General features: G+C 41.7%; 2 protein-coding genes across 7 annotated transcripts; both read right to left on the reverse strand.

Annotated features, from left to right (window-relative positions):
* Positions 1-9703: 9703 nt before the first annotated feature.
* ZSCAN25 (zinc finger and SCAN domain containing 25) lies at positions 9704-47388 on the reverse strand. Of its 6 annotated transcripts, none has more exons than XM_081296809.1 (7): positions 47245-47388; positions 44461-44869; positions 43212-43413; positions 42545-42636; positions 41275-41398; positions 30140-30229; positions 26026-26127 (listed from the first exon to the last, which is right to left on the reverse strand). In XM_081296809.1, the coding sequence occupies exons 2-6, from the start codon at positions 44845-44847 to the stop codon at positions 30153-30155; spliced, it is 882 nt and encodes a 293-aa protein (XP_081152935.1). In that variant the 5' UTR covers positions 44848-44869; positions 47245-47388; the 3' UTR covers positions 26026-26127; positions 30140-30152. The 6 variants fall into 6 exon arrangements, with proteins under 6 accessions (XP_081152936.1, XP_081152933.1, XP_081152935.1 ...); XM_081296808.1 differs by lacking the exons at positions 26026-26127; positions 30140-30229 and adding exons at positions 36281-36414; positions 41056-41161; XM_081296810.1 differs by lacking the exons at positions 26026-26127; positions 30140-30229 and adding an exon at positions 9704-9750.
* A 10675-nt stretch (positions 47389-58063) lies between these two features.
* On the reverse strand, positions 58064-67725 carry TMEM225B (transmembrane protein 225B). The gene is made up of 4 exons (XM_081296839.1): positions 67515-67725; positions 65728-65874; positions 64583-64720; positions 58064-58239 (listed from the first exon to the last, which is right to left on the reverse strand). Exons 1-4 carry the CDS (start codon positions 67720-67722, stop codon positions 58067-58069), a joined length of 666 nt encoding a protein of 221 aa, XP_081152965.1. The 5' UTR covers positions 67723-67725; the 3' UTR covers positions 58064-58066.
* Positions 67726-72089: the final 4364 nt, after the last annotated feature.

The raw sequence follows: 72089 nt of genomic DNA on the forward strand, positions 1-72089 counted from the left end.
TAGATTTTGACTGATGCTTGTAACCCCTAAGCTAGCACTCTAAAATGGGTTTTCCTGCTCTCTTGCCCCCTCCCACATCAGGAGTTCTCTCTCTTCTCATTTAAATAAATCTTACACCATTTACTTTTCACTTTCATCATTGTCCATGGATTTTATTCTTTAAATTTGTGAGAAAAGAACCCAGAAGAAAATTGGTGAAGTGGGGAATCAAATCTCATCTCAAAACTCTGGTTGCAATCATTCTGACAGTAACCTCCTAATCAGTTTTTTTTTTTTTTTTTGACCCCAGGATGAGATATCCAGGGAATTCTCTGCTCAGTCTGCAGTCAGAGCTTCATGAAATATAGAATCCGATAACATTCCTTATTTGCTCAAATCCTTCCAACTGCTCCCCAAACCCATGAGATAAAATGTAAATACCTCAGAATCATATCACCAGACCCCTCTCCATCTGGCAACAACTGGCAACAACTGGTTTCTTCAGAGATATGTAATGTTTTAAGAAACTGGCACATTTTGCCAATTGCCACAGTCCCCTAAAGTGGCATGTCCCTGTCTCTTTATGTCTGCACAGATGGTTCTAGAGCCTGACTTGGACCCAAACAGTTTTCTATCTGGGGAATTCCTGTTCTTCCTTCAGGAGTGAAGCAGGACATCATCTCCTCCAACACCCACTTCCACTGCCTCAGCAGGAACTGATAGGGAGAGTCCCACTTCTGCTCATCCACAGGTCCTATTAGTGACAGTCAACTCATGATGCACATTAAACTCAATGTACATGGGTTTCTATATTTCAAAAAAATACAGAATTTAGGGACCACCAGGTTACAGCAAAGGAGAAGCAATTGCACAGGGGCATAAGTCCTAGGACACAGCGCCATGGGCAACCATCTAGAGGCTGTGAATACACAGGTGAAGCCAAGAGACACCACAGTGTCAATCAACTCAGAGACTTGAAAAAGAGGGCACTGTGACCAACTCATTCTAGGGGAAACAGCAACTAGATCCAAATCACAAACAAAACAAAATAAAAAAACATAACAAATTCAGACTAATTGCCTGTCTCTGACATGAGGCTCAGTGCAAAATTTTTAAACAAAATAACAAACCAAACCCAGTAGCACTATCAAAAGATAATATACACCATGACAAACTGGATTTAACCCTGTTCCAGAGAAAGAAACACAGAGAAAAAACACAGCCATTTGCATTGCTGATTCTGCTTTCTGGAATGCTCTTTCCCTGGCTGCTAATGGGACAGATGCTTAATACTTAATGTCTCACCTTAAAATACCTTGTACTCAGAAAGACTTCACTGACTCTCCCAGGCAACTATATGCCCTATTTTTTGCTCTCTCAACATCCTATTCATTTCCTTCCTGGCAATTAAGCAATAAGTAGTTACTGAATTTGTGTTCCTGCCTATTGGCTATCTCTCAACCCTAGCATGTGACCCTTTTGAGGCAGGGATCTTTTATCTATTTTACCTTTGTATCTTCAACATGGACAAAGCACCTGACACACAGGAGAACTTTACAGATATGGGTTGAATAAATCAAATTCTGGAATTCTAAGGAAAACATGCAAGATACTCCAGATGGTGCCAGTCTGTTTTCACAGAATCTATTACTTCCAAGAGGAATGCATACCCAGCACAGGCAGATTTCTTTCAAGAATAATGCCTTCTTTCACTCCAGATGGGTGGGCTGCTCAGGTGACTGCAAGGTCTCTCTGCAAAAATTGTAATAATTTTCTTTTGATTCAGCACCATTTTCTTCTTTAGGAGGACAACCTAACAGAAGTGAAATATTAGCAGTGTTCAAGGACAGAAACACCGTCCATACCACACTCTTGTAGAAAATCAGTCCAGTACCTCCCTTCAGGGAATGCATTCTCAGGAATAATTTAGCAAAGAAAAACACACAATGGCCACATCAACTACACAACAGAAAGCATTTTATATACTTTTTGTGTTTAATCCACTGAGTCCCCAAATAATTCTATGAGGTAGATACTATTACCATCCTCATGTTCCAGATGAGGAAACCAAGGCCCAGAGGAGTAAAGAAACTGCTCCCATGTCACACAGCTGGTTCATGTTGGAACATGATTCAAATTCAGGGTATGACATGCCAGAGGAAGAGATGTGACCTCAAAGTCATCTATGTAAAGATGTCCCTTGTGACAATATTTGCAGTAGTTGAAATCTGTACACAGTCTCTTACTCCACTCACTTTCAATCTGTGGCCATAGTCACTTGAAATTAACCTCCAAGATTTTTCTACCCTATCACTGCATGTCCTATCCCTGGTCAATTCTCAACTCTCCTTAGGATTCCTCTCATTTCCAAGTTAAAATTAGTCCTGCACTGTCTGATGCAGTAGGACCTCATGATTGAGCTCTTGAAATGTGGTTGCTCCCCATTGAGTCCATAGATGGCCAAATAGAAGTCCCTCAAAAGGCTGTAAGAAAATACAAGAAAATAGAGGTGAAATAATGGGGTTATGAGAAACTTAACCTAATCAGTGCATTAATCCACTCAAATGTATTAACTTGATGGTAACTGTAGGCAAGTGTGGTTGGAGGAGGTATGTCTCTGGGGTATATATTTTGTCCCTGGTGAGTGGACCTCTCACTCTGGATCCTGGTGCCACAACTTGAGTTGCTTTACTCTGCTTCTACCATGTTGTTCTGCCCCACCTCAGGGGCCAGAGCAACAGATTTGGCCATCTATAGACTGAGACCTCTGAAACCATGAGCCCCAAATACACTTTCCCTCCTCTACATTGTTCTGGTCAGGTCTTTTGATCAGAGTGGTGAAAAGGCTATCTAAAACACAACCTATGACTGATCAAATAGGTACAAAGCAGCCCCTTGACTCAAAGTGAGTTCAACTCTGTAATACAAGCCTGACTTCAGAGCTCCCCATAGGATTAGACTGAAGTGAATCTCCCCTGAGACCACAGTTTTATCCAGCTTTCCCTCCCATCCTGCCCAGCTCCCCTCACTTCATTTCTCCTATGAGTATTCTTTCAAGAAACCATGTACACCAGAACCCCCATAACAGGCTCTGCTTTTAGGGACCCTGACCTCTGGCAGTGGCTTATCAAGTGCTAATTGGTGCATGCTAGCATTCACTGGCATTTAGGAGCTCAAATTCAGCCCAAACTCAGCAGACCACATCATGTGGATGAGCACCTTTTTCTCAGGGACAAAAGACACTGATTAGTCAGGACTTGGCTGAGATTCAAAACCCAGGATCTCCAGCTTCAGGACCCACACCCTCAATCACCGTGTGGTGCTGCTTCCTTGTGCTAAAGGAACAAAATCAGTAAAATTGAGAGACAGGGGCAAGCTGTGTCAACCAACAAAGGCCTGTATGCCTTTTCCTCCCTTAAAAAAAATCACAGAGAAGTTTGTTTAAAGAACAATTATCCTGACTCTTCTGACACTAAACTGCCAACCCAGTATCTGATACCTTATATGCCTATAAATGGGATATTGCACTGCATTACCACATCATGACCATAAAACCAGGAAGTTAAAAGGGATGCAACACTGCCATCTAGTCCTTGGCCCAAATTCACATTGAATGAAAAAAACCTGAAAGCACAGAGAAAAACTCATATACTCCAGTTATCTGATACTTGAGAATGTTGCCCAAAATATATGTTGGAGAAAAGATAGACTTTTAATAAATGGTGCTGGGGAAAATAAATACCCGTAGGTAGAAGAATGAAAGTTGACCTCTATCTCTCATGCTACATAAAAATCAAATCAAAGCAGACCAAAAACCTAGGAATTAAGACCATAAACTTTTTAATGGCTGGAAGTAAACAGATGTGACATTTGGATATATTGGAGAAGGCACAAACTCCCATAACAAGACTCTAAGTGTTCAAGAAATAAAAGCAAGAATCAGTGAGATGGCATCAAATTAAAAAGCTTCTGCACTTAGCAAGGGAAACAATTAAGTATGTGAAAGAAGAGCCTACGGAAAGAGAAAAAATCTTTTTCTGCTACTCCTCTGATAGAGAATTAATATCTAGAATGTAAAAAGAACTCAAAAAACTTAACACCAAAAAATAAATAAATAATGTGATCAATAAATGAGGAAAATAACTAAATAAACATTTCTCAAAAGAAGAAATATAAATAGCTAACAAAAATGTTCAACATTTTTATCAACTGGGATATGAGAATAAAAACTACACTGAGATTTCATCTCTGTTTAGAATGGCAATCATCAAGGATACAAATAAAAACATCTTCTGGCGGGGACTTGGAAGGAAAGATACACTCATACATTATTGGTGAGACTGCAAATCAGTACAATCACTTTAAAAAGCAGTATAGGGATTCCTCAAAAGACAAGGAATAGAACCACCACATGATCCAGCTTTCTCACTCCTTGGTATTTATCCAAAAGAAATAAAATCAGCATAGTATAGAGATATAGGCACATCAATGTTTATAGTAGTGCAATTCACAATAATCAAGTCATGGAACCAGTACAGCTACCTGTCAACAGATGAATGAATTAAGAAAATATGGTATATATACACAATGGAGTTTTACTCAGATATAAAGAAGAATACAATTATGACATTTGCTAGCTATTGAATGGATCTGGAGAACATCATGCTAAGTAAAATAAGGCTGACTCAGAAACTCAAGAGTCTAATGTTTTCTCTCATATGTTGAAGCTAGACTAAAATAAGGAAATCCCATGATAGAAGGGAAGTCTGTGGAGAAGAAGAAGGAGATTAAAGGGGTGCTATGAGGAATGGGAAAAGGGAGAAACTATAGAATGAAATTGACACTGTCAAGAACCATTTGTGGACTTTGTATGAACCAAACCTGCATCATAGCCAGTGAATAGGAAAATCTTGTATCTGGGAACTTCCAGTGGCATTCTGCTGGTTAAGACCACCCAGATACAAGTGAATTTCTATCCAGCTCAATTATATCCCATACAGCACAGAAGATGGGGTAACCTGCTGCAGTCACCTAGCCACACAGACTCCCAGACATGTGTGTGGCTTCCCAAGATGCCAATTAACCTGTTGACTGCAAGACTCCACCCCTGAAACCTTATCCCTGACTTTGATGTACCCCCTTAAATAAACCACCAGAAGCATTTTCTAATTGTTCTGTTCTAGCTAGTACCAGGACTGGAAGAATCTATCAGACACTCCCTTAAAACTATAATTCTGACTTTGTCTTTTATTTCTTCACTAATTACTTCAGAGTTTATTTTCTCAGGTGGTTTATCCCCACCTGCAGGAAAAATTACCCTGGAGAGGTGCTGGCCGGCCCATGATATAATTCAAATGTGCTATGTACATATATTAATATACCACTGTGAATTCCACCTTTATGCATATCTATAAAGCACCGATTTTAAAAAAAATAGAAGGAAGACCAGTAGAGTAGAGGAAGGGGAAAGGGGGCAGGGAGGAGGGGAGGGCAAGAAGAAGCACTGGGGAATGAAATGAAGCAAATTATATTTAATGCATGTATGATTATATCAAAATGAACCCCACTGCTATGTATAACTCTAACTTAATGATTTTTTAAAGAGAGAGAGAGAATTTTTAATATTTATTTTTCATTTTTCAGTGAACACATCTTTATTTTATTTTTATGTGGTGCTGAGAATCAAATCCAGTGCCCTGTGCATGCCAGGCAAGTGCGTTCTGCTTGAGCCACATCCCCAGCCCAATAATTTTTTAAAAAAAATTAAATAAGAAAGAAGATAACAGCAACCTGTGTGACCAAATATACTGAAACACCTTGCCAACAAGTGTCATGGCAGATATTACTACAGAGAGAACACATAGCACCCAGGACTCTGGAAATGTGATTCAGCCTTTTCATTCGGGCAACAGATATCAGAGCACCTACCCCTATGCCTTTATTTTGAATTTTAGGGAAAATTGAGGGTGTCTTTCTTGTGGTGCTGGGGATTGAATCCTGGGGCACTCTACCACTGAGCTAGATCACCAGTCCTTTTACTCTTTGAAACAGGGTCTAAGTTGCTGAGGCTGGTCTTGAACTTGTTATCCTCCTGCCTCAGCTTCTTGAGTCACTGGATTAAGGTGTGCCATCATGTCCAACTTATTTTCAATTTTTAATGATGCATAGTAATTATGCACAATATTAGAATTTGTTGTGATACATTCATGCATGCACAACTAACAGTTTGGTCTCATACTCCCTCCTTCCCTCCTTTGCTTCACTTTCTCCCTCTCTCCCCACCATCCCCAGATCACCTTCCAATAGTCTGCTGGTTTATCCATGAGGGGATTTTTTTCCCCTCTTTTCTCTCAAAAAACCTATGGTCTCAAAAAACCATAATTTCAGTATGATATGATTTAATTACCTCCATTTTCCTCCAAATGACATAATTTTGTTGTTCTTTAGGGCTGAGTAAAACTCTATTGTGGGGTTGGGGTTGTAGCTCAGTGGTAGAACGCTTGACTTGTACATGTGAGGCCCTGGGTTTGATCCTCAGCACTACATAAAAAATAAACAAAATAAAGTTATTGTGTTCATCCACAATTAAAAAATATTTTAAAAACTTCATTGTGTGTGTGTATGTGTGTGTGTGACATTTTCTTTATTCATTTTATCTGTTGAAAGACACTTAGAATGGTTCTATAACTTGGCTATTGTAGGACTGGGGATGAGGCACAGTGGTAAAGCATTTGCCTGGCATGTGTGAGGCACCACAAAAAGTAAATACATACATACATAATTTAACAATTGTGAATTGTAGTGCTATCATGGGTATGCATGCATCACTATAATATGCTGACTTTAATTGTTTGGATAAATACCAAGAAATAATAAGCTGGTTCATACAGTGGTTCCATCCCTAGTCTTTTGGGGAACACTCCATACAGGTCTCCGTGGTGATGGAACTAGTTTACAATCCCACAAACACTGTATAAGTCTTACTGTCACCCCCACATCCTTGCCAGTATTTATTTTTTGTTATTGATTATTGCCATTTCAAATGAAGAGAGATAAAAATCTCAGTATAGTTTTCTTTTAAATTTTCCTGATTTCTAAGAATATTGAACATTTCTTCATATACTTGTTGGCCATTTGTATTTCTCCTCTTGAGAAACATCTGGCTATTAAACTTGTATATTTACTGATTGGCTTAATTTTCTGCTGTTAGTATTTTAGTTCTTTATATATTTTGGATATTAATTTTCCATCGGGGGAGTAACTTATAAAGATTTTCTCCCATTCTGTAGGCTCTCTTATTGGCTGCGCCCCTCCCCTGACTCAGGCAATGGCAAGGCCCTACTGAGGTGAATGGCACAAGGCATCCATCCTCTGGAGGAGCGCAGTATGTTTCTGGGAATGGGCTGGTTTGTTTTTGTATTCCTATAATAAGTATAGTTGCAACTTCTCATATGACCATTAAGTATGAAGGAAAAAACATGACTTTCCCAATTAATGTAACTACTTTTAAAGAATAAATCTGTTCACTCTAAATGCAATGATTCAGCTGTGGGACATAAATTGTTAATGTTTAATGAAAAAAAAAACCCTGTAGGAAAAACAGTCAAGGAAGTCTTTGAGAAATTAAATTAAAATATAGAGAAGAAGAATTAATGTTAAGAAGACAGATTAGTACTTAGTCCTGGGCAACTTGTTCTTGTTCCTGTGCACAATGGTTTGTGCTCTTACTCTTGTTTGATTAAAATTAATAGCCTCTTTTTTCAAGTTAACCACTTGTCGTAACCGTGGCACCGGTTCCAGTCAGTAAGTCAAGAAAGAATAGCCAAGGTATAGGCTAATAGTCTGGGACATTTCTAACTATTATTGAAAGTTAACTAAGCAGAAACAGCTCAAAGCAAAACACAAACTGAAAGGAAAAATGCTTGCTTATGCATAAGCCAAGATACATTCTTCTATTCTAATTGTAGCTGTGTAACACTTTGTTTCTTTGAATAATGATTCCTGTTTTGTAACCACAAAGTACTGTGAGCCTGCCAAAATGAAAAGTATATATGATTAACTTCACAAGTAAAGATTGGTATTCAGCACCTTCACTTTGGTGTCTGTGCTGTTTCTCCACCCCCCCTTTCGCCGACTCCTCACCATCCGTTCATCTCCTGAGACCCACTGTTGGAGCTGGACTCCGACATTACTGCTCTTAGTTGATTCCTTTGTTGTACAGAGTTTTTAATTCATTAATCATCTTAACAATAAGATTTTTGTGTTCTTTTTCCAGGCTTTAATCCATTTTGATACCTGTAGATTCAGTGATTGGGGGTATAAACATTTGAAGGTATGTTGTTGGCTGTTTGGGAAAAGCTATGTTGTTTGCACAATTGCTGTGATGAAAGTCTCTTCTATTATGTGATGGTCTTTAAATGAGCACTTATGTCTTTGAAATCTACCCTGAATGAAACCAACTTGATCATGATGTATCATCTTTGTGGCATATTTTTAATTCAATTTGCTAATTAATTTATCAGATGAAATTTGTCTGCTATCATTTTCCTGAATGGGTTATCAATGTCATTAGCCTGTATCTCTACTCTTTCTTCAATGTCTACAAGTCTTAAATGTGATTTCTGAAACTGTCCCAGAGTTCTCATACAATCCTATCTTAGTTTCTTGTTTTTTTCTTTTTCTTTAATAGTGTCTGATTGTTCACATCTGTAACCTTATCTGCAAGCTCTGAAATTCTGTCTTCTGCTTAGCTTAATCTATTGGAGAAATTTTCAACTTAATTAGCTTAAAAACATCCAATCAGCATAATCAAACTAACTTCAGCCACTAGTATAACTTTGAGAGGACAAAGTAACTGCCAGCAACTGGTAACTCAACAGCAAAACATATATTAATATATATTTTAAAACTTATTACTATTGATTTTTTTACACTCTATTAACAAATGAGAAAATGGTTGTGAGATAATAGAATAGGCTAAAAGTTTAAGCATTAGTGATAGTCTATGTAATACTAAATTGTATTGGATTAAGGGACCAAGAAATAAAGAAAAGAGAAAGATGAGAATAGTAGGAAAGGGAAGGAGGAGAGAAGAGAAAAAAAAAGATGAAAGAGAAGGGAAGAAAATGGAGATGAGATATAAGAAAGGAAGTATTGAACAATGATTTAATTAAGTAATGAAATTCATAAAATTATGTAGAATTCTGAAAAAGCACATAATAAGATAAAACATTAGAAATCACTTTGCATGAGCACCTGATGCAAAAGTAATCACAAAAAAAGACTAAGTTTTCTTCATGCTCAGATTTTTTTAATGGAAATATTTATTTATGGGGTTTCAATTTTAATATCCCCCAGCTATGAGGATGTTTGTGTGACACAATTACTATACTATTTATTCATTCTCAGCTGTAACCCAAACCAATCAAATTGTTAGGAGAGTCTACATGCTCAACTCTGCCTCCTCCTTGCCTGGAAGAAAATATGGGGTGGAAGGAGCAGAAATGATCATTTAAAAGCAAAATTCCCCCTAAACATAGCCCTGTTATTGCAACTGAGGATGGGAGAGCAATTCTGGTGAATGCTGCTGTAGCCCTCTTACCCTGGAAGCCCATGGATTCAGAATATGCCATACCCCTCATTATGATAGCCTTGGTCCATGTAGTGGTGGAGGTGTGTACAAGATGCCCAGGTTGCAGCAGCACATTGTCCAGTATTCCAGCATTTCTGGGTGTGTTCATCAGCTGTTAGTCACTGCTGCAATCAAAAGACCTGACAAGAACAATTAGAGGAGGAAAAGTTAATTTGAGGGTTCATGGTTTCAGAGGCCAACTCCATTCCCCAGGGCCTAGGATGAGGCAGAACATCATAGAGAAAGAGTGTGGCAGAGGAAAAGAAGCTGGGAACATGGCAACAGGAATGAGAGAGAGAGAGAGAGAGAGAGAGAGAGAGAGAGAGAGAGAGAGAGAGAGACTTCCCTCATCACTGACAAAATATAGACCCCAAAGGCTTGCCCACAATGACCCATCTCCTCCAGCCACAATCTACCTGCCTATAGTTACCACCCAGTTAATTCCTATCCAGCAGATTAATGCACTGATTAGGTGCAGTTTCTCATAGCCCAATCATGTTGCCTCTAAACCCTCTTGCATTATCTCACACATGAGCTAAACTACAACACTGGGCATAGGGAGGGGGTGAGGCCACAGTAGAATGTTATAGGTCACTGTTTTCAACCAAACCCTAATCTGTCCCAGTTCCACCACCTGTTGGTCTTAATTCTTATCAAAAAATTCAGACCACTAATTTCAAATGAAAGCACTCTTCACTCTTTTCCACTCCAGAATTACCAATCCACAACCACAACACCTATCAATATCCAGAGCTTCCACTGAGTCTTTGTCAAAGTCTCACTCCTGTGCTCAGATTAACCCATGACTTGGGCACCCACCACTCCACTGAATAGCAATGCACAGTGGCCTTTGCATCCTGGGTACTCAAACATAAAGTATACCAATAACAAGACAAAGATAAGTTTTAAGTAGATAAATAAAAATGAAAAACAAGAAGAAACTTCAGGGATTCCTGACCTATTGTTTTAGAAATCCAAACAAAAAGTATTTTTAAACTAGGGCTACTTCCCCATTTTCACTAACCCCACATCTGGCTACTGAGCAATAACTAAGTATATTTTCTGTTCAGATTGTGAGTTTTCTGGACAATGGAGTCTGCTTCTCTTAAACTCACTAGGAAAGTTTCTTTCAAATTGTTGATGGGGACCTTCTCCTCCTCCTCTGAGCCACAGTCTGTGTGGCATTGCCACAGTCTATGCCTCTCTTTAATTCTCTTTCTATTCTAAAAAAATATTTCTGGTTTTATCCCAGTTTCTAGCTGAGTTGCCTTTTGGTGTTTCAATGTGATGTTAAAGAACTGTTATTTTGATTCAATCTCAGAGACCTGTAAATAAATCAAAAGGAGACAGAAGCAAGGTGCAGTGGCAGAATGGCAGAATCACCTCTTGCCCAATACCTATCACTTGCCCAAGCTGCCAGCTTTATTTATATCAAGAGGTTACATTAGGTCACTGGTATCAGTAGAACATTATTGTTTGTTCATTGTTTCATTGGGCAGGTTACAGAGTTAGCAACATTATGCAGCTTATTCCTCAGTTACATACTATAGTTGCAATGTGCACTGTTAGGAGCTTTGTGTAGCTCTCAAGGAAGTCCATTGTTTAAAGTTACTGTTATGTGGACATGTTCCAGCCCAGTGGAGCTTGGTGAAACATTGTGGTTTCCAGTAAGAGAATTTCTTTATTCCCAGGAGCTGTGTGCCTGAGATCAAGGTCTAGACTGATAAGACTCTAGAACAGAGCCTCCTCATGCGGAGCATTGCTATAGCAGCTAGGCATTCCATATCTTTGCACAGAAACTTTCCTAACAGCTAAGCATGCCACAGCCATGAAGTCATCAGAGACCCCAATCCCAAATACAGGACCCTTACAGAGATATGGGGTGGGTTAGTCTAGTCTGCCATTTCTTCTAATTTTATTATTCTTGATAAATGGGTAATTACTCTATGGGTAGAAAACAAGCTGTAGGAGCAGGCTTAACAGGATTCTTATAAAGCAATACTTGTCACATATAAGCCCCCATCATGTTTCTGATGGGAGAGATGCCATGACTGAGTGTTTGTAAATGTAAACCATCTCATTATCTTAACTCTAAATAGACATTTTCCCAGTCTGCTTAACTTATAAGATAATAAGCTGTGCTTGTGTGCTTCCTCTTCTCTTTCTTCTTTCTCATTGTCATCCCTTCTGCAGTAATGACACTCTCACCAACTCTTCCCATACATCTTGTTTATAAATTCCCATGGTGCCCATCACCAGCCTCATAAAATGTATTATCTCACAAATATATCTCCTGATTCTTCCCTTGGGAGTTTGTCAAGAATCCTGAAGTGTCTACTGTCATAGTTTGTCATCTCTGAATGAAGATTTTCTTCAATAGGTATCAGATAAGATCCACAGCTTCTCCATAAAGTATAAAATGTGAATACACCTATTCATTCATGCTTTATTCAGAGCCAAATGTGTGAATGTTATATATGAATATTGTGCCAACTGTGGCCTGGGAGCCATACAGTAATCTTTCTCAAGAGCAGTCTCCAAGTAGAGTGAATGAGATACATACATGTGCTTGGCTGAAGATGTTCACATGGCATTCCTTGGGTGCTTGGTGTGACAGAGCCCTATAAAGAAGTAATTAAATAAGAATGGAATCAAAATGAGGTGAGGGTGTGGGGAAAAATTTACACGAACACATTGCATATAGAGCTGCAGATTGGTGCAACAAATGTGGAAAGTAATATGGAGATTTCTCAGAAAACTTGTAAAAGAGCCAGCATTTGACCTAGCTATTCCACTCCTCAGTTTATAACCAAGGGACTTAAAATCTGCATGTTACAGTGATGTAGCCACATAAATGTTTATAGCAGCTCAACTCAAAATAGCTAGACTATGGAACCAATCTAGGTGCCCTTCAACAGATGAATGGATTAAAAAATGTGGTATATATACACAATGGAATGTTACTGGACCTTAAAGAAGAATGAAATTATAGCATTTGCAGGTAAGTGGATGGAGTTGGAGAAAATCATGCTAAGTGAAATAAGCCAATCCCCAAAAACCAAAGGTCAACTGTTTTCTCTGATATGCAGATGCTAATTCACAATAAGTGGGGGCTAGGGAAAAATAGAGCTACTTGGATTAGGCAGAGGAGAGTAAAGGAAAGGGAGATAGGGTAAGGGGGTATGAAGGGGGGTAGAAAGGATAGTAGAATGAATTGGACATTATTACCCTATGTACATATGTGATTACATGACTGGTGTGATTCTACATCGTGTAAATCAGAAGAATGAGGAGTTATACTCCATTTATGTATGATGTGTCAAAGTGCACTCTACTGTCTAGGAATTGCATAGGTTTGGGTCTCATTCCAAGGTCTTTGATCCATTTTTAGTTGACTTTGGGGCAGAGTGAGAGAAAAGGATCTACTCTCATTCTTCTACATATGAAGAACCAGTTTTCCCAGCACCTTTGTTAAAAAGGCTATCTTCTCTCCAATGTATGCTTTTGGTACCTTTGCCAAAGGTCAGATGACTCTATCAGTAAGATACCCACATTATACTAAAGATATATGCATGGGTGAAAGAAAAGAGATATAAAAGATACTGGACACAGATAATAACAAAAAGATAGCAAGAATGGCCACATTAATATCAGACAAATAATTGCAACTTAAAAACTGTTAAAAGCTGGGCATAGTGGTGCATGCCTATAATCGCAGTGACTCAGAAGGCTGAAACTGGAGGATGGCAAGTTCAAAGCCAGCCTCAGCAACAACAAGGTGCTAAGCAACTCAGAGAGACCCTGTCTCTAAATAAAATACAAAATAGAACTGGGGATGTTGCTCTGTGGTCAAGTACCCCTGAGTTCAGTTGAGTACCTCCTCCCCAATAAAAAAAGAAAAAAATATCAAAAGCACTAATTTGAAAAAAAAAACTATAAATATCTGAAAGATCAGCATAGTAGTGCTCTTGGAAGACTAAGAGTGCGGAGGTGATGGAAAGGGGAAATAATGAGAACAGAAGTGGAGAAAATTATATTCCGTGCATGTATGATGTCAAAATGAACCCTAATATTGTGCATAACTAATAGAAACAAATACAAAACTGTTAAAAGAAACAAAGATGGGACTGAGCTTACAGCTCAATGGTAGAGTGCTTGCCTAGCACAAGTAAGGCACTGGGTTCAATACTCAGCACTATTGAGAGCCACAGCCAGGTCAACATGGTGCCTGGCATTTTGCCAGAAGGGGCGGCTCCTGCTGCCTCGGGTGCCCGCTACTTTTGAGTTCTCGCGGAGTTCCCGTTGAGTTCTCTTGGAGTTTCCTGGAGAGTTCCCGTTGGGTTTGGGCAATAAAGTAGTTCCTGTTTGAACCTACAAGTGGCTCGTGACCTCTGATTATTTGTGCCCAGCCAGACTGTGGCATTTGGTGGCCCGTACAGGGAATGCTTGAGGGTAAATGATAAGGTAAACTGCTCACCCCTGAGGGCAGGGTGAGAGGATGGGTGACCATTTTAAGAGAGTGTATTCTTCTTTTGATTTGCTACATTTCTGTTTCAAGCTGCCTGCCCCTAGAAATAAATAGGATGCTAGAAAAGTTGTTCAGCCCTGAGGAAGAGATAGAGATAGACCACGGATGCACATGTCAAGAAAATAGAAAAACTGATACAACGAATTTTTGTTCTGTTTTTGTTTTGTTTTGATTTGATTTTGTTTTGTATTATCTTGTTGGGTTGCGTTATCTTTATAGAAGAAATATGGAATTCAAAATTACTAAAAACCAAACTGAAAGGGTGTTAAGTAAATTGCTAGAGGAAGGAGGCATCTCAGTAAAATCAAGAACAGTTAGGGCATACATTAAGACGATACAAAGGTGTAGCCCATGGTTCATTAAAGAGGGGTTGTTAAATATATCACAATGGAACCATCATGGTGGAGATTTAAAAAGGATAGAAAAGGAAAGCCCAGGAATTCTTCCAGTTGGCACATTACCATTGTGGACGTTGGTACAATCTTGTTTGCTTAGTCTAGGAGAAGACATCCTATATCAAGTAAAAGAGGAAGTCGCTCGAGTTAGTCAGACAAGTGAAAAAAGTTTAGAGGAGGGGGGCTATCAGGGGAGAAGTTACAATGGGAGGTTGCTACTAACACCTTTCTATCACCGGAGGGCATGGGTGTCAAACCAACAGCTCCACCTATGTATACAGAGACAACATATGCTGAGTGGCCCTCAACCCCCATAGTTGATAGATGGGATCCTGAGACAGGACCTCAAAGATTAGCATGCCCTGTATTTGAGGAGGCAGGAGGGCAGCGAATTCACCATGCTTTAGATTTCAAAACAGTGAAGCAGCTGAAAGAGGCTGTAACAATCTATGGTCCTCAAGCACCCTTCACTGTAAGTATGGTCGAATCCATTATCAACTTGAACATGACGCCAGCAGATTGGGCTAGTATGTGCAAAGTTGTGCTAAATGGAGGACAATATCTGTTATTGAAGGTTGCTAATCAGGAATTTTGCACGGAGATGGCTAGGCAAAATGCAGCGGCCGGTTATCCTCAGAGAAATCTAGATATGTTGTTAGGAGAGGGACCTTATGAGGGTCAGCAGCAACAAATTAGATATGATCCTGCCATGTACTCACAAATCACTTCAGCTGCAGTTAGGGCATGGAAAACTTTACAGGGGCATGGAGATTTAAAAGGTCAATTATCTAAGGTAATACAAGGAGCTAATGATCCTTACACTGAATTTGTAGATAGGCTTATACAAACAGCTACCAGAATCTTTGGGCATGTAGAACAAGTGATGCCATTAATAAAACAACTAGCCTACAAACAAGCAAACAGATGGTGCAGGGAGGCCATTAGACCATGGAAACATGGAGATTTAAACACATATATTAAATTATGCAGAGAAATTAATGAACAAGGGCAAGTCTTGGCAGTTGCAGTACAACAGGCTTTAGGTGCCAGGCCAAAAACATGCTATAATTGTGGACAAACAGGACATTTTAGAAGGAGTTGCTCCATAGGAGGAGGGTTTAACAAAACTGGATATGATGAAAGGGGTAGAATACTGGGTATTTTCCCACGATGCCATAGAGGGAGACATTGGGCTAATGAATGCCATTCTCAAACCACTATAGAGGGCACTCTGTTATCAAAAAAATGGACAAGGTCCAGGTGTTTACCCACGATATTGTTGAGAAAAACAATGGGCTCCATTGCCAAAAAACGGACAGGGGTGCCCAATGCTCTGGGGCCCACAACCACAAATATATGGGGCATTGGAGGAACCCAGCAACACCATCAGGGTAGTGCCCAGGAAGATCCCTCATTAGACAAACCAGAGGGAGCGCAGGGTTGGACATCTGCACCTCCACCAGAGCAGTACTAACTACAGAGATGGGAGTTCAAATCATTCACACGGGGGTAAAAGGACCTCTTCCCCAAGGAACAGTAGGCTTATTATTAGGACGCAGTTCTTCTACTCTAAAAGGACTTATGATAAGTCCTGGGGTAATTGATCCTGATTATGAAGGTGAAATAAAAATTATAGCCAGTTCTCCAAGGGGTAGATCAGTAATTTCACCAGGAGATAGAATAGCACAGTTATTAATAATACCCAGCCTACATGATAAATTTTCCAGTCATACTATAGAAAGAGGTTCCAGGGGATTAGGCTCCATAGGTGTAGATTGGGCTATGCTTTCTTTAAATTTAGATTCTCGCCCAATGCTAAAACTAAATATTCAAGGACATGAATTTAATGGGCTACTGGATACAGGTGCAGACATTAGCATTATCTCTCGTCAAGACTGGCCAAAACATTGGCCATTACAACAAGCCACTCAAACACTTCGAGGCCTAGGAGTGTCAACTAATCCCCATACAAGTGCGATGGTATTAAATTGGAAGGATGCTGAAGGATGTGAAGTAACTATACAGCCATATGTATTGGATCATCTTCCTATAAATTTAAGGGGACGAGATGTCCTAGATCAATTAGGACTAACAATAACAAATAACATCAATTCAAATGTGCCCATTATTATGGCTAGAAAAGGTTTTAGGAAAGGAAAAGGATTAGGAGAAAAAGGACAAAGTATAGTGGCACCAATACAAATAGATCAAGAAATAGATAGACATGAATTAGGTTTTCAGGAGGGGTCACTGAGACAATAAAAATTACTTGGAAATCAGAAAGACCAGTATGGGTTCCTCAGTGGCCCCTGACTAAAGAAAAGATACAAGCAGCCCATGACCTGGTCAAACAACAATTAGCGGAGGGACATATACAACCTTCTGTATCTCCCTATAATACTCCCATTTTTGTCATCAAAAATAAATCTGGTAAATGGAGATTATTGCAAGATTTAAAAGCTATTAATAACAAGATGGTTATTATGAGACCTGCTCAATCAGGGATTCCCCAATTGTCTGCTTTGCCAAAAACCTGGTATGTTTTAGTTATAGATATTAAAGATTGTTTTTTTTTTTCAATTCCAATTCATCCTGAGGATAGTCCACGTTTTGCATTTACTATCCCTGCACTGAATCATGGAGATCCTGATCAGAGATATGATTGGAAAGTACTCCCTCAAGGGATGGCTAACAGCCCAACTATGTGTCAAATTTATGTTAACAAAGCAATCCAGCCACTTAGAAATCAAAATCCTGAACTACAAATATTTCATTATATGGATGATGTATTATTAGCACACAAAGATAAAAACACATTGCTAAAATGTTATGCCACACTTACAAACTTATTAAAAAAGTATAATCTAGAGATAGCAATAGATAAAGTAAAATTAAATTTTCCAATTAATTATTTAGAAGTTCTATTATCCTCAACCATGGTCCATCCACCAAAAATTCAAATACTAGTAGGTCAATTCAAATCACTTAACGACTTTCAAAAGTTATTAGGATACATAAATTGGATAAGGCCTTATCTAGGCATACCAACAGGAGAGTTGGGACCTTTATTTGATATCTTAAAGGTCCATCAGATCCAAATTCACCCTGCATGTTAACGCCTGAAGCAAGAAAGACATTAAAAATCATTGAAACATATATGGAAAATATGCATTTGGATAGAATTGATATAAGTTTGCCTTTATTATTTATTGTACTACCAACAAAAAATATTCCTACAGGAGTATTTTGGCAAGAAGGTCCATTATTATGGATACATTTATCTTATTCTCCTAACACTATTCTTACTAGGTATCCTGAGGCTGTAGGACAATTAATACTCAAAGGAATAAAAGCAGCAAAGGGAGTGTTTGGAATTTCTCCCAATAAAATTATTACTCCATATACTATGGATCAATTTGATGAGTTAGCTAATGATTTAAATACTTGGGCAATAATCATGTGCAAATCTAATGTTTCATTTGATAACCACTTACCATCTAATCCTTTGTTGTCTTTTTGGTCTTCGCGTCCTGTAGTTTTTCCAAAAATGACAAGAAAAACACCTATCATGAATGCTCCAAATATATTCACTGATGGGTCAAATAATGGTACAGCAGCAGTAGTTACCCCTGATCAAACTTTTACATTTTTAGTACCCAAACAATCAGCTCAAAAGGTAGAGCTTAATGCAGTATTACAAGCTTTTGTGATGTTTAAAGATTCTGTATTTAATTTATTTTCTGATAGTCAGTATATAGTTAATGCTATAGTATCCCTTGAAGATGCTGGTAGGATTTCCCCTTCCTCTACTGTTTTCTCTTTGTTTTCTACTATACAAAGTCTAATCTGGGACAGAAAAGATCCATTCTTTATAGGACATATCAGGGCACATACAGGATTGCCTGGAGCCCTTAGTTTGGGAAATGATTTAGCAGATAAAACTACACATGACATACATATTTTTTCTACACCAGAAGAAGCTACACATTTCATAAATCCTTCCATGTCAATGAAAATACTTTTTAAAAGCATTTTAAAATAACTAAGGAACAAGCTAGACAAATAATAAAACAATGTCAAAATTGTGTGACCTTTTTACCACAAGTTAATCTTGGAATCAATCCTAGAGGACTGATACCTAACCATATTTGGCAGATGGACATCACACACTTGCCAGAATTTGGAAAATTAAAATATTTACATGCTACAGTTGATACTTCTTCCAGACTTTTGATGGGCTCCCTTCATGCTGGAGAAAAAACTAAAGATATTATAGCTCATTGCTTACAAAATTTTGCCACTGTGGGCATTCCAAAACAGTTAAAAACAGATAATGGCCGTAGCTATACTTCTACCTCTTTTAAGCAATTTTGCTCATCATTTGGCATTACTCATATAACAGGAATCTCATACAGTCCACAGGGACAGGGCATAGTTGAAAGTGCTCATCAAACTATTAAAATGTACATATTAAAGCAAAAAGACGGAATTGGGAAGGGGTATATATCCCCCAAAGATAAACTTAAAATAACGCTTTTTACTCTAAACTTTTTAAATTTGGATTCATCAGGGCTTAGTGCTGCGGAAAGGCACATGTGTCCAAAAAATGTACATAAGCCCAAGGTACTTTGGAAGGATATTTTAACAGGACAATGGAAAGGTCCTGACCCAGTGATTGTCTGGAGTCGGGGGTCTGTTTGTGTGTTTCCACAGGGAGAACAGCAGCCGATTTGGATTCCAGAGAGACTAATTAAAGCGATTTCTACAGACCAAAAAGAAGATGACTTGGCTCAAATCCATAATAGCTGATATCCAGAACTTTGGTTTAGCTATCCTTACATCTGGGACAGTGGTACTCCCACACCTGGAGGCTAATGAATAATGAACACCATTAAGGCCTATTTCAAATGTAAAAAAAACCTTGGGGATTGCTTGTGGGAATACCTTCAGACCCATATGCAAGTTACAGGAAGAAGGATGGGATATCAAAAGAAGAGTCAAACCCAGGTGGTAACCAGGATGCTTTTTTCAATATCTATTTTATTATTGCCCTCTCCCACATCATGAAATTCTATTTTATTTTTTGAGCTCATACAGACCTAGGTTAATATTTTTATGATCAGTTATATTTTTTGACTGTGGAGTTTTTAAACATTGCAATGGAGATTTCACCTGTGAAAAGCTACAAGGCCTTTACTATTATGTTATGTGTTGTATGTATTGTGTTGTGTGTGCACACTTGTGTTTTGTGTTGTATGTCTGTATGTGCGTATGTTCATATATCATATATGAGGAGCGCTCATAAAAAAATGGATCCAAATATTTTTTTATTCACGTGATTTAAATGGTTTAATTTAAATTGGGTAAACAGCTGTTGAGGATTGTTTTAAAATGTGAACAAAAAAGGAGGTTAACAGATCTGTTTGTTTACTTTCAGCTTTCCTTTTCATTATATCTAATTCTATTCAGGATACTTAATTGTTTAGAAAATTGCTTTTTTTAGTGCCTGCTGGAATGTTACATAATTTTTTTTTAGCCATCATTGCCAGAATTCCTATCTTCATCCCAGTGCCGGTGAAGACAAAGATAAAACCAAACTACAGCTTCTGCGATAGCTATCACAACAAACTGTATAAACTGATGCATCAATGAATAATGTAACTCAACAAGTGATGCTCAATCAAGGAGTCAATTTACTTTGGGAGGAAATGGACATATTAATGGATTCCTCTGCTTTGAACTACTTGCAGAATTTGCCTGGACTATGTATCACTTGTATGCATTGTCAATTATCTGTTGGTGCAGTGAATTGTGGTAGTGCTGGAATATCTTTGCTGATGGTGTCATCAATGGTACAATTTTTCCAAAAGGAGCTGTCAATGGCTTGATATTGTGACGTTTTGTATCCTCCCCTTTCTGCTTGTAGCAGGTTGTTTATGGTGTTTGTATAAAAACCACTATCCACAAGTATGGCTAAATAATGCTGGGCCAGTAGTCAATGATGAGTAAGATCCAATTGCAATGGAGGCTGACGCCTTGAGGTCAGCTGATCCGATGACAGGTAAGGACCATATGTAGTATTGGACAACATAAGACAGGCACGGTCCCTAAGCCACATACTTGTTGTTTAATTAAACAAAAGGAGGGAGATGTTGAGAGCCACAGCCAGGTCAACATGGTGCCTGGCATTTTGCCAGAAGGGGTGGCTCCTGCTGCCTCGGGTGCCCGCTACTTTTGAGTTCTCGCAGAGTTCCCGTTGGTTCTCGCGGAGTTTTGGTGGAGTTCTGGAGAGTTCCCGTTGGGTTCAGGCAATAAAGTAGTTCCTGTTTGAACCTACAAGTGACCTCTCAATTATTTGTGCCCAGCCAGACTGCGGCAAGCACCACATAAAATAAATAAATAAAATCAAGGTATTGTGTCCATCCACAACTAAAAATTTTTTAAAAATTAAAGAAACAAAGATGGACATTTTATAATTAAAAAAGTGGATTCACCACAATTTAAGTCAATATAAACCTATACATACCAAATATCAGAGCTCCTAAATATAGGAAGCAAATTTGACAGAATGGAATGAAGAAATGAATACAATACTATAGTAACAGTGCATCATGTCAATACTCCTCATTCAACCATTGACACAAAGCATTAAATAAGGAAAAATAAGATTTGAACAATACAGATTAATTGGACCCAATAAAAAATATATATAAAGACTTCACCCAACAACCAGAGAAGACAGATTTTTCTCAAGCACAAGTGGAACTTTCCTCATAAGAGATCATATATTAGGCCACAAAAAATAAATAAATAAAATAAATCTGTATGTTATAGTCAGCTTTTTCACTACTGTGACCAAAAGACTTGACAAGAACAATTTTAAAGGAGAAAAATTTTATTTGGGGTTCACAGTTTCAGAGGTCTCAGTCCATACACAGCCGACTCCATTGTTTTAGGCGCAGAGTGAAGCAGAACATCACAGTGGAAAGGTGTGGAGGAAAGCAGCTCAGGACATGGAACCAGGGAACAGAGACAGCTGCAATCACCAAGGACAAAACAGAAACCCAAGAGCATGCCCCCATTGACCTAGTCTCCTCCAGCCACACCCTACCTGCCAACAGTTACCCTCCAGTTGATGCATATCAGTGAATTAATCCACTGGTTAAGATTCTCATAACCCAATCATTTCTGAAAATTCTTGCATTGTCTAACACATGAGTTTGGGGGGACACCTCCCATTTAAACCATATCAGTGATGTTCTCTGGACTCCTTCATTCATTAATGAGTGTTTACTGAATGCCTGTTTATTGACATTCTATCTTTTTGATATTTGAGACACAAGGAGTGAGAAACTACATGAGTTCTCTCTCATCCAGCGAGGAGGTCCACAGAACAGGGTAGAGGAGAGTATGGCTGTGGAGTCACTAATCAAGACCTCCAGAGACCAACCAGGAAGCAGGTCTGATTTATTGCGCAGTTACCATGTATATATACTCAGGCAGTAGCTAAGCAGATTACAGGCAGCCACCAATGCAATTTCTGTTAACTGTCCTTGCAGCAACCAGTCAAGGCAAGGAGTGGGCTATGGAGCAACATGTGGCCTCACATCCAATGCTATGCCTACAGGGTAAGCAGCCTGCCACTCACATGCCTAGCACAAGGGGAGTGGTTTGCCACTCAGACACCCTTAATGTATGCCATGTATGCAGTACTCCATGCACTTGTCCCCACAAGAAATAAAGACTCTACTCTCTGGAAGCTTACATTCTACACAGAGGAGGTAGATGATAAACAGGCTAGAAATTATACAGTGGTCAGAAGAGTAAAGAGGAAAATAAACCAATGGAAAGTGATAGAATGCAATAGATAGTAATCCAGATTACTTGGTTGTCAAAGGTCTTTCTGAGGAGCTCATGTTTGTGCTGAGTTTTGATGACAAAAAAAAAAAAAAGCCATGAGAGCAGGCAGTGATAGGTTAACACAGCAGGCCTAGGTTGCCCAAGCCCTGTGTGTTCAAAGAAATGACTGACTCTTGGCCACATACGGGGAGATAACCTTTTAGCTCTTAGAAAATCATTCCTGGTAAGAGAATATTAGCATATCTGGAGGGATTTCACTGTGCCAGAGAAATTTTGCTACTATTGTAATTTAGGATGCAGGTCTTGGACCATGCTGTATTTGTTTGACTTTTATTAAAGCTGCAGACCAAAGAACCAAAATCAGTCACATGGGTGCTCCATGCCTACACAGCCATCCTCAGTGGGAAGAAAAAAGAAAAGAAAATAGATAGATAGATAGATAGATAGATAGATAGATAGATAGATAGATATAGGTAGATGAACAAGATATTTTTTGCTTTAATAAACTATAACTGATAGTGCAACTGTTTTGCTGATTTCTTTGAGTCCTTGTAGAGAAGATCTGAATCTGAGCATGGTCTCAGGGACCACTGACATAGACATATTCTGAAGGAAGATCATCCTGGAGGAAAGCAATGAGAGTTAGACCAAGAACAGCCAACGTGTCTGTCCAAGATCACACACTGATGCAAAGGAAGATTTGATCCAGAGGGTACATCTGCTGAGCCCCATACAAGGGTCTTACCTAATACAGCCTGGAAGGGGGGACAAGCCTGCTTGGGAGTTGCACATACATGATCTCAAATCCTATTGAACCTCTCCTAAGTTCAGCATGCTCATCTCTGAAAAGAAACTGATACCTACTTCTTGGCTCATGTGAAATTTAACTGACAAAATGAATATAAAACCCCTAGCATAGGGGCTGGGGCTGTAGCTCAGTGGCAGAGTGCTTGCCTAGCACACGTGAGTCACTGAGTTCAATCCTTAGCACCACATAAAAATAAACAAATAAAATAAAGGCATGCTACCCATCTACAACTAAAAATAAAACTAGTATATAATAGGGCTCTATGTCTTGGTTTCTCCCATATACAGACCATGAAATAAAGATTTTGATGTAAATAGTTTATTGGAGAGGTAATACCAGGAAGAATTTTGAAAGAATAAAGATGTGACTCAAGGAAATTGGGAAACAAAGACAGTACATGACAATGAGCAGGTCACTGCTGCTGATAACTGGGACCTTCCAACAGAGGGTAAAGGAGCAGGAAGTTAAAATTTCTGCCACCAATTACTGCCTTTTTCATAGAGAAGTGTTGCTCATTTGGGCATGAATCCCCTGGCACGTTCCACCTGTCCCTCAGCCAAACATATGCCCTAGGGAGAATTCCCTCAATAACAGAGTCATGGGAGATGCCCCAGCATGGAAACCATCTTCAGGATTATGTGTGGAACTGAAAGTGCTTACTTGAACAGATGTGGAACAGAAGCATCTACATCACTTTGATCCATTTTGATTGGAGCATATAACCTCTCAGAAGAATGAAATGCATTGATAAGGAGTTGGAAATATTGGTAGAAGAAAAACTATTTTATTTCTCCACCACCAAGTACCATGCCTGGCAAGAGAGCTTAGGAGTGTGTAACAATCCAATCCGATGGCAACAAGGGCCTTTGTAAGTTCAGCATTTCCCCACTGCCTGCCAGCTGTTGATGGTGCCCTCATTTCCTGCTCCAGCTCTTTCCATATGCCACTCCCAAAGGCCTGGATCTCTGACTATGGACACACTCCATATGCTCAGCTGTACAACATTAACTCCTAGTTCAAGCTAGGGATTCTGACCTCGGAAGCCACTGATTCCTTTCTAAAATGAAGGGTAACATGGGTCAATTGGGGAATAAACACTTAAAGGCAAAGTAGATCTTTAAAGAGATCACAATTAGAAATAACATTGCAACTTTTATAAAGTCTAGGTGGTACATACATGGGTATTGTCTATACCATTCTCCAAAAAGTTTATATATGAAAATATTTCAGTATCAGAGCTGGGGGTATAGCTCAGTAGTAGAGCACTTGCATAGCAAGTATAAGGCCCTGGGTTAAATCCAAGAACTGAAAAAAAAATAAAATTAAATTATTTCAAAATCAATAAAGATATTAGATCAGTACTCATGAATATATGGCAAGGGGCACTTGGGGTTGGGCCACAGGAGATCCAGCACTATGAGCTCTTGCCATCACCTCTTGGCCCTGTTACATGCCATGCCAACCCAGCAAACCTTGTGACCAGCCTTGCAGTTTCTGCACTGATCACAGAAGGGGTATGAAGAGGCAAAGACTGCTCTTGCTTGCTTTTGCCATAAAAGCGTAATTCTACCTCTTGTGCTGCTCTCAGCAAACCTCCAGCTGTTCTCAAAGGAAACAGTTGCTGCAATGGCTCAGACTACCTTACAAAGGTATTAAGTGCATAGCCCACAGGGAAACACAGTGGATTAAAAAGATCCCACATCACTTCTTCAAAGTCAGTAGAATGAGTTAGACAAGGAAATAGCCATAACACTTCAATTTAAAAGTCTTGGCTTGAGCCAGGTGCAGGTGGCACACACCTGTAATCCCAGCAGCTCGGGAAGCTGAGGCAGGAGGATTGCAAGTTTAAAGCCAGCCACAGAAACTTACTGAGACCCTAAGCAACTCAGCAAGACTCTAAATAAAATATTTTAAAAGGGGCTGGAGATGTGGTTCAGGGGTTAAACATCCTTGAGTTCAATCACTGGTACAAAAACAAAGTCTTGGTTTGAAATAAACAGTAAACAAAACAAAAACTCTACACTTGCAGAGGAAGTAAAAAAACAAATTTATGAAAAAGCTGAGCATAAATTACTTCCAATATCTCCCAGCCCATCTTTAAAATATATATATTAAAGTCAAAATTGACATAAAGGAGTTTCACTAAAAGTTTATCGATGTAGGAAGGAGATGCTAGCATGCATTTATAAGCATATATTAGAAGGACCTGAATCATGTATATCATGCAATTAAGGGGAAAAGGAAAGGAAAACAGAGAACAGGGGAATAGCCAGATGCTGGACAGAAGGTGATCTTGGGAGTCCTTGGGCCATCAAAGCCTGGAGAAAATTCATTTCCTGTAACATTCTCAAACCGATTCAGACTGTGGACCTCAACAGCTGGTGACATGTGGGACCACTGGTAGGATCAGACTCCAGAGGCTTTACTCCAGAGAGCTATGACTAACACTCTAGGCTGACATTGACCTCATGTAGCAAGGTGCCTAACCATAACAAGTCAACCCAAGGGAAGTTTCAATATTTGTCCCCATATTTGTCCATATTTTTTAGCACCCTACATCAAATTTTTACACACTCTGGAAACAGAAAAAAAAATAAAAATCCATGGTTGTTCCAAATGTACTGAATGCATCTCTACAGGAACAAATGGACTGGAATCTAATGAAACCGTGTTGTCCCTCACTGTGGTGGTTACAAGGCAGCTCGTATTCAGGGATGTCAGAGGGGAAAAGAGAGAAAATACAGGAGACATTTAAATGGACAATATAACATCATTCTTGAATTTTCTCCATCTTTGCAACCATGAGAAGCAAAGGAGGGCACTCGAGGAACATCCACCTTGCAGTAAGACAGAGAATAGTTCCTAGAAGAAGCAGTAGTTTGGGCCCAGGAATTTCCGGATTCTAAAGAAGTCCATAGTACCAAACCTAGAAAGTGAAAGATAAAGCCAGGTCACAGAGATTGTGAGCATATATATCTGGGACTCACCAGTCACAAACTCAGAGACAAGAAGAGTCCATGACATGTAGGCAAGCAGTACCAACAAAACCCCAAAAGCAATTATCACATTCTCTCACCATCTCCTCCTCCATCTCCACTGAGATCTCTAAAACTCACAATTGGCTAAAAATAGCTAACGTTTTTGTGCTCCCAATCCTAAAGTAAATATTTGATAAGAGTCCCCAAATGTAAATATTCCTTGGAGATTCAGGCATTGGTTTAAGAAATTACCTCTTCCATGAAGTACAGATCCTCACTCTAGGTCAGAGAGGGGAAATGTTTTTCTTCTGATCCAATGATAAGATTTTGCTTAACTGCAACTTTCAACAGTGCAGATCATAGAGTACCTGTGGTAACACTGATCTTACATAAGTTTTTCAGGAGGCTTTTATGTATTTCATTTCCTTTAAGACACCTGTGTTAAGATATGGTACTTCTTTTTTTTCTTTTTTTTTTTGGTAGTGGGGATTGACTCAGAGGTACTTGATCACTGAGCCACATCCCCAGCCCTATTTTGTATTTTATTTAGAGACAGGGTCTCACTGAGTTGCTTAGTGCTTCACAGTTGCTGAGGCTGGCTTTGAATTCACAATTCTCCTGTCTCAGCCTCCCAAGCCACTGGGATTACAGGGGTGCACCACCACGCCCAGCCTGGTCCTTCTTTAATCTGCCTTCCCAGAAACACTCAGAAATGCTCACAGTATTCTTATTTGTATAGAATGATGATTGGGTTCAAGGCTTCCATTGGGTTAAAAGAAGTTTTAATACCTTCAGAGACATCCAAATCTCTGTTGTCAGACAATTTGGATGACTTGAACTTTAGGGAAGGCTGATTTCCCATATGTTCCTTGAGTGATGCTGTGCATAGGAATAAATGACGGAACCAATGTTGAGGCCATTCCTCTTCTCAGGGAATCTGGATCTCCAGCTGATGATGCTCACCTATAAGCATAGTGGCAGCCGTGTTCACACTTATCAAGAGGGTCGGTCACAAAGCCATTCATTTGCTGCCTCTGTCCATCAACTACCTCTGTATGAAAACCCATTAGGGCTGGTGCTCCCTAGGGCAGGCCTGCCTGCAACTCATCTTTGATGCATCCTGTTCTGAGCCCCAGAGCTGTGGGTCCTGGATCCTGCAAACCTGTCCACTCCAATGTGACTGACATGCAGTAGATTGCTATTCCCACAGGGTTGGCCCCTTAGCAGCAAGGGAGGAAGATACTGCTGAAATGTACAATATGTATAAATGGTGCAACATGCCCAAGGAGTGCTTTTAGCTACAAGAGAACGGGCCTTCCAACAGTCAGCCACTTTCCTGTTGATAATAAATAGATAAATTATGCAAACATCAAATAAGAAACCACAAAACATTCCAGAGAGTTAAATTAATACCTTGTTTCCTCTTCTCTAGAGGCAAGCTGTTGAGGTAACATAGTTTAAATATTCTATACAAATCCTCTAATTCTTGTAAAATGTCATAAAGTCAAAAGAAAAAAAATTTGCACAAAAGGTCATATGTATGAAGGATCCCCAGGGACACCTCAGCTAGGCCCAGCAGGGTCTAGGATCCCTGCCCAGGACGTCTGCCAAGTGCCCTGTGCTCTAAAATGTCATCATTTGGAGGTGCACAATTCTGCGTTTTTGCAGAGTGGAGAAAGTGAATTTTAGGATACACTGTTCCCAAAAACAGTTGCAGAAAAAAGATAAGAGTCTGGCCCCCCCATGAAGTCTAGGACACACAGTGGAGCCTTTTGTAAACTGAGCTGCAAGGTGGGAGGGGGAGAAAAGGAAACACTCACAGGCTCCAAGGTCAAGCCTTCCACACATCTCTTCCAGGAATATGGAGAAGATAAAGATAATAAGACAAAAACCCAAATAACCCAGCTGCCACCAGAATTCCCAAAGTTTGGGGAGGGGGTGAGGTTCCTGTTACACAGGGTGATCAGTAATTTATAATATGCTTCTGCTGAATTCTGTTACTTTACTCCAGGTATATCTGAGAGCCAATAAGATCATCCCTAAGAACAAATCTTGTCAGTAACCCTCCTCTTAGTCACAAGAGTAGGGAGACGGTTGGGAGAAGCTCAAGGAATCTGCATGAGATCAATAGTAACTTCTGTGTTTGTAGCAACTTTCCCTCAATTCTCTTTTGACCTTCAAAACTGATGAAGTGAGGAGGGGCCTGATTAACACCCCACTCCAATGTTACAGAGGAGGATCCTAGAGAGATACTCCCAGAGAAGCACTGACTGGGCTGATAGCCAGGAGGACCCAGGTTTCTGGGGTCAAGTTCTGAATCAGGTCTGTGGTGCTTTCCTTTTTAACAATGGTCCACTTCATGCTTTGAATATAGGCCTTGCTGCTCTGTCACTGTTACTTTTTTTAAAACAAACATTTTTTTTTTTCTCTTCTCCCTCTCCCCATCCCTAATCTTAGGGGAAACAAGACTACCCTTCTTCCCGTCCTAGGCTATCTGTCCTTAAGTAAACACATACCACAAAAAATGAAGTAATTCAGTCTCCAGGGGTAGGCCAGAAGTTCTAAGAAATAGCTAGCTCAAAATTAACAGGTGAATTACAACCTCCCAGGGCATACCTGGAATATAGCCTTTGAATCATCTCTTTAAAAACTCTCTGTTTCCCCTGATGGGGAGAATTAGACTCTGGGACAGGAGTCCCCTGTGTTTCTCCTTTGCTAGCAAAGCAATAAAACTTTTTCTCAAAACCTTGTCTTCAACATCAGAAAAGGACCAAGCTTTCAGCAACGCCTTCAGTGGTTCTCTCCTGAGTTTTTCCTTCAGCTGAGCATGTGCTGCCCTTAGTGGGACTGTGCCTCCCATCCTGGGCCAAGCTGTGATTCAGTGTGACCAACCTCATGTGTTTATATACTGGAAAGAAAGTGTGACCAGGACCGCAGCCAGTAGAAGGGCTGCCTGTGCATCACCTGGAGTTGGAAAAATCAGGTGCCCTCTTCACCTAAAAATGTGGCAAAGAATTGTGAACCTCCTACTTGGACCTCCTTTGTGTGCATCATCTGAGGGAAATAAACAACTCAATCAGCATCATCACTAAGTCCAAAGGCCATTTATTCTTTTCAGGAACTCACTAAGTCACTGGCCTTAAATTTCCTCTACCTATTCTTGTCTCCATGGCGATCCTTATTCTGAAATCCATTCAAACAAGGTACATCTGAAGATCTTCACCCATGCAGGTTCCTCCATTTAGAATGCATTTGTGCCCCATAAAGGACTCTGCCAAAGTTGGGTTTATTGACTCAAAGGCAGTTAACCAATTAAAAGCATAGACATCAGTTAAAAATTAATAGTCAATACATCCCCAATAGTTTCAGGGGAAATAAAACTTGATAATATTCAACAACCATTTATAGTATACAAACTCAAACCAATAGGATAGAATTCCCCAATCTAATAAACATTATCTATCAAAAACTAAATTCTTTTCTTTTTTTTTTTATACTGGAGATTGAACCAGGGGCACCTGACCACTGAGCCACATCCCTAATCCTTTTTATTTTTTTGAGACAGTTTCACTCTGAACTGTTTAAGGCCTCCCTAAGTTGCTGAGGCTGCCTTGAGCTTTTTTTTTTTTTTTTAGAGAGAGAGAGAGAGAATTTTAATATTTATTTTTTTGTTTTCGGCCAACACAACATCTTTGTTTGTATGTGGTGCTGAGGATCGAACCCAGGCCACACGCATGCCAGGCGAGTGCGCTACCGCTTGAGCCACATCCCCAGCCCCTGGCCTTGAACTTGTGATCCTCCTGTCTCAGCTTATGAGCTCCTGGGATTACAGACATGTGCCACCACCCCCAGAAAAACATAATTTTTAATAGTATAAAGCATTATCCTCTTATACCATTTGAATGTTTTATCCCTGCACATATAACCTTTCTAAAAGCAAAACATCATCAATTAAATTACCTTGCTTTTTGTTTTACATGACACAAACATCATTCCTCAAATCCAGGTTGTGAAGCCCAAGGTGATTCGGAGGGCAAAGTTTGAAAATTTCTAGAAAAAAAAAAGAAATATTTTTCTACTTCCTGGGACTGCCTAAACAAACCTGATGTCAAAGGTAGCAAGGGCTGAAGGAAGAGAGTGCCCTTAGGTTCATTCACTCAGGAGTGACTCAGTTCATAAGCTATAATTCAGACTGTTAGCAAGATCTGGGGACAAGGGCTTCTTTCATAATTACCACCACTCCAGAAAAAAAGCACCTGCCACTTTTGCATGCAGTTTCCAGAGTCCCCAAGAAGATATAATCACCATGGTGCCTGCCAACCTGAGCAATTTTTTTCCTGGGGCTCTGCCCAGCCAAGATCAGCCCAACCCTGACCTCCCATGCAAGATGCCATTTTCCGATTGGATACCTAAGCAAACACTCTTGTCTTCATTTTGTGCTGCTATCTTGGAATACTTGTGACTGGAAATAAAAAGAACACAAATTTATTTTTACTGCCTGGGAAGTCCAAGGTCTAGAGACCCAAATCTGGGTTGGGTCCCCTTGCTACTCCATGAAGAAAGTACAAGAACAAGAAAACATGCATAAGAAAGGAAGGTATCCAAACTCATCCATTCATCAGGAACCAATCCCATAATAACTGGTCCATTCCTGCCATAATACATTAATCCATTCATGGCCTAAACTCTTCTTAAAGGTTCCATGTCTTCACTCTGCTGCTTTGGGGATTAGGAGTCCAACATATGAACTTTGGAAAACACAGTCAAACCATAAGAATTATTGAGCATGTGCACCAATTCGTGGTTGCAAGGTACAGGGCCTGAATTTTAATTACGACTAATAAGGAAGCAATCAGGTTACAAATCAGGCTATAGATTTTGTGTGTCTGGAATTAAGACTTGACCTCAAATCAGTAAGTAGGAGGCTGGAGGCTAGGCAGGGACCCTGCATACATCACTGGTTTGGATAAGCACCATAGCAACATGTCTTATAATGTTAATATTTCTGAGATTTTTTTTAATGTACAAAGGTAAAATTCATATAATATAAAATGAATCATTTTATTATGAATAAGTCAGTGGCATGTGTTATACTCAAAGAGTGTTTATACAACCACCCCTTCTGCCTGGTTCCAAAACATAACCATCACCCCAACATAAAATCTTATACCCATTAAGCTGTTCCTCCTCACTCTCCCCTCTTCCACACACTGATAACAACCATTAAGTGTCTCCCTCTATGGGTTTATCCATTCTAGACACTTCCCTATGTGGATTTTTCATGACTGGCATTTTTGGGGGGCTGGGGGAGGCGATGCTGGGAATTGAACCTAGGGTCTTGTGCATGCAAGGCAAGCACGCTACCAATGCACTATAGTCTATATTCCCAGGCTATGACTGGCTTCTTTAACTTAGCATATTTTTAAGGTTCATCCATGTTGTGGCAGGTGTCAGTTCTTCATTTCAATCTTTGACTGAATCATGTTCCATCATGTGCCACAAGCCACAATTTGTCTGTACATTCATCTGCTGATGGACATTTGGGTTGCTTCCATCTTTTGGCTATTGTGAATTGCACTGCTATGAATATGTGGGTACATGAATCTGTTTGATTTTCAATTCTCGCAGGTATATAACTAGGAGTGGAATTGCTAGGTCATATGGTTACTTATGTCTAACTTCTTGAGGAAGCACCAAATTTGTTTTCTACATCACCTGTACCATTTTAGCAAATGGGAGATGCCAACTCTCCACCTCCTCACCAACACTAGTGGTGGAGTGCTTGCCTACGAATGAGACCCTGGTTTCCATCCCCAACTCTGCAAAAACAACAAAAAAGGATCACCTTTACAGGAAGTAAATCTATCAGTTCATTAATGTGAAAACAGGTAAATGAGGGGAAATTTCTTACAGAAGTATTCCAGCTATTAAATGATAATTTATTTATAAATTTTAAGTACTTTATAATTGTTCATCATTATTACTAATGAAATATATGATCTAGACTCCTAACATCATATAAAGAGAAATAGCCATATGTGCCACTATTGTAATGTGTTCTTGCCAAAATGGGAAAGACAAATCTGGCTATACCTCTATATCTCTGAGTTCTCAGTTAATACAGAGGGCAGAGAAATAGTTAAATAGTGTCAGGGATATGCAAATAACAAAATTCAGAATGTTAAAAAAAGTCTATAGTATAAATAATACAGTTTTCTCAATGATAAATTTCAAGGAAATGAAGGACAGATGGTTATGAAATTTAGAAGACAAAGCAACAAATTGTTTTGTTTTGTTTTTTTAAAGAGAGAGAGAGAGAGAGAGAGAGAGAGAGAGAGAGAGAATTTTAATATTTATTTTTTAGTTTTTGGCGGACACAACATCTTTGTTTGTATGTGGTGCTGACGATCGAACCCGGGCCGCACGCATGCCAGGCGAGCACGCTACCGCTTGAGCCACATCCCCAGCCCAACAAATTGTAATTTTAAAATTTTAGTGTTTTTAAAAATCATTGGATATTTTGACACTAAAGAATTATTCATCTTTTTAAAGAGCTCTTACTTTTCAGAGGCACACACCAAAATATTTATAAACATCTGGAATGTGCTTTAAAACACTTCAGTGAGGGAAGAAGACAAGGAGGAAGCAGTGGGTAGAGAGAAATCAAGATTGGCTGAGTTTAAAATAAAAGTCAAATGATGACTACACAAGGATTCATTTACACGTTTGAAATTTTCTATTATAAAATGGTTCCCATGAAAAGAGAGAAGGTAGCCATCAAGGAAATTCTGAGGGTTGGCAATTCTGTTATAGATTTTTATATTAAACAGTTCAAAATTTTAGATACCACTTTTTTGTATTAGTGGTGAACCCCAACTGTGCCCCAAGATACAAGATCATTAACTTCCTAATGAAAGATTTCTCCTGAGCTTTCTTTCACATGTCCTAGACTTCAGAAAATTTACAGATAGGTAGATAATAAACAGAGAGAGGTATGAAATAAAATTCCAGAAGAATAGAAATGTACAGAAAATAGCAAAATATTTGACATTTCAATGGGTATAAAAAACAAGGCTACTATAATTCCATGGGAAAAACTCCCTTTTAATGGAAGCTTTTTGAAAACATTGTCCATATGCTTTGGCCTCAGAGCAGACATGGAAGAGGACAAATGGGCAGGACGGCAAGACTCCTACTGAAGTTTCTCTCAAGAGATTCCAACTGGCTGAAAACCCAGAGGCCTGTTCAGCTAAGTGCATGATCAAAATCAATCAATAACTTAATTCAAGTAAATACAGACACTAATACAGCAGCCTCCATGGTCCCTGCCTGGCTTTGAGAGACAGATTTTTTGGAAAAGATACACTCAAGCGAGTCTATCCCAAGTCCTGAGGACAGGAAGCCTCCAACTGGGTTTGGCTGGCAGGGCGCTGGCTGTCTTGCCTAACTTGTCTAAGAATTGGGGGGCTGGGAGACTGGTTTTTCATATGGACCTCTGCAGCAGCCCTGTGTGGATGACTCAATAACACTTCACCCTAGTTTAGCACAACTTCACAGTCCCCACAGATAAGCCAGGAGGACCAAAAGGGTTATTTGCTAAGTCAAAAGTAAACTTGTGGCTGCCTGCCAGGAAATAGGTGATAAAAGCACATGTTTCCAAGTGGACTGTGTAATACAAATGCTCATCACTACCACTTATCTCATTTGCAGTGCAGAATGGGGGAAAGAAATCTCAAAGAATATGACATTACAAGGCACCATCAAACAAATGACATCTTGCAATTATAATGACACACAGTTGACAAAAGAAAAACTTAGCAGCCAGTGTTCAAGGCACAGCATAACAATGTCGCTGCAGTGCAATTCATCCTCATTATGCCGGGCCCAGAATCTTAAACAGCAAGAAAACCCTTTTTGATGGCAAAATAATATAAGAAAATGTAAACACAGTTGCAAATACTGCAGCTTCTAATTCTTAAAGAAATGTTACAAATGCCTACAAACATCAGTTTTCCTGAATCAGCACTCATGAAAAATAGGTCACTACCACTTTATCATCTCTAATTGGTGTCCAGGACCCCAAGTATCTCGGGAAGTAAGGGTCCAGATGAAAAGGACAGAGACTATTAAGAGGTAGGTGGTGACTGCAACTCAGGGAAGTACGCCAACAGGACCAAGAACACCTGCCAGGCCCAGAGGGCTCATGGGAGTATCCACAGATTCTGAAGATCAAGTGCATCACTAAAACACGCAATCTGCAGAGTTAGAAATTTTCCCCTATCACATTCACTGATGTATCTCAAGTACCAGAAGAGTTCCAGGCACATTGCAGGGCCTAATTACTTATGAAATGAATCAGATAAGAACATATAGAAAGGGCTGGGGTTGTGGCTCAGTGGTAGAGCACTCACTTAGCATGCATGAGGCACTGGGTTCAATCCTCAGCACCACATAAAATTAAATAAAGATACTGTGTCCACCTAAAACTAAAACAATAAAAAAAATTAAAAAAAAATATAGAAAAGCATTTTTATATGTCAGATAAAGTGCCATTAATATAGGGCATTAATACTAGTTCACCTTTCAGACTCATTTAATCTAGTCTTTTGGCAGAATGCGACATTTTTTAAAAATACGGTTTATGTTTATTCGTGATCAATAGCAAAATATTAATTTCCTAATAGCTGTTGTTATAGTGCAAGGAATATGCTGGGATGGGAAAACTTTACAGATGAGGGAAGAATATTACAGTCAGAGAAAAAGGCTACAAATGAAGCAAAACAAAGGAGGCTGCCTGAGAGAAGATCCCAGCGGGGTGGAGGCCGAGGTGAGGTCCAGCAGGGAGCAGGCTGGCAGAACGTGACAGGAGGCCCTCACATGGCCCTTGCAACACAACACACTTTGGAATCCTCTGTGATAACAAGGTCTCATCTGTGTCTGTCATTCACCACGGTATTCTCAGTGCCAGGAGCATAGTAGGTGTTTAATAAATATTTGTAAATGGAAAAGTGTGGGGTGAGTCTGAGCCAGATCTCACAGGCAGGATAGAGACCCAGGATAATGAGCTTCAAGCTGCCAACCACTGAAAAAATTCTGCCCCTACTACTGGACTTGAAGGTGTGTCCAAACACCCAACTAACGGGAAAAATCCCAACCTGAACTAAAGTTCAGAATACTGTTTCCCTTAAAGGTTACCAGAAAAACCATAGGCACCACTTAGATAGGAGGCATGGGCGGCTGTGCCCTCTGGGAGCTCTCAATAAGCCAGACTTGTCCTCCGCCTGGGTCTGAGTCAGTGGAAAGGAAATGGCCCGAGAGCCTTCCTGCATGCCATCACTGCTTGTCCTCCAAGCCCATCAAAAAGATGAAGGATACCCTGGGGCAGGGATTCCTCAGGTGGTGCCCTCACTGCACCGGGGGCTCCAGGCGATGCTGGGTCTTCTGGTGCCGGTTGAGAATGGACCTCTGGTTGAAGCTCCGACCGCAGGAGGGGCAGTGGTAAGGCTTCTCTCCCGTGTGGATCCTCTGGTGTCGGACCAGCCGCTCCCCTTTGCTGAACCGCTTCCCGCACACCTGGCACCCATAGGGCTTCTCCCCGGTGTGGGCTCGCCGATGCACAGCCAGGTTGGCATTCCTACTGAAACTCTTGCCGCACTCGCAGGTGTAGGGCTTCTCACCGGTGTGCGTCCTCCGGTGCACCTGCAGGTGCTGCCTCCGGCTGAAGCTCTTCCAACAGTCCCCACACTTGTAGGGCTTCTCCCCTGTGTGGCTCCGCTGGTGGACCTCCAGGTGGTGTCTCTGGCTGAAAGTCTTCCAGCACTCATTGCACACGTAGGGCCTCTTTCCCAGATGGGTCCTCTGGTGCTTCATGAGGTACTCCCTCAAGGTGAAGCCCTTCCCACATTCCACGCAGCCATAGGACTTCTCCTCTTCATGGGTTCGCTGGTGTCTGACGAGATTGGAGCTCCGACTGAAGCCTTTCCCACACTCGGGGCACTGGAAAGGCTTCCAGAAGGAACTCTGCGTTTTGAGATCCTCAGGCAAGGAGACACTGTGCTGCGGCGCAGGAAGTCCTGGCAGGCCACTCCCGGATTCCCCAGGCTCCTGTTCACAGGCTCCTCCTAGCCCAGGTCCAGGGACAGCAGCTTCCCCAAACCTCTCAGATGACAGCCCAGCAAATGCCCCTTTAAGGTCTTCCTGCTGGGGTTTTGACTCCTTTTCCTTGCTCCCAATGCCTACAGGAGAAAAGAGACCAAGACTGATTCCATGGTAGCTACCAAAGGTAATTTATGTGTTAGAGCTTTGCTTCCAAGGATGGCCCACTGAGAGCAGCTTCTCTTTTCCCTGTGACTAACAACTTCAACACCTTTCACTTCTGTGGATCCTAAACTCAGAACTTCCTTTACTTCTTCCCACTCCCTACCCTCATACAGAATATATGCCAAATTTTAATCCCCTCTCATTTTCAGACTTTTCTTCAAAATCTATCTCAGTGATTCTGAGAAATACACCCTGGTTATTCTTGTCTCCCAGCCTCTTCTGCACTGATATCCTCAATTAGCACTTATTTACACTGTGACTTTGCTGCAAATGCTAATTTACATTCACCTACATGTTCTGCCTTCCCCAAATAATTACAAACCCATTCCAATAACGTGGCCCTACATACCCTGCTCCCTCTACCTAACCAAGTATCATTAATCTGGGCCCCCTAGGAGCCTGGCAGGGAACTGCGCAGGGAGATGCTGGCTGAAGGAAGGAGCCCAATCTGTAACTGAAGCTCCAGTTACAAACCAATTCTGTGCTGGTACAGCTACCAGGACTACATATACTTAGGATCATAACTCCACCTAAGAAAATAAATATAAGTTCCACGTACATAATATCGAGTTCATGTGCAGATTTCCCCAGGAGCTAGTTAAAGTTCATACGTGGTACTTAGTTTCAGTTTTCCTACTCCTAACACTTCAAAACTGGAAACTACCCAAATGAACCTTTTCTCCTGTGTGGATCCTCTCCATGAAAAAACAAATTAATTACAGCTCCACACCATGAGGTCATGAAGGTCACATGTCCTTGTTAGGAGACGCATGTTGAAGTATTTAGGAGTGAAAGATCAAATGGCTCCATTTTCAAAATTATTCTGAAAATACATTTTATAGATAAATATGGCAAATGTTAACAATTATTGAAAAAGACAAAGGTATAAGTGTGTTCACTATAACGGTACACTAGTCTTAGTGATTTTTGTGGGCTTTTTTTGTAGGTTTGAAAGTTTTTACAGCAAATGTTTAAATATAAAGCTGGAGGGAAATAAATAAAATATCTAGGCAGAAATGAAAACACTAAGACAAAGACGCATTAGTACAAAGAGAATGGAGTCAGAGAACTGGTTTTGAATGTGGCAATGGCTACTTAATAGCTATGGGATTATGGAAAAACCAATTAATCTCTCTGAGCCTTAATTTCTTCATCTTCAAAATGGATAGTACACTGATAAAGGTTCCTGTATACACAGCAGGTATGCAATGGTAGGTGGTATGATTTTCGCCCTTAGACCAGGCACTGATTTCCAGCTACTTCCAGAGAATCTCCCCCTGGATCTCAAACTCAAGATGGAACCCTCCATTCTCCTCCCGCTTAGGAAAGCACTTCCCTTCCTTTCTCACAGTAGCACCAGTTTTCCAGTCCAATAGCCAGGATCTCTCCTCTTCTCTAGCTAATCGGTGACCAATCCTTGGAAAAAACGTCTTGGTAAACCACCTTCTTCACCACTGCCAAGTCTGGTTCCTGCTCTGGCCCTATTCCTGTATCTCCTTCACCCTAGAGGTCAATTGCAATAACACTTTCATCACATTACTCAACACTGCAAACTTCTACCAGAACCCACAGCCCTCAGCTAGTCTCACCCTACTTACGCAATCCCTCTTTCTTTCTCTTCTGAACACTCATCTTTCACCCCAGGGTCTTAACCATCTTGCAAACAAGTCTCCTGGAGTCAGTGTGTGCATATGCTACTCTCTGCATCCATTATTCCAAATCAGCTTCCAAATTCCTGCACCAGCCCAATCTCCATCTGTTTGCTCCCATAACTGCATTTATGATCCAGACCATAAGGCTGGCAGTTAGTCACTCTCTAATGACAACAGACCAAGGCCTGAAAGGGAGCTGAGAACCCACCTGGCCCAGCGGTCTCCCCAAACTCATCTCCTCCTTATAAATTAAGCAGCTTGGTCCTGTCCCACACTGCTATCTTTGCAAGTTCTGGGACTGAATCCAGGTAGACCTGAAGGCTGGAATTCATAGCAGATGGTACACTTGGAAAAGAGAGATAACTGCACAAAGCAGGGGCTCCTGTGATGTACCCAAACAGAAGCACACCATACCACCTAGCAGAAACACTTAGGGACGTGTATCCAGGCTGTTTGGAGACGCGGGGCTGGTGAGAGGACAAACACGCACCAGGGTCTCTAGAAGTCAGAAACAGCCAGGACCGGGTAAGCACTCTTGAGGATGGAAAGGCATCACTGCAGAGGCACACAGCTAATGGGGATTAGGGCTCTGGGAAGCTGGGACTTCTATCCAGGGCACATCACGGGAGCCCCTGCCTTGTGTATTTATCTCCAAAGTTTGCACATCTTTTACCCTGTGGCAATTACAAACCTCTATGTAAAACACACCAGCATCTTTTGCCACCCACATCACCTTGCCCTGGACACAGGTCCCCAATTCCCCCTACCTGGTGCTCCACCCTATTCCAAAATGACCATGCACCTGGCCTCTTCACCAGAACTCTAAGACCCTAGAGGAAAGCATTTTAACTCTTCATAGTGAATGGTAAAGCACTGGCCATATAGTAAGTGACAAATAAATCTCTGTGGGTAAATAAAATGAATGAATGCTGACTTATGAAAGAATCAGTTAATAATATTTGTACAAGTATGACCAACAAATATTTGCAAAAATGTTCAACATCATTTGTAATTAGGGAAATGTAAATCAAAAGTGCACTGAGATTTCATCTCACACCAATCAGGATGGCAGTCATCAAGAATATAAAAATAAATGCTGGAGAGAATGTAGAGAAAAAGAAAAACAACTTTTACACTGTTGGTGGGATTATAATACAACCACTATTAAAATCAATATGAAGGTTCCTCAAAAGACTAGTAATGGAAACAGTATGTGACCCAGCTATACCACTCCTCAGTATTTATCCTAAAGAATTAAAGTGATCACACTATAGTGATAAGGCATACCCATGTTTATAACAGCACAATTCACAACAGCCAAACTATGGAACCAGATGTCCGTCAACGGATGAATGGATAAAGAAAATGTGGTATACATGCACAGGGAGTTTTATTCAGCCATAAAGAAAAATGAAATTATGTTATTTGCAGGAAAATAGATGGAACTAGAGACCATTATGTTAGGCAAAATAAGTCAAATTCAGGTCTAGAGTCAAATGTTTTCTCTCCTATGTGGAAGCTAGAGAGAAAAAATGAAAAGAAAAGGCGGGGGATCTTTCATGAAAATCCAAGGGAGATCAGTGGAGGAAAGGGACCCAGGGGTGGAAGGCAGGGAGGGAGGGAAGTGCCAGGGAATGATTCTGGCCAAACTACATTGTTCTATGTGTGCATGTACAAACACGGAACAACAAACCCATCGTTATGTACAACTATAATGCATGAATAAAAATTGTGGAAAGGGCTGGGGATGTGGCTCAAGCGGTAGCGCGCTCGCCTGGCATGCGTGCGGCCCGGGTTCGATCCTCAGCACCACATACCAACAAAGATGTTGTGTCCGCCGAGAATTAAAAAAAACTAAATAAATATTTAAAAAATTTAAAAAAAAAAAAAAAAAATTGTGGAAAAAAAATCAAAGTTGGGCAAAACCCCCTCCCAAAAAACAATATTTGCACAACTAATAAAAACATGTGGGCTGAGGATATAGCTCAGTTGGTAGAGTGCTTGCCTTTCATGCACAAGGCCCTGGGTCGACCCCCAGCACCACAAAAAAAAAAAAAAAAAAAAAAATATGTGCTAGCACCATGTTTGCCACGCATTTTGTCCTCACAATGCCATGAGGCCATGTGAGTCATTTCATGACTGAAGAAACTGAGACCTGAAGAGGTCAAATGAGATGGTCATGGTTAGGAAGGGAGGGAGTCAGGATGGAGCCTCTTGCACCCTGAAAGAAGCACATGACCCTCTTGCTCATCCTTCAATGTATTTCAAGGTGAGAAAGGTCAGATGGAGTCTGTACAGATGAAGGGTCAACACATAAAATACTAGGTTTTTGAAAGGAAAAAGAAAAGAGTTAGCGGGGAGCAGGGGAGGCTTGTTCCCAGCCACATTTTCTTCTTCTCCCCACTGTTCTCATTCAACCCACAAAGATTCTCCCCACTGCTCCTTGGTCCCTGGTCCCCATGCCCTGTAGTGCACTCTGCTGGCTTCCCCACAGGCCCTCACCCTGCACTGCCAGCCCTGGCCTCACTCCTGCTCCCTCCTCCCCTATGGGCTCCTATCAGTGCAACCACAGGTCAAACCCAGCCACCACCTAAGGCAGGCCCACCGAGAGTCTGCTTCCTCTGTGACACAAGCCCACACTTACCTGTCCCATTTCTAAATCCTTACCGCACGTGTGCACGCATGCACGCGCACACACAGAGAATGCTCCAACTCTTTCCTGTATATTAGTCCAGTCCACTTCCTGCCCCAACACAAAGCTACTGTGTGAGGCCTGCACTCAGGGAATGCTCAATAAACACTTGCTGAATGAATAAGACCAGGTGCTCCTTTTTGGCTGTTTTCCCTCTTGCTCTGAAGGCAGCTAGGGACACACACAGATGTCTAGGGATGCTAATGACTGACCTGTCTCATTGGAGCCAGAAGAGCTGCCTCGTGTTTTCCTGCTCCATTGTCTGCCTCCTCTTGACAAAGGAATGCTCCCTACAGCTGGCCCATGTTCCCTCCTCACCTGCCATGAAATCCACTTCCTTTGTCAGCAGCACCAGGTTAGGGCAAGATCCCTGACCTGGAGCTTTCAAAACCCCTCAGCTTCTCACCTTTGGGGTGGAGACAGAGCCTTACCTGAAGAGACCCCACAGTTCTGTGGTTCCACATATTCCCCAAAGCAGTCAATCTGGGCTGGGGTCACATGCCTCCACTCCTCCTCAGGAAAAGGCAGGGCCATGTCTTTAAAGGTCCCCAATCCCTGAAACAACAGATTACTATAAATAAAGAGACAGTCCCTAAAGAAGAACCATCTAATGGCCACAGTGATCAGAGGGAACAGCACAAGGCTGAGCAGAGTAAGACAACAGAAGGAAACCAGCCTCTCAGTGCCCTGGGAAATGAACCAACCACCTCCTGACAATTCAGTGAAAGAGTAATTGACTTGAATCTCTGCTTCAGCAGCTCAGCTTGTCCCCACAACACCAGCTGCCATGCCACTTGGTCACCTGCATCATCAGGCATCACAGAGCCTAGGAGTTGCCCCACACCCTCTCAAGCCCCATCTTAAGAATGACACCACATTAAAAGAATTGGGTCCTCATTTTCTCATTCACTACACCAGGAAGAAACTCTATGGCAGAAGGGATGGGTCTAACCAACTGGAAAAAACACTGTCGCTCCTCGACCCTGCAAACCTCAGGAACGGGAAATAGCCCAGCCTCGATGCCCAAATATGGCTTTAGCCATAGGTAAGATATGACTTGCTTCTTTTTTGTTCTGTCAAATAATTCCTTTACTTCTTCAAGAAAGTCCTTAACTTAAGACTCACGTCCTTCAGAAAAGTGTCCCATGGGAAACCCCACATCCCTGGTCACACTTAGCACCCTGTGGAAGGGATTCCAACTGGGGCGAGAGCCTCCCATCTGTGCTCTCATTACCCTGTGCAGCAGGTTTGCAAGTATTAACAGGGCCTCCACTCCTGGGATGGCAAGTATAGACCAAGAGACACTGCTCAGGGCTCCAGGAGCCCCAGCCTGAGCCAGCTGCCATCCCTGGGACATCTCCAGAGCAGCAGCAGCAGAAGCACCCACAAAGGACATCTATCTCTGGGGTAACCACCATAGCAGACACACACCTACAGGGATTCTCTCAATGTCTTCCTCCTCATGGTAAGAGAAATACCAACACATCAATCCGTGGCTTAAGGTCCAGGTATAAGAGTCAGTGCAAATTAACAACTAGGGATGGTGGCAGAACGGAGAAAATGACACAGCTGTATTACCAGAGGTAGAAAGGCCAAGTGACTCCACTCTCTGGATGGCGCTTTGCATAGTGAAGCTTTGGGGAAAATGTACATTAGTCAAAGCAGCATCAGGATCTCCAAAAGGGCAGAGTCATGGCTCACCTGTGCTCCTGCTGAAAGAAACCCAGCTGCCATCTCTTGGTCTCTGGTGTTCATTGGAGGGAGGCCTGGACCCATCTGAAGAAGAGGGAGTGCTGAGACAAAAAGCAGGAGAAAGATCAACATTGTTGACAATCATCCCATTCAAAGATGACCCCCATCTAAAACACACAACCTCAGAAACCTGCAAACTCCAGAGAAAAGTGCTTTGGTGCCACAATGACCCACACAGGGGTATCTGAGTGTCCCCTGCCCTGTCTTCAGCAGTGAAGACTGTCCCAAATCTGTCATGCTCCCTGACCACACTCAGGAATAACTTCTTTGAGATTCAGTAACAAAAAAATGTCACTTATTACTTTGAGGGGTACGGTTTGTCTTCCCACTTAATAAATATTCCCACATCCATTGCACAGTTCCTGGTAGTTTCTAGAAGGCATATGAGGAAGTAGAAACAATAAAAGAACATGATTCTAGACATGCCTTCCAGAAACCAGGGTCAAGGCAGAGAACACGATTTCATCTCAGTTTCCTACTGAGGTCAAGGAAATAACCAGGAACATTCAGAATTACACCTTGCACATACTACTGTTGGGTTTTTGAAGGACAGGGTGGTGACAGTTGGTACAGAGCAGTTCCCTGTGCCCTTCCATCTTCGCTATCTGCATCTTACCCTGCTCTTGGAAGGCCTGTGTCCCATCTCCAGGGTCCTGACTCAGCTGCTCTTCAGTTCTTTGGTCTAGGACTTGAACTCCTTCCCCGTGGGGCATCCCCCACTCAGGCTTGACCTCTACTGGCTCCAGGTGGACGCCTGGCTCCCAAGCACCTCTGCCAAGGGCTGTCTTCTGCTGTTCTCCCTGCATGTGGCATGGAACCTAAGAAAAATTCCCAACATCAATTAAAATGAGGCTTAGTCAAGACTGTTATGATGGGAGTTGAATTAAAACCTAAAAGGAGAACCACTGTGGCTTCAAGAGAGACAAAGGAAAAGCCAGCTGAGCTCCTCCTCCAACATCAGTCAGGAGGTGGAAAGGAAGTGACACTCCCTTTATCAGGCCCTGAGCAACTTGTCTCTGCCCATGCTATTTGACAAGCTTAACTTGTTAACTGCCTTGACACTGATCAAATTTCCCATGAATACTATCTCCAAGAGCCCAAATGCTGTCCTGCTGAAAACCTAAGCACAACACACTCACTATTAGAAAATAGACTTCCTAGTAGTAAAAGCAAAAATTTTTTTAATTGCAAAGCCCAGACACTGTAATAAATTAGCTAATGAAAACAGCAGTTCTACAAAGAGCAAGGACAACCAGGAGGACTCACACTAAGATGCACTCACAAAAACAAAGTCCTTCCTGGTCCTCTTTTAAGCTCCTGTGTGGGAGAAAGGCTGAGTTACAGAGTGATTGCCCCTTGCCCTCTTTTCCCAGACATCAATCAGGTGACTGTACTACACAGTGAGAGCAACATGGCCAGAGTCCCAGGCAACATTTATGGTGCAGTCAGCTGATATCATCAGAACAGCACCACAAAAATCACACAGGAGCCCCAAGAGCTGAAGTGGCCAACATGGAAACAGTACAGATATGGGCAACCAGTGGGTTCCCTGTACCCACAGGCATCTACCCCAAGGCAGGGCTGGGGACCTAAAAACAATCACAACTGCTTTCTTTAGGCCTGAGGCTCTCAAAGGAATCAGGGCCAGGCCTCTGCCCTAAGGCCTGAAGAGGAGCATCAGGCCCATCTGCGCACCAGCATCTTCCCTGGGAACAGCTCTTCCAGCTGAAAAACCCACCACTCTCCAAAAATTCCTCAGCAGTCTGGGAGCAGAGGGGAGGTTCTACACCTCATCCACTCCACTGCTTCCTCAAACCCCTTCCCATGGCAACAGCAAAAGACCCGGATACCCTCTTCTCACCCACCGCCTTGGCCTCCAGCGCATTCTCTGTCAAGTCCTCCACCATGGTCACCAAAGCCTTGCCACTCTCCAGGCCGTGATCCCGGATCCAGGTATAGAACTCCCGGGGCAGGATGGTCAGGAACTGCTCCAGCACCAGAAGCTCCAGGATCTGCTCCTTGGTGTGCAGCTCAGGCCTCAGCCACCCGCGACAGAGCTCTTGGAGCTCCCTGAGGGCTTCTTGGGGACCCGCTGCCTCCTGGTATCGGAACTGCCGAAACCTCAGGCGAAAAGTCTCAGGACTGGAGTCTTCTCTTGCCCTGCCCCATGGCAACTCTTTCTCCATTTTCACCACAGGAATATCCATTTGCTGCTGAGGATCTTCCGCCATCCCTGGACGCTCTTTAAGCATCTTCACATTCCCTCTCAGAAGACTGAGAATGACAGCATAAATTTTTTTGAGAACACAAGACACATGAAAGCTCAGACCATCCCATTTGTATCTACATTAATGAACATTCTGCAGAATAACATGGTAATGACCTGCAATGATGCATTTTCAAAAGGCTGAAAGTATGCCTTGAACATCAAGTCAGCTAAATGATTTGCCAAGCACCTCTTAGATACAGAGAATAAATAGAAAATATATAAGAGCTTACATCCCAAAGTAGCTTAAGACCTCACTGGAGACAAAATAAAACAATCAGGGAATAATATAAACTGGACTATAATTAGGTTATTCACGAGGGCCCACTCTTTCAATACTAAAGGAAACATACATTCAACACACACACATAATCACATACCACATAACAGTGGTCTACATGACATTGGTCCCCTAAGATTATAATAGACCTGAAGTTTTTTCACTGACTAGTGAAAAAGCATAGCCTACTTCTACTAATAATAAATGACTATATTATTAGATCACATATTTACTACTCTATACTTTTCATTGTTATGTTCGGAGTACCCTCCTTCTACTATTAAAATACAAAAATTTACTGTAAAACAGTATGCTGTATTGCACCAACAGCAATCTCATACATCTTGTGTTTCCCACATCTCTTGATTGTATCACAAGGTCATGTCCAAGTCTGTGACATCATATTCAATGATGTCAACACAACAATGCATTTATCAGGATGTGTCTCCATAATTAAGCAATGCATGACTCTCTGTGTGTGTGTGTGTGTGTGTGTGTGTGTGTGTGTGTATACACACTTTCCCAGGCATGCAGAAACAAGAAAAAGACAAGGAACTTGTCTTCTTGAAACTCATACTAATACAGCAGACAAAAAATAACAAAGAAAATACATAAAATTACAAGTGAGGACAAGTTCTAGAAATGGAATAAATAAGGTGCTCTGTTAGTGGTGACAATGGACTTGAAGAGGTTGAAGAGGTTTTTTGTTGTTTGTTTTGTTTGTTGCAGTATCAGCAGCAAGACCATTTATTACAATGTTGTTCGCATGGATTCCACTAGTTATAAAATTTTACACTCATCTAGCACTGTTCAGCTAAGAATGTCAGAATGCTGTACAAGCACAGACTCTAAGTACACTGACTCTTGAAACATGCAGGGAACAGCAGAAAAAAAAAACTACTTCCAGTTATGTAACTTGCTGGAAGAAGGTTTTTCTTAAGACATGATACTTAATTGAGACCTACAGGATAGAGCGTGAGCCAGTCATTCAAAGAGCATTCCCAGCTAGAAATCACTCTGCATGTTCAAGAGCAAGCCAAAGTCCAGTGTGGCTTCAGCAGAGTGAGGGGCAGAGCTGCATGAGTAAAGCTCCCAGAGCCAGACAGAAATCAGATTACCCAGGGCCTGCGCCACCATAAGAATTATAGGCTTTACGCTTATTTCTTAGTGTAGTGGGAAATTACGTATTTTTAAAAAGTCATACTGTGTGTCAACAGAGAATAGAGAATACAAAAAGGGAAGCAGTATTTCAGATGGTTCAAGCAAAAGATGACAGGTCTTTAGGTTAGGGTGGTGACAAAGCAGACAAAAATCAAAACATTTTGAGGCAAAATTAACAACTTTGCTAGTGGCTTGGATGTGATGATGTGTTTGGCTAAAGAAGAAAACAGAGAAAAATATATGCCAAGGTCTGCCTCCCCAAATACTTGGTATAGATGAAAAACATGGGGAGTTAAAAAAAAAAAAAAAGGAGAGATTAATGTAAGTCCAAGTACTACTGAGAAAGAGGCTTGTAGTAGACTGGAGAATGAGTCCTACTAACCTCCGTGGAGGGCAAGTCGGAAGGCCTTAAGCTAAGGAGACAGATACCAAGTCCAAAGAAGCAGGGAAGGATATCGGCTTATTAGGACAGATCACCCCGATTGGAGCAGAGAATAATTAACTAGCAGGCGGCACCCTGGAGCCTCTGCTAAATATTCTCTTGGGCGTTTGTGCATTTAACTACCACCCTTAAACCTATTTTACCTTTCTAGGCTACAGTAGGTATTTCCTCTCCTGCATCGAATTTCTCTTTCATGACTTTCTAGCTGTTGCATGGGTTCACTCCATTAGGGTATCTACCGCTCTGCAAATGCAACCGTTTACCAGCGTCTGTCCATCTGATCCCCTGCAGGCAAGCATGGAGAGGGCCTCATTCATCTTTCATTTCTGCACTGGACAAACAGAACGCGCTCCGTAGCTGTTCTTTAGATGGCTGTACTACGTCCTATCCTAATTACTTTCGCTTTTCCAAGAGTTGGGCCTCGGTTCGAGATCACCTCGGGCTCCTGGACCACCTGCATTAGGCCAAGTCTGGCCCGGCGGGATCAGCCTGGCTCCTACCTGAGTCGGCCGCGGCGCGGACGTGCGGACCCCGACCCACGGGGCCTCTCCACAGCCTTTCCCGCCGCCCGGAGCCCGCCACGGGCCCGGCCCGGCCCGGTTCCAGTTCACCCGCCCGGCACCAGCACCAGGTTCGCTGGTGCCCTCGGCGGACCGGAAGTGAGTGAAGAACGCTGTCAGACAGGTGCGCCCGGAAAGGGCCCCTTCCGTTTCCCCTCTAGGACTCCCGGAGGTCTCGGAGGTGCGTCTCGATAGTTGCGTGGCTGGACCTCCAGAGGCTGCTCCTCCGGGGCTGATGCTGACCAGGTTCCATTGCACCTGCTTCCCCTCCCTGGGAAGAGGACTCGGTGCATCGCCAGACGCACCACTGGACACAGCGCCTCTTTCCAGGGGCTTTAGAGTTGGTCGATGGACACGTGTCCGTTCTGTGCCGCCAGGGCTTTGTGCGAGGCATAAGGGCAAAGCCCGAGGAAGGGAATGCTGGACAGCATGGGTTCTTACCGTGTGGCGTGGACCTTGCGGTGCTGGAGGTGGTGGGCAGGGTAGGATTGCTCCGGGAAGGCTCCCTGGAGGAACCGGCACCTGCGCTCAGTTTGGGAAGGTGGATCAAAAAAGGTTTCCACAAGAGGACGCATATCGAGCCCAGAGAGTGCATGCAAAGGGACTGATGGCATTTCCACACCCCAGAGCCGCGGGAACCACCGGCCACACAGGCATATCACTCAGCGTATGGAAAGCTGCCGAAAAGCTTAAAGGCGGAGAAGGGCAGATTTTAGAAGGAGGCTGCAGAGAAACCCTCCGGGAGAACTGAATAAGAGAGAGGAATAGGGGAAATAAACTGACTGATCAGACCAGAGAGTTTGAGTAATGTAATATAGGAGTGAAAAGGTGAGACAAAACTGGAGCAGTCGTGAGACTAGAGATTGCCAGAAGGGTTTAGAGGTGAAACCTATTTGGGAGGTAAAATTGGAAGATTGATTGGAGATTGGAGGTTGATCAAAAGGGTGGAATTAGCCGACGCGGTGGCTCGGCGGTAATTCCAGCAACTAGGGAGGCTGAGGCAGGAGGATCACAAGCCTCAGCAATTTAGCGAGGCCCTAAGGAACTTAGCTGGACTCTATTCCAAAAATAAAAACTATAACTCCCCAGAGAGGGGGAAGAGGAGGAGGGGGAGGGGGAGAGGGAAGAGGAGGAAGAAGAAGAAAGAATGGAGTTATTTATTGAATGATAGGACACATCTTGTAAGAATGGAACCAATTTGTCATCAGGAAAGATAAAAGATAAAATACTACATCCATACCTTAACCACATGTGGAAGTGTGAAGGGGACAGGAGGCAAATTCCAAATGAATCAAAGATTATAATATGAAACCTTTATAACAGTGTCAAAAAATTAAAGAAAGGAGAAAGTTCAAATTATGATCCAGGAGACATGGAAAATGGGTACATTTTACTGTATCAATGTCAAAAACTTTTGCCTAGAAAATCAAAAGACAAATCATGGAGAAAATACATTACAGGGGGAAAATAAGTTAATTTCACGAATAGATGAAGAGTGCCTAGATTTCACAAATAAATCTATTTGTGGAGGGAAATGAGCTCACAGAAAATAATGCAAATGGCTGCTAAAAATATGAAATATAGCTGGGGCTGGGGCTCAGTGATAGAACACTTGCCTGGCATGTGAGGCACTGGGTTCGTTTCTCAGCACCACATATAAATAAATAAAATAAAGGTCTATCAACAACTGAAAAAAAGATGTTTAAGAAAAATATATGAAATATAAGCTCACTTTTGCTGGTAATATGAGCAGTGCAAATTAAAACACTACTAAAATACAATTTCTTACTTATCCAATTTAAAAAAAAAAAGTTTAACACAGTCTCTTGATAAAACTGTGGGAGGAAAGGCCTGTTTAGATAATTACAAAAGTATTTACTCTTTGAGGATATCCTGGGAAATTATTCTGTAGATACACATACACATTTATGTACAGGTTTATTCACTGCAGTATCCTTGATAGTGTGAAACAGTGGCAACAAATGTATCCATCAATAAGGGACTGGATAAATCAACTAGGATATATCCACATAATGCAGCACAATATATAGCTATAAAAAGGAAGCACCAAGATCTATAAGATATAAAGAAAAGCAAGGGACCAAAAATGCATATAAAACATTATCAGTACTGTAATATGAATATCTGTAGAAATAATAAAAGATTAAAACAACAATGTTTTCAACATGCCTGTAATCCCAGTGACTCAAGAGTCTATAGTGAGAGGATCACAAGTTCAAGGCCTACCTCAGTAATTTAACAAGACCTAAATTAAAATAATAAAAAGAGCTAGGAATGTAGTTCAATATTAAAGGGTTTCTGGGTTCAATCCCCAGTACTAAAAAAGAAAAAAAATATTTTCTTGTCTTAGCACAAATATACATAAGGTAATCCTATTTATGTCACCCTAGGACTATTCTTTGATAGGTAGTGCCCCCGCAAAAGCTCAGATATTAATAATGCCCACTGCTTGGCATTATTGAGAAGTTGTAGAACTTTTAAGAGGTGAGAGGTTGCAGGGTGAGTGGCTCGTGCCTGTAATCCCAGCGACTCAAGAGGCTGAGGCAGGAGGATCACATGTTCAAAGACAGCCTCAGCAATTTAGCAAGGCCCTAAGCAATTCAGTGAGACCCTTTCTCTAAGTAAAATACAAAACAGGGCTGGAAATGTGGCTCCATGGTTAAATGCCCCAGATTCAATCCCCAGTACCCCAAAAAAGAGGTAAGAAGTCTTTCAGTATCTGGGGGTGTGCCCTTGAAGGGACCCCAGCCACTTCCTCTTCTCTTTACTTCCCAAATGCCATGAGGTGAACAGCTTGCTACACCACACACTCCAAAATTGTGACTCAAAATTGAAAGAACGAACAAGGCTCAATGTCGGAGAAAATTCCCGTTTATTGAGGAACAGCTCTGCATATTTATAGAGTGGGAGTGGCTTAACAGTTATGACAGTTTAATGGTTAAACAGTTTGATAGTTGGCAAATGATGCCAATCAGATGTTCCTGCATGACACTTTCTTTTCTCTGACTTACATAACCTCCTGGAGTAGTAGGATGGGGCATTTGAAACTAGCTGCCTGATTCTAGAAACTTTTTCTTGCTCAAAAGGACTTTGTTAAATTTAACATAGCTCAGATTTTTTTTAAACAAGTTCCAGGTCAAAACTGAGCATTGTGGGCTGGGGTTGTGGCTCAGTGGTAGAGCGCTTGCCTGGCACGTGTGAGGCACTGGGTTTGATCCTCAGCACCACATAAAGATAAATAAATAAAATAAATGTATTGTGTTCATCTACAACTAATATATATATAATAAATAAATAAAGGTATGGTGTACATCTACAACTAAAAAAAAAAAATTTAAACTGAGCGTTTCCCTTTGGCCTTAGCCATGAGGGCTCTTGGTATCCTTTGCCAGAGTACTTCCAAGATGGTAACAAGGGCAGAAATGAAACTGTGAGGAAGTCCAGTCACATGTAGACAACAGCTGGCTCAAAGATCCTAAAGCTTTCATCATACTTTAACTTCACTGAACCTGGGCCAGGTGCAGCCAGGTGTGGCAAAGAGCACCAGTTTCTTCAACAAGTTACCCATGACATTGATATTGGAGGAGAGAGATGGATGTAGGTTGCAGTTTGTCCTTGTGAATTCCACATGTCCATCAATGGGTGAATGGATAAACTAAGTGGTATATCCATGCAACAAAAAGAAATGAACTATTAATTCATGCCACACCATGGATGAGCCTGAAACAATTATGCTGAATTCTATTGATATAAAATTCTAAGAAATGTATCGTATGGTAACAGAAAGCAAATCAGAAATGGGATGGAGATGTGCAGAATAAAAGGAAGGCAGAGATAAAAATTGTGGACTTCAAGAAAAGCAGAATCTCCAAGAAAGGAATCAAGTAATGAATTAGACCTAAATTCAAAATGGAGACTGGGAGTCTTTCAGTGACTAGGGTCACACCTTACTCTGTGTTCCTGGAAGAACCACAAACTGAGCTTCGCAACCTTTGCCCAGGCATGATCCTTTTTCTTTTTTATTTTTATTTTTATTTATTTTTTTAGTCATACATGACAGTAGAATGCTTTTTGATATATAATACATACATGGAATGTACATACACCAATCATATTGTCTATTCTATTCTGCTGCCCTTCCTATCCTCCCTACTCCTCCCCTCCTCTCCCATCCTTTCTCTCTATCCAATCTAATGTGACACACTTTTTTTTCCTTTTTCTCATTACAACATCATATATGTATTCTGTATAACAATGAGTTCTCCTTCCATCTTCTGTGCAACTCCCCTTCTCCCTCTTTTTCCCTCCCACCTCTCTTCCCTATTTGGTGGTAGTCTTCTTCTCATGCTCTTCCTCCCTATCCCATTTTGAGTCACCCCCCTTATATCAGAGAAGACACTTGGCATTTGTTTTTTAGGGATTGGCTAACTTCACTTAGCATAATCTGCTCTAATGCCATCCATTTGCCTGCAAATGCCATGATTTTATTATTTTTTAGTGCTTAGTAATATTTCATTGTGTATAAATGCCACATTTTTTAATCCATTCATCTATTGAAGGGCATCTAGGTTGGTTCCACATTCTAGCTATTGTGAATTGTGCTGCTATAAACATTGATGTGGCTGGGTCCCTGTAGTATGCTCTTCTTAGGTCTTTTGGGTATAGTCCGAGAAGGGGAATAGCTGGGTCAAATGGTGGTTCCATTCCCAGCTTTCCAAGGAATCTCCATACTGCTTTCCAAATTGGCTGCACCAATTTGCAGTCCCACCAGCAATGTATGAGTGTACCTTCCCCGCCCCATCCTCACCAGCACTTATTGTTGTTTGACTTCATAATGGCTGCCATTCTTATTGGAGTGAGATGGTATCTTAGAGTAGTTTTAATTTGCATTTCTCTGATTGCTAGAGATGGTGAGCATTTTTTCATGTATTTGTTGATTGATTGTATATCCTCTTCTGAGAAGTTTCTGTTCAAGTCCTTGGCCCATTTGTTGATTGGGTTATTTGCTTTTTTGTTGTTTAACTTTTTGAATTCTTTGTATACTCTAGAGATTAGAGCTCTATCTGATGTTTGAGGGGTAAAAATTTGTTCCCAGGATGTAGGCTCCCTATTCACCTTGCATATTATTTCTCTTGCTGAGAAAAAAACTTTTTGGTTTGAATTCGTCCCATTTGTTGATTCTTAGTTTTAACTCTTGTGCTATAGGTGTCTTATTAAGAAATTTGAGGCCTGCCCCCACGTGATGAAGATTAGGACCAACTTTATCTTCTATTAGACACAGAGTCTCTGGTATGATTCCTAGCTCCTTGATCCATTTTGAGTTGACTTTTGTGCATGGTGAGAGAAAGGGATTCAATTTCATTTTGTTGCATATAGATTTCCAATTCTCCCAGCACCATTTGTTGAAGATGCTATCCTTTCTCCATTGCATGGTTTTAGCACCTTTAACTAAGGTAGTTGTAATTTTGTGGATTTGTCTCTGTGTCCTCTATTTTGTACCATTGGTCTAACAGCCTGTTTTGGTGCCAGTACCATGCTGTTTTTGTTACTATTGCTCTATAGTATAGTTTAAAATCTGGAATCGCGATACCACCAATTTCACTCTTCCTGCTTAGAATTACTTTAGCTATTCTGGGTCTCTTATTTTTCCAGATGAATTTCATGATTGCTTTTTCTATTTCTGCAAGGAATGTCATTGGGATTTTGATGGGAATTGCATTGAATCTGTAAAGTGCTTTTGGTAGTATGGCCATCTTAATAATATTAATTCTACCAATCCATGAGCAAGGTAAATCCTTTCATCTTCTAAGGTCTTCTATTTCTTTCTTCAGGGTTCTGTAGTTTTCGTTGTACAGATCCTTCTCCTCTTTTGTTAAGTTGATTCCCAGGTTTTTTTTTTTTTAAGATATTGTGAATGGAGTAGTTGTCCTCATTTCCATTTCAGAGAATTTGTCACTGATATACAGAAATGCCTTTGATTTATTGGTATTGATTTTATATCCTGCCACTTTGCTGAATTCATTTACTAGTTCTAGAAGTTTCTTGGTTGAATTTTTTGGGTCTGCTAGGTCTAGGAAGGCATGATCCTCTTTCAATAGCCAAGATACACCAGCCTCCAGAAAGTCCCTTTCACTATCCAGATCTGACCAATGAGGTGTGACCTGCTGACAGACACATTTAAGTATTGACCAATCAGAACTGGGCACTTCTAGCCACACGCTTACATCCCTCTTGTGCCAATTCCATTCTCTCCAATTTGCAAACTGCTTGTAGAAATGAAGTCTCTCCTTTTTTTTTTTTGTCTTAAATTCTTTCCTAGTGAATTTTCATTGACAAAAATGTGCTCAAGAAATCTCCTAAGATGATGGATCTGTTTATTCTCTTCATTGCAGTGATGTCAGTCAAAATGCATCAAATTGTGTGCTTTATGTGCATTTTATTATATGTCAGTTGTACCTCAATGCAGCTGTTAAATGTTTTTAAGCAGGAATACAAAAAGAGAGAGAGAGAGAGAGAGAGAGAGAGAGAGAGAGAGAGAGAGAGAGAGAGAGACAGTCCTGATTCATCTAGCTATGGTCTTTCCAACTTTCCCTTTCTTCCCCATCCTCCTGGCTAGAACATGACCATAGTGGTTGGAGCTGACACTATCTCCTGACCATCACAGAAAGAGCAAGAAGATTCCAAAGTTCTTAGGTGAGGAATCAAAGCTACATTTGGTTAAGTCACTGTTATTGGGTGTGGGGAGCCATTCTCACACGTGACTGGGCAACTCCCGGTTTGGATCTGAGGCGCTCTGGCTAAACTGTGTCAGAGTTTTCCTGGCCCTCTCCTGGTGCGAGAGCCTGTCCGTGTGGGGGTGTGACTGACCACTGACCCCGGGGGCCAATCACTGACCCTGACCTTGGAGTACGGCCCCCCTCAACCTTCATTGGATGGAATTCTCCCCTGAATTTCTTGTTCCCCAATAAAAGGCTACTCCCTGGCGTGCTCGCTCTCTCTCTCTCCTGCTAGCCCTGAGTAATCCTTGCTGCCCTACCGGGTGGTTCAAGGTGGGAACCAGAGGGGGGAGCCGTCTCGGACCTGGTCATAGAAAAAGGTAACTGAGTCTGTGTGTTTATTTCAATCTCACTAGTTAACTTTTATGCCAAGAACCTCATTAATGAAACCAGTGCACTGGTTGAATGGTGGACTCAAGAAATCTCCCAAGATGATGGATCTGTTTATTCTCTTCATTGCAGTGATGTCAGTCAAAATGCATCAAATTGTGTGCTTTATGTGCATTTTATTATATGTCAGTTGTACCTCAATGCAGCTGTTAAATGTTTTTAAGCAGGAATACAAAGAGAGAGAGAGAGAGAGAGAGAGAGAGTGAGACAGTGCTGATTCATCTAGCTGTGGTCTTTCCAACTTTCCCTTTCTTCCCCATCCTCCTGGCTAGAACATGACCATAGTGGTTGGAGCTGACACTATCTCCTGACCATCACAGAAAGCAAGAAGATTCCAAAGTTCTTAGGTGAGGAAGCAAAGCTACATTTGGTTAAGTCACTGTTATTGGGATTCTCAATCAAAAAACAAGTCCTAATGGAAAGGGTTCATTTAATATTTTAAACTAACCATCTCATTTGTCAAGGTTTTGCTTTACCTTTTTGAACACAAATTTATAACTATGTCATAATTTATGTATCCCGGAGATTTACTATGATCATATTTCTGTCTCACAGCCCCATTTCTCCTTCTGCTTTCCTTGTTATGTCCCTTCTTATAGACATACTTTATTGAGTCTGTGGTTAATAAGGTCTGTTGATCTTTGTCTTTCTTTTATTCTGTAACTGTATTTTTGCCCTCAACTCAATATAGACTTCTAGGTTTTCTGTAATTTTTCCTTGGCACCTTAAAGCTATTACTCTATTTTAACTATCATCACTGATAAGAAACTTTCAAATCATCATTCTTTTGTAGGCAATCTGCATTTTCTCCCTACTTTATTTTGAGATTTCTCTTCCTTTTTAATCTTGCTATTGCAGCCAAGGTGTCTTTGACACTGTCTCCTTGGCACTCCGCCTATCCTCTTGCCCATTCTCTTTGGGAATTCCTGCTACATATACAATGGAGTCACTCAATTAGACTTCCATGATTATTGGTTATTCTTTCATTTGAAAACCATTTGTGGGATGGGGATAGGGCTGGGGCTCAGTGGTAGAGCACTTGCCCAGCACATGTGAGGCCCTGGGTTCAATCCTCAGCACTGCATCAAAAAATAAATTAATTAAATAAAGTTATTTAAAAAAAAAGATGGGGCTGGGATTGTGGCTCAGAGGTAGAGCGCTCGCCTAGCATGCGCAAGGCCCTGGGTTCGATCCTCAGCACCACATTAAAAAAATAAAATAAAAACTAAATATTAAAAAAAGAAAATTACTTGTGGTTCATTGTTGTTCTCAGTCTGTGGTTGATGCCAAATATCCAAACTTATCCTTTGACTCTAACTACTGTACAATGTATTATATATCAAAATATACTACTCCATTCTACTATTGAGTTTGGGTTACTTCCAGTCTGGGGCTTTGGGGAATGGTGCAGCTATAAATATGTGTTTGGGTGAGCATATGTTCACAGTTTCACTGAGTGATCACCAAGGAGGGTTGCTGAGCTGTATGGTATATATGTACATTGTACTGCTGTATTTTCACCTGCCATGTATATAAATTACTGTTGTTCCGCATTTGGGCCAATATCAATATGTGTTTTGTTTTCTTAGATGATTCTTCTTTTTCTTTTTTTTTAACAGTACTAGGGATTGAACCCAGAGGGACTCTACCACAGAGCTACATCCCCAACTCTTTTATTTTTTTGTTTTGAGAGAGGGTCTTGCTAAATTGCTGAGACTGGCCTTCAATTTGTGATCCTCCTGCCTCAGCCTCCTTAGCAGCTAGAATTACAGGTGTGAAACACGGTGCCTGGGTCTTTTTTTTCTTATTAATGATTTTGATGTGTGTGTAGTATTATGATGTGGTAGTTTTAATTTGGGTTTCCCTATGACCAATGGAATTAATCATTCTTATATGTTTATTCTCTATATTCATTTTGTCTGTTTTTTTATTCAGTTGTATCTTTTCCTTACTGAGGTATTCCTTCCTTTTGTCATTTGACAGAGGGTCCATTGTCAGATATATGTATTGCTAATATCTTCTGCCACTTTATGGCTTACCTTTCACTCTCTTAAGGTCACCTTTTGCTGAAAAGAATGTTCTAAATTTTAATGAGCCATAATCAAGTCCTTAATGTAGCCCAATTGTTTTTTTCTTAATGTTTTTGTATCCTAAATTTAGAATAATATTTATATTTTATCAACATACTCTCATTCTTTTTTTAAATACTGGGTGTTGAACTCAGGGGCACTGAGCCACATCCCCAGCCCTTTTTAGTGTTTTTTATTTAGAGACAGGGTCTCACTGAGTTGCTTAGCGCCTTGCTTTTGCTGAGGCTCTGGAGCTGCTGAAATTACAGGCATGTGTGGCCCTATTTTCTCATTATTGACAGCAGCATTAGTCTATTTCAAATTATCCCATGATACCTAGAGGAGAAAGCATGACTGTTTATTTTTAACTTTCTAATTTTAGTGTTTTATCTATAATAAAAGCACTTTGGAAGAAATACATACCAAATCATCTGGCAAGAGAAATAAAGAAGCATTTAATCCTGTTTTGACAGGAGAGTTGTATCAGGTGTTGCAAAATGAGTGACATTTCAGCTGGGATTGTGGAGATGAACAGGATTTTCCCAAGATGTAGAAATGATGAAAGACACTGGAATCAGAGAGACTGGCACTCAGAAAAGCCCCGTTATTCAGCAAATGAGATATACTTGAAGAATGTCACTCAAATTCATGTCAATATGAGAGAGATAAGCTAACTGGCTATAGTTAGGGCCCCATCTGGCTCCATGAAGGAGAGAGGAAGTAAGTGTCCATATGCTGGGGGCTCACTTTCCTGAGCTCCAGCATTCAGTCTCAGGAGCTCAATCTTGGGGAAGATTTCACCTTCAACCAGACTCAACCCTTCCCATAAACATATACTCAAGAAAAGTTTTCTGCACTGAGTCACAGTTTTATCTGAGGATGTCAGTTTGTGTGTGTGTGTATGTGTGTGTGTGTGTGTGTACACACACACACACACACACACACACATATATATGTTGCAGATGGACACAATGCCTTTATTGTATTTGTTTATTTTTACATGGTGCTGAGGATGGAACCCAGTGCCTCACACATGCCAGGCAAGCACTCTGCCACTGAGCCTGGGCCTGGGCCCAGCCCCTAGATGTCACTTTTTTTATTATTAACTCAAAAACCTTCTATTGCAGTTATATTCTGTGAGGTTTTTGTTCTCTAAAACCCTACTTCACTTGCTCATCTTGTCAAATTCTTCCCCTCCTGGACTCCAGGCTTGGTTTTTGAGGTATGGATCAATACAAATTAGCCTTTTATTTCTTTAATATACCTTCAAAAAAAAGTAATAATAATCACTCAAGAAGCTCAGAAGAGTTCAAAGAACTTTTTTTTTTTTTTACCAAAGAACTTTTAACAAATTTTAAACATCGGCAAGATGGACTGTCTGTGCGTGCAAGGTTGGCTTGATGCTCCAGCTCCTCAAGGCAGCAGAGACTGACAGAGAAGTAGTTGCTGCACACACCTGCAAGCGTCGCCACACAGCTTCAGGAAGGGCAGAGACAATGTCCTGGGCTAGATAACTGTTGCTTCCCTCAGCTGGGTCTCCTTTTGTACCCAGCTCAGTTTTCCTCCCAAGCTTTCCAGCTTTTCCAAGTGTAGGGTCCCCTGGACGTCTTCAGTGCTCTGGTAAATGGGCAACAAGCGACATCTAAGGCAGATTTTTCCTTGAGAAAGGCAAATGGCACCTAGGTAACAGCAAAAAATGTGAGATCAGAGAGAGTATGTCAAGCTCTGTGCTGTAGATCAGAGGTCAGGGGCTCCCTCCTCTAATTGTGAGCCACTCTGGTTCTGGATCTACCCTCCATAGTCCTTCTCTCCAACAGAGCATTACAGAGATAGAAGGGGAAACAGAACATGTCATACAACAAGGAACACAGCCAGGCATGGTGGCACACTCCTGTAATCCCAGCAGCTCAGGAGGACAAGGAAGGAAGATCATGATTTCAAGCCAGCCTCAGCAAAAAGTGAGATACTTAGCAACTCAGTGAAACTCTGTCTCTAAATAAAATACAAAAATAGGGCTAGGGATGGGGCTCAGTGGCCAAGTGCCCCTGAGTTCAATCCCCAGTACCCACCACCAGAAAAAAAAAAAAAAAACACAAACAGGTGGATAAAAATCACAGGACCATGGCCAGGACTGAACAGCATCACAGCAATTGTCTACCAATAAAATGTGAGCAAAGAAGCTTTAGAGAGAGGAAGACCCAACAGAAAACCCAGGCTCTTGTTGCCTAACTCAAGACCCTCAGGAAAGTAAGAGAGAAAAAGGACAATCCATGTCCATAAGAACAAATGGAGGCGTTGGGGTTTAGCTCAGTGGTAGAGAGCTTCCCTAGCATGAAGAAGCCCTGGCTGGGGGATGGGGAGGGGGGAGGGGAGAAGAAGGGGGAGGGGGGAAGAAGGGGGAGGAAAAAGAGAGGGAAGAAGATCGGGAGAAGGGGGGTGGAGGAAGAGGAGGAATGGAGATCTCTTAAGCAAGTAATGAATGATGTATTAAGACAAAGATAAAAGACATATTTTATTTTCAGCATTAAAGCAGACCAGATACTATCCCACTTAAAACAGCAAAAAATTCTAAATAAATTATTACTTTAAAAAATTATTTTTAGGGCTGGGGTTGTGGCTCGGTGGTAGAGCGCTCGCTTAGCACATGCAAGGCCCTCGATTCAACCCTCAGCACCGCATAAAAATAAATAAATAAAGGTATTGTGTCCAATTACAATTAAAAAATAAATATTTTTTAAAAAATTATTTTTAAATTAACCACCAAGCTGGCACCAATGTAAGGTATTCTTAGAAGCCAAAACCAAAGTAAAAGATAGTTTAGCACACATTCAGCTGCATCTTGGAGATACACATTCAACTTAGGTGACCCAGAGTTTCCCTGCACCAGGCAGAAGCAACTATAGATCCTTAGGGAGGAAACACTTTAAATTCAGGTCTCAAAGACTCCACTGGTAAAATTCCAAGGTAAATGACTTCACAGTGGGAAGAAACTCACATACACACAGACACAGACACCTGGAAACCAGACACCACCACAAGAGCCTGCAGACATGGTAGAAACAGACTCAGTCCTGCAAATAAATTCAGTTAGTAAATTTATGAGACACAGAATGTAAAATAGGTATGTTTTACATTTCTAATAAAAATACATTTACAAAATATAACATGTTTATATATGTAAGGAAAAAGAGGGTATAAAATGACAAGATTTATGGGAAAATATCACTTTCAGTTATGAAAACTGATGAATTTTTTGTGGTACTAGGAATTGAACCAGAGGTGCTTTACCTCTGACCCACCTCCCCTGCCCTTGTTATTTTTTATTTTGAGACAGGGTCTTGCTATCACTAAGTTGCTTAGGGCTTTACTAAGTTACTGAGGCTGGCCTCGAATTTGTGACCCTCCTGCCTCAGCCTCCCAAGTTGCTGAAATCACAGGCATGCACAATCATGCCCCGCAAAAGCTTACATTTAACATTTGTGGAAAGGGACCTCAAAATAGACTATAAAACAAGTTTCAAAAATTTAAAGGTATAGGATTACACAGTTCATGTTGTTTCACCAAACTGGAGTTAAGAATAACCAACACATGAAAGTGTGGCATTTGCTGGTAAATGAGTGGGAATGGAGAGCATAACACCACGGGAAATAAGTGAGACTCAGAAACTCAAAGGCCAAGTATTTTCTCTCATATACGGAAGCTAGAGTAAACTGAAGAGAAGGAAAGGATACCATAAACATAGGGCAGATCAGTGGTGTAGAAGAAGCTTTGAGATCAAGAGGGAGAGCGGAGGGATGAGAATGGGAAAGCAATGCAGAACGAATCCTTTAAAAATCATGTCATGTGCATATATAAAAATACCCCAGGGAATTTCACCTTTGTGTATAAGTAAGGAAAACCAACCAAATATAAATAAATAGATGAGCAAAAGGAAGTCTAGCAGAGTGGAGGAAGAGAATGGGGATGGGAAGATGACAGAAAGGGGGGCTCTTGAACTGAAATCTAATTCCACACATGTATAATTCTGTCAGGATGAACCCAACTACTATACATAACTATCAAGCTCTAATTTAAAAAAAAGAATAGCCAACACAAAGATGCAAATTTTTATATTTATAAAATATAAAATGATCATGAATCAAAGAATATATCATGGGCTAGGCTGTGGCTCAGCAGTAGCACACTTGCCTGGCATGTGTGAGGCACTGGGTTCGATTCTCAGCACCACATATTAATAAATAAAATAAAAATCTATCAACAACTAAAAAAATATTTTTAAAAAAGAATATATCATAAAGGGAACTAGAAAATATAGCTAAGCATGGTGGCACAGGTCTGTAATCAGAGTGGCTAGGGAGGTTGAGACAGGAGGATAGCGAGGTCAATATATATATAAAAAATTTTTTTTGCAGTGCCAGGGATTGAACCCAGGGCTTTGTGTACGGGAGGCAAGCACTCTACCAACTGAGCTATATCCCCAGCTCTGGATTGTGAGTTCAAAGCCAGCCTTGGCAACAGCAAAGCACTAAACAACTCAGTGAGACCCTGTCTCTATAATAAAATACAAAATAGGGCTGGAGAAATGGCTCAGTGGTGGAATGCCCCTGAGTTTAATCCTTGGTACCCCTTCCCCCCACACACAAAAAAAGGGGGAACTAGAAAATATTTCAAATAGAACAATAACTGAAATATTACACATCAGAATGGCAGATGTAGACAAAATTTTTAGAGAAAAATTAAAGCCTTAGCTACCTAAATAGAAAAAGAAGAAATAATCAATGAACATAGACCTGATTTTAAGAAGTTGGGAAAAAAGATCGTAGTAGTGAAAAAGTTGACAAAACACACCCTTCTCAGGACTTTGCATATATTAAATTGGTTTTGACCAATGCCTGGATGCTGTGAGTAAATTGAGTCCAGGGCGGGGGAAATAAGTTGGAAAAAAGAATAGCAGAATAGACACAATGACAGTAGGAGGGAGGAGAATTCAAAATAAGAGCAAATATTAGCCAGGCACGGTGGCACACACCTGTAATCCCAGCAGCCCGGGAGCCTGAGGCAGGAGGACAGAGTTCAAAGCCAGCCTCAGCAACAGCGAGGCACTGAGAAACTCAGTGAGACCCTGTCTCTAAATAAAATACAAAATAGGGCTGGAGATGTGGCTCAGTGGTTGAGTACCCCTAAGTTCAATCCCCGTTACCCCCCAAAAAATAATCCCCTTAATTATTGCCACTTCTATTATCATCATACTGGAAGCACAAATATCTAAGGGATAAAATACAAACAAAAAGAAAAATCATGAGATTTTTCAAAACTCACTAAAGAACACCCAAGGAAATAGGAAGAAAATATCATGTTTATGGATAGGATGATTCAATATTATTGAAAAGAGTTTTAAAAAAATCAATGCTTCCTAAATTGACCATTCAATATAATTCAAAGAAAATATCATATTTTTTGTGAATTGTCACAAGCTGATTATTGAATTTCTATGTAAGGAAACAATGCCAAGAAAAACCAAATACATTTGGAAAACAAGTGCAAGGATTTTTCCAACAAGATATCAAGATATACAATGTCAGGAATAGTATAAAGTTAGAGCAACAGTGAAAGCGTGGTTTGTCCACCAGGATAGATAAATGAGTGGAACACAAGAACAGGATTACTAACAAAAATGGCACTGCAGGTCAGAGCAAAAGGACAGAGTAGTCGACACAGAGTACTATGGTAACCAGCTGTTCATTTGAAAAATGAAAGCAGCCCGACTTCACACCATAAGTCAATTCAAGATGGATTGAAAACTTAAATAAAGATGGCAAAACTACCAGCTGGGTGTAGTGGCACAGGCCCGTAATCTCAGCAGCTCTGGAAGTTGAGGAAGGAGGATCGAAAGTTCAAAGCCAGCCTCAGCAACTTAGTGAGGCCCTAAGCAAGTTAGCAAGACCCTGTCTCTAAATAAAATATATAAAACATATTTTTTAAAAGAGGGGCTGGGGTGTGGCTCAGTGGTTAAGCTCCCCTGGGTTCAACCTCTGGTACCAATAATAATAATAGATAGAATAATAATAGATTAATATTTAAAATATAAAAACGGCTGGGGCTGGGGATGTAGTTCATGATTTAAAATATAAAAACGGCTGGGGCTGGGGATGTAGTTCATATGTGCCTAGCACATATGAGGCACTGGGTTCGATCCTCAGCACCACATAAAAATAAACAAATAAAATAAAGATATGCTGTCTGTCTACAACTACAAAAAATTAATAAATAAATAAAATATATAAACACCTCTGACAAATCAATTTGAAAAGGAAAAATGGTCAATAAAACTATTCAAAGATGTTCAACTTGATTAATAATCAAGGAAACACACATTAATAACATAACAGTTTACACCAATTAAACTGGCAAAGGTTTAAAAAACCTGATAATTTCAAATATTGACAAGGAGATGGGGCAACAGGAATTCTCTTGTCCTGCCCTGCCTGTAGGAATGCAAATTGTTATCATCCCTTGGGAAATCTATTTGGCATCACCTGGAAATATGCATCATCTCAATACAAGAATTTCAGTCCTAGGCATATGTCCTCAAGAGCATCCAGCACAAATGCAATAGGACATAAGTACAAAAAGTTCAAAGGTCAGTCAGTGACAGTAGGAAACAAAACTGGAAACCCTCAATGTCCATTGATAAGAAAATGGGCAAACTGTAGAATATTTATACAATTAAATATTTAAGGTAGTAAAAATTAATGAATCTCAGTTACTCTTAATTAACATGGAGGATTCTAAGGGCTATAATATTGATCAAACATAACAAGTTCCAGAAGAATAAACACAGTAAAATGTATTTATATAACGTTTTAAAACATGGAAAACTAAACAATATGCTGGTTAAGGATACAAGTGAGTAGGAAATGTGATTAGCATAAATCTCAGAATCACTGGTTCTGGAATGGAGAGAAGATGATGAAGTCAAGAAGAGCTAGGGGTGAGGGACCTTCAAAGATACTGACTGTTCCACCGCATTTCATTAATTTTGAGAAGCCAATTACAAATTTTTTTCTTATTTTAACATCTCTGAAATGAGGATGTTTTACAAGTTAAATAATCTCAGAATTACACCAGTTTCTCTTTCCTCATTGGTACATAAAATAATGGTTTAACTTATGAACAACGGATTCACTGAAATATGGCTAGTTCTTATCTATGGTGGGAACTGGGTGTCTCTATTTTTAATTACTTGTATCTTACGGATATCTCATAAATGTATGTGTGCATGTGTGGTACAGGGGATTGAACACAGGGATGCTCCACTACATCCCCCACCCTTTTTATTTTTTTATTTTGCTGCAGTCCTGAACTTGTGTTCCTTGGGAGCCCAGGCTCCCAAGTTGCTGGGATTATAGGTGTATACCACCATGGCTGGCTATAAATAATATTCCTTTGTATATTTTTGGTATATTTTAAATTTGAAATAGAACATGATCGTGGGTCAGGTTAACATAGCAGAGGAAGGATTAGGGGTAGGGACAAAATCAGACAGGATTAAGAATCTAGAAGGTGATGATAATGTTTCAAGATAATAGGTTAAAGTGAGGAACAAGATTGATAGATTTCAAGATAAAGATGGACAGGAATAGAGAGCCTTAGAAATCAGGATGGTGTAAGGGACAGCACAGACATGTGGAAGTTTTCTTTCTAGTACCAAGAAGGATAAGAACCCGAAGGCCAAGTTTGGGGATAGGTTTGAGGTCGTGCAGTCCAGCAGAACTTTCTGCAGAGATGGAAATCACACTACACTGTCCAATGTGGTAGCCACCAGATATGTGTGGTTGTTGAAAATCTGAAATGGGGCTAGTATGGCTGAGGAAGTGAATTTTTAACTGTATTTTATTTTAATTAAAGTTAAATAGCTATTTGTAGCTAGTGGCTATAGTTTGGAACAGTGCAGCTCCCCCAGAGAAGCTCCTAATTGCAGACAAGAGGGTAAGGAGTGGGTAACAGCCACAGGACACTCACCAGCCACCAGGAACAGAAGGATGTCAAAGCCCAGGATGTAGTAAGGCCACTGCATGGAGAACTGTGGTGGACTGGGCTTCATCCTCAGATCCCGGATCTCCAGGGCATGTAGCAACATGGCCAGGAAGGCACAGATCCCTGTAGGATCATGGGAAGCATGATTGCTCTCTTCCTGGGCTACCTGTCTTCACCCAACCTTCCTCACACTGAATCAGACAGAGCCCATGTGGCTCATACTTAATGGCTCCTTCCTATCTACCCCCTTGCCCACTCTGAGCCAACGACCACCCGCTCAGCACACTATCAATCATTCCCAGCTCATCTCAAAGACATGTGCCTCACCACCCAGGGGTCCCGCCAACAGAAACCCCTTTCTGGGGACCCCTGGTGTATATGCCCTTGGTTCAGTTCAGGTTGGGCCCTCTAGGTAAAACACTTTGGATGAAACTCAACCAGATTCCCCACCCCCTGCGTGTATTCTACTTCTCCATAGTCCTGGGAGCTTCCCAGCCTAGAGCCTGGTCACTTTTTTCAAATGTCAAAAAGTTCAAAAGAGCAAAGAAGGTCTCTTCCATTCATTCATTCAAGAAACATTGATAGTTCACTTATATATTTCAATTACAATTATTTTTCTTTCTTTCTTTCTTTTTTTTTTTTTTTTTTGTACCAGGAATTTAACTCAGGGGCACTCAACCATTGAGCCACATCCCCAGCCTTATTTTGAATTCTATTTAGAGACAAGGTCTCACTAAGTAGCTTAGTGCCTCACCAAGTTGCTGAGGCCGGCTTTGAACTCACGATCCTCCTGCCTCAGCCTCCTGATATGCTGGGATTACAGGCAAGCGCCACTGCGCCCAGCTCAATTACAATTCTTTGCCAGATTCTATGACAGTCCCTGGCTAGACAGGTGACCTACCAGACATATGACCCCGGCAACAGGGTCATAGAGGAAAATGTAGAATGTTGAGAAGCCCCAAGGAAGAGGCATCATAAATTCTAATAGGGCAGGTGCGGGGGTCAATTAATTCATAGAGGAGGAAACTTAAAAATCACATGACTCTTCATATCACAGAAACCACCCACCCACTCCCTTTGCATCCCTTCAAGGGCCCTCAGAGGTCAGGGACTGCATGGCTGTTGCACACCTGTGAGGAAGCTGACAGTGGCTGACACAACATTGTGCTTCCAAGTCCTTGGGAAGAGTTCAGACGCAGAGGACACCGTGAGGAAGATGGTGAGGAAAGCCAAGATAACTGCAGAGATCAGGAAGAACCGGCCCAGGAGGATGTAGACTGCAGGAGAGGAAGAGCCAGGGCTGGAGCTGGAGACCCTGCCCTCCAAAAGGCAAGAGACCCTCAGAGCCTGGCACAGGGGGCCCCGGAGCCTCCACCACCCTCAGATCACAGCCTGGGACCAAAGCTGTGACCCTGGCACTTTGCCCCCCAAGAATGCTCCAGCCTCACCATTTTGTTTCCAACAACGTGGAAGCATATGGGGAGAAAGTTAGACTGACAATGTCAGACACGAAAGTCATTCATCAGTTCTTAACATATATGATGGTGTATGAGGAAATCATGTATCTTCCATTTGGAAAAAACAATGGTTTTCATAAAACACATAAAAGCAAACTCTCCTGATAAAAATTGGTTGTGTGTGCAATCGTTATTTTAGCATAACCAACATCTATGTTGGTTATGCTAAAATAACTACCCGTGGAAATTCAGAACTCCACGAGGTCGAAATGTTCAACTTCACAGGGAATCCCCTCAGCCTTATTTAATTTTCCTCTTAATAGGAGAAGTGAAATAGACCAAAAATAATAGAGTCTGGATATGGGGTGATTTGCTCTCCCATTGATGATTTCCACCATGTGAAATTTAGTTTGAATGCCCTTCTGAGCAAACAGAGATGGACATCTGGGAGGAAGACAAAAGGCAAAGGTGTTTCTGAACACCCAGACATTCCAGAATCTACCCTTGGGTTAAATCAGTGATGGTCCTCCTTTACTTGTCCCTTAAGTATTTGACAATACCTGGAGACAATTTGGGTTGTCACAACTAAGTGGGGAGTGGTACTACAGGCATCTCATGGGTAGAAGCGGGCAGGGGTTCTATTTCCCATCCTGCAAGAAACAGGAGAGCCCCCATATCAAAGATTACCCATCCCAAAATGTCAGTAGCACCAAGATTGAGGAACGTTGGGTCAAAGAGCTCACATAGTCAGGCCATCTTCCCCCAAGGAGGCCTCTCCTATTCCCAAGAAAGTAGTCCCTGGGTTTCCCTGGGTCGCGTCTTTTCCAAGACAGACATCCTTGGGGCCTTCAGATTTTTCCTTAAAGGGGCTAGGAAAGTAGCTCAGTGATGACAGCACATGCTTTGTCTATGCAAGACCCTGGGTTCAATCCCCAGAACCAAAAGAAAGAAAAGGGTTGTTTTTTGGTATTTTGTTTGTTTGGTTTTTTTTTTTTGGGGGGGGGGGGTTGGTAAAAATAGTCTCAAGTGCTTTCACCATCCTCTGAACTCAAGTATTTGTGTCCATTCCATCTCAAATGTGGTCCTCAGGCCTGAGCACAGTATCTGCAGGACTGTCACTTCACGGTCACTGGGGAAGCTGAAATTCAGCTCCACTAGGAGCTACTTCAACCTTGAGGAGCAGAGCAGAAACCCTTCCTCACCCCCACAGAGAATCATGGCTTGGAAATAAACTTGGTTCCTAACACATATGCCCCTACTTCAGTGGTCAACATGACATGATCACCCTTTCACAGTGCCCTACATTCCTCTCACCCCAAAAGAGTGAAGATTCAGAGAAAATGCGCTTATGGGCTTATTAAATTTGGTCCTCTGCCCCCAACCTGCCCTATCTATCTCCACCCAGCCATCAAACTGGTCCCATCTCCCCTTTCTTCATCCTTACCCCCAGCCCTCCTTACTGGATAAGGGTCGAGGCTTCCAGCATTTGATATGGAAGCAGTTCTCAAACAGGCCACTGAAAAACACATCCTGGGTCTCCTCGTCCATGAGCCGCACCCAGAAGGGAAAGATGGAGACCAGCAGTATGAGCAGGTAGCCCAGGGAGGTCAAGACCAGGACTATGGCCCAGGTGACTCCCTTCATGTTCTTGTCCTCTAAAGTCAGCATCACCTGTGCAAGGGAAAAGTGATGGCAGAGGTGGGACTTCTCCACATCCTCCCGTGGCTCGGGGTGAAGGAAATGATGACCGTGGAAATGCAGGCACTGCGCATGGCACATAGGTGAGGCTTGTCCATGGGGATTTCTTTGTCTTGCTTAACTTTACAGCCTCCAGGCCTCTGAGGTTGACCTAAAACATGCAGGAAATGTTGTCTGCACTAATTCACTGGGTGGCCTTGGGCATGGTGGGAGCCCCAACTTCCTCCTCAGGCACAATGAGGAGATCAGCCCAGCCCTTCCCAAGGTCATTAACCTCTACAGTTTCAATGTTTCAATTCTGTTAACCCCCATGCCACTGCCAACAAAACACACCTCCATCAGCCTCTTTTGTGTCAGTTGTTTTTCATTAGATTGCAGAATGAGGGCCTGGGGGAGGCCGTGAGGCCAGAACCCCAAGTGCCCTTGCTCAATGACAAGCCTTCTGACCACAGGAAACTGGGGATGGGGTCCATTGGGCCAGGAGGAGGCCTCTGCTGAAAAATGAGCTCATAATTTCAGTGCTCCACAGAGAGCCTCCTGAAGTCCCAGATTCCCTCTAATCCTGGAAGTCAAGGCCCTCATCCAAGGAGCCCTCTTCCATGGAGTCTCTCACCCCAAAATATTTTCTCTTTTGCTACCATACTAGGCAAGTCTTGATCAGGAGCCCTTGACTGTTGCCATAGCCTCCCCTGTCCCTAACTGTGTCATCCTGGGAACTTGCTCAAACTCAAACTCCCTATGCCCTGGCTTCCTCATTTGGAGAAAAAGCAAAAATGTGTGTGTGTGTGTGTGTGTGTGTGTGTGTGTGTGTGTGGTGTATACTACATATAGATGTATGCATAATGTGTATGTATGTGTGGATATATATATATATATATATATATATATATATATATATATCACCTGCCCATTGAGACCAGTGGAAGGACCAAATGAAGCAATACATAGCAAAGTGCCAAACTCAGTGCTTTGTGCTCAGGTGCTCAGTTAAAGATGTGCTCAGGATTAAGGGCAGGGTGGAGGGCAGACATCTAAAATTCAAACCTCCCTGGGTCCCTGCACCCTGTGCCGGGTGTGCAGGCTCATGCCCAGTGCCAGGCCCTGCAGACTCTTTTGCTTCAGCCAAGGGGATGGGTGTCTTTGAGAGCTGCTGATCACTGTAGCCCAACAAGCCTGATGATAGAGGGTAGAGGTGTGGGTCCCTCCTGCATCCCCACACCCAAACATGCTGACCAATACTAATGCCTAAACAGGTATTCCTCCTCAGTGCTGTCAAGGTGACCTGGAAATGTTTGAATGTACTTTCTCCTCCTTTCTGTCAATCACCAGTTCCTCTTTTCACCTGAAGAATTGTACTCTCCCCTCTCTCTAAGTCTCCCCTTTCTATCTTCCACTCTCCGGGCCACACTGATGAGTCATGTCAATTTCAGGGCCAGTTTCCTTCACTCTACAGTGATGAATGCTGAGGAGCCCTTCTAGCTCTAAAACTCAACAGGAAGGAGTCACAGCTACTGCATGGGATGGTGTACACTGGGTATCTCATTTGACAGCTATCCACCCTCCAACCTCAACCTGTCTAAAAGAGACATCTGTCTTTCTCTATTTCCAACATTCCCTCACTCATCCCAGCTCCAGCCTTGAGGTTATACTGCCTTCTCCTCCCCCCACGATGCTTCCATCTTTTTTTTTTTTTTTTTTGAAAGAGAAAGAGAGAGAGAGAAAGAGAGAGGGAATTTTAAAATTTTTTTTTTAGTTTTCGGCGGACACAACATCTTTGTATGTGGTGCTGAGGATCGAACCCGGGCCGCACGCATGCCAGGAGAACGCACTACCGTTTGAGCCACATCCCCAGCCCACGATGCTTCTATCACCCTGCCTCACACACTATGTTCCTTTCATAAAATTTCTGAGCACCCATCCTTCCTGTCCCCACCCTGATGGGGAACACCAGTCAATCGGGAGCACCGCAGCCCCCTTGGGTTCCTTCCCAGGGTGCCCTCTCTGCTCTCCGAAGCCCTTCAGATTCCCTTTCCCCTGAAGAGTGCCACTTGGTCCACTCCATGCAGCTGTCCCAGGCAACAGCCATACTCTGTTCCATCAACAAAAACCAACTATGCACTTACTGGTTGCTCCTTGCCCAGCTTGGGCCAATGGTGGGGCTCAGGGATGAAAACACACAGGACTCAGTGGCTCTTGGAAGCTATTGGGGGAGAGACACATCAACATGTCACATGGCACAGTGCTTTGCTCCCCAGCCTGGGGCTACCCAAGGCACTACCTGCAGTGTGCTCCCTCCCTAGCCAGGCAGCTGTCCAGTGATGAAGCCCTTGTCCTCCTCCCCAGGCCCTAGTCCAGGACCCTGCAGAAAACTCCCCTTAGTACAAGTACTGGATAACTGTGCTCCAAGGACATGCAATCTAAGGTATGCATGGATATAGGCCATACTCTAGGATCCTAGGAATTTTAATTGAAAAAGAAAAAGAGAGCCAGAGAGAGGGAATGACTGATAGAGGAGTCACAGTCAGTATCAGAGTGGGAACCAGAATTCTGCATGGCTGCCCACTCACCTCACCAACCACCATTGGCCTCAGTTCGACTGAGTGATTTCCAAATACTCCGGACGCTGAAAAGGGGCGATTTAAAGCGCCTCCCAGTTAGGCCTGGGGTTGAGGCCTGGTTCCCACTGACTAGGGGGTCTCAGAGGTTCCTTCCTTGACAACCCTATAGTCCCTCAATGCCAGAACTCGACCCTTCCAGGGCCCAAAAGCCTCAGGGATGTTTTACAGAACCCAATATGGACCCTAACCTAGCTACCCGGCTACGGACCCTGCCCTGCACCAGGGTGGGTCAGGTGGTGCTGAGTCTGGGGATCCGGGTTTGGGCAGGGGGACGTCTCCACGCCCTCCACCCTCCCACTCTCCCACCCTGAGAGGCCCACCTCCGCCCCTACCTGGGGCACTTGAGAGGTCGCCTCCAGTCCTGAGCAGGGTCTCCCTCCGGGCAGGGTCTCCCTCCAGGCGGGTCCCTTGGCCAGTGGTCAACCCTTTCAGACCTGGACAGCGATCACGTCCCGGAGCTTCCGTTGGGGCGTCCCACGCGCCCCCTCTTGGCAGAGACGGCTCAGCAGGCCCCCTGGCGCCGAGCCTCGCGGTCCAGCCCCCTGCGCTGCAGAAACTCGGGGATCGGCCCGCCCTCCCCGCGGTCTGCTCACCTCCCTCGGTGGGTCCCGGGCCTCACATTTGTTCCCGGTACTGGACTCGCTCACAGGCTCACAGATGGGTGGGGATCGGAGTCATCAAGAGCAGCCAGATCTGAATTCTAATTCCAGCTCTACCATCACTGGCAGGCAGACTTTAGGTCTCAGTTTTCTCAAAGTAGAATGGCAATAGTAACTCCTCCTGTTGGATGGCTGGAAGGGTCCAAGGATGACCCTGGAAAAGACGCCAGCAAACAGCGCCCAATAAGCAACAGCTATTATCTAGAGCGGGAAGGAAGCTGGGAGTCTCTGACTCCTCGCGACCGCTGCTCTCACCTGACTCCTATTCTCATCCCTGGGTCCCCTGCAGCCTCTCTTAGTCATCTTACTCTCTGCCTTCGCAGAAGGCCATCTGCCCCTCTCACCGCTGGTTTTAACCTGCGGAAGACTCTTCAAAAAAGGTGGCTGGAGGCGAGAGCTTCCAGGCCAGAGACAGGGGCGGGGGTCTTGGGGCAAGAGCTCACACTGACTCAGAGACTTAGGAGGTTGAGGCAGGAGTATCACAAACTGGAGGCCAGCCTCAGCAACTTTTAACGAAACCATGTATCAAAATAAAATAAAAAGGACTGAGGATATAGCTCAGCGGTAAAGCACCCTGGGTTCCATCTCCAGTAGCAAAAAAAAAAAAAAAAAAAAAAAAAAATTAATATATATATTCTAAAAGAATTCTAAAATATATTTATTCTAAAAGAACATATATATTCTAGGGCTGGGGTTGTAGCTCTGTGGTAGAGCACTCGCCTAGCATGTGTGAGGCCCTGGGTTCCATCCTCAGCACCACATAAAAATTAATAAATGAAATAAAGGTATGTGTCCAACTACAACTAAAAAATAAATATTTTAAAAAATAATAAAGATTAAATATGTGTGTGTGTATGTATGTATATATATATATATATATATATATATATATATATATATATATATACACACATACTAAAACAAATTCCACAGGGTGTGATGGCACACTCCTATAGTCCCAGCTGAGACTGAGGAAGGAGATTCACTTGAGCCCAGGATTTCAGGGCCAGCCTGAGCAACATAGTGAGACTTGGCATCTTAAAAAAAAAAAATGTACTTT

This window comes from Spermophilus citellus (assembly GCF_964194105.1).
Source record: "Spermophilus citellus genome assembly, chromosome: 6".
Taxonomy (NCBI): domain Eukaryota; kingdom Metazoa; phylum Chordata; class Mammalia; order Rodentia; family Sciuridae; genus Spermophilus; species Spermophilus citellus.

Bases quoted from the DNA above. Each gene is read 5' to 3' on its own strand.
- TMEM225B (XM_081296839.1), bottom strand. From the start codon at position 67,722: ATGCTGACTTTAGAGGACAAGAACATGAAGGGAGTCACCTGGGCCATA. The intron at 65,875-67,514 runs GTAAGGAGGGCT...CCTCTCCTGCAG, and splicing joins GAAGCCTCGACCCTTATCCA to TCTACATCCTCCTGGGCCGG. The intron at 58,240-64,582 runs GTGAGTGTCCTG...GCTGTTACCTAG, and splicing joins CCTTCTGTTCCTGGTGGCTG to GTGCCATTTGCCTTTCTCAA.
- ZSCAN25 (XM_081296806.1), bottom strand. From the start codon at position 44,847: ATGCTTAAAGAGCGTCCAGGGATGGCGGAAGATCCTCAGCAGCAAATG. The intron at 42,637-43,211 runs GTAAGATGCAGA...TTTTTGTCTCAG, and splicing joins ACAGGCCTTCCAAGAGCAGG to CACTCCCTCTTCTTCAGATG. The intron at 41,399-42,544 runs GTGAGCCATGAC...CTGTTGTTTCAG, and splicing joins TTCTTTCAGCAGGAGCACAG to GGATTGGGGACCTTTAAAGA.